This window comes from Chiloscyllium punctatum, chromosome 4, assembly GCF_047496795.1.
Source record: "Chiloscyllium punctatum isolate Juve2018m chromosome 4, sChiPun1.3, whole genome shotgun sequence".
Taxonomy (NCBI): Eukaryota; Metazoa; Chordata; class Chondrichthyes; order Orectolobiformes; family Hemiscylliidae; genus Chiloscyllium; species Chiloscyllium punctatum.
Window position 1 is genome coordinate 111,868,218 of NC_092742.1, and position 71,794 is coordinate 111,940,011.

The window sequence follows — 71,794 nt, forward strand, 5'->3', positions numbered from 1 at the left end:
TTAGAGACCGGGTAGAGTTAGAGACCAGGGGCGAGAGAGACCGGGGAGAGTTAGAGACCGTGGACGAGAGGGACTGGAGAGAGTTAGAGACTGGGGGGGAGAGAGACCGGGGAGGGTGAGAGACCAGGGGCGAGAGAAACTGGGGAGAGTTAGAGACCAGGGGCGAGAGAGACAGGGGAGAGTCAGAGACCGGGGGCGAGAGAGACTGGGGAGAGTTAGAGACCAGGGGGCGAGAGAGACTGGGGAGAGTTAGAGACCAGGGGTGAGAGAGACCGGGGAGATTTAGAGACCGGGGGCGAGAGAGACTGGGGAGAGTTAGAGACCGGGGAGAGTTAGAGACCTGGGGCAAAAGAGACTGGGGAGAGTTAGAGACCGGGGGCGAAATAGACTGGGGAGAGTTAGAGACCGGGGAGAGTTAGAGACCAGGGGCGAGAGAGACCTGGGACAGTTAGAGACCGGGGGCGAGAGAGACTGGGGAGAGTTAGAGACCGGGGAGAGTTAGAGACCGGGGGCGAGAGGGACTGGAGAGAGTTAGAGACTGGGGGGGAGAGAGACCGGGGAGAGTTAGAGACCGAGGGTGAGAGAGACCGGGGAGAGTTAGAGACCAGGGGCGAGAGAGAGACCGGGGAGAGTTAGAGACCGGGGGCGAGAGAGACCTGGGGAGATTTGGAGACCGGGGGCGAGAGAGACTGGGCAGAGTTAGAGACCAGGGGCGAGAGAGACCGGGGAGAGTTAGAGACTGGGGCGAGAGAGACCGGGGAGAGTTAGAGTCTGGAGGCGAGAGAGACCGGGGAGAGTTAGAGACCGGGGGCGAAAGAGACCTGGGGAGATTGGGAGACCGGGGGCGAGAGAGACTGGGCAGAGTTAGAGACCAGGGGCGAGAGAGACCGGGGAGAGTTAGAGACTGGGGCGAGAGAGACCGGGGAGAGTTAGAGTCTGGAGGCGAGAGAGTCCGGGGAGAGTTAGAGACTGGGGGCGAGAGAGACTGGGGAGAGTTAGAGACCAGGGGCGAGAGAGACCGGGGAGAGTTAGAGACTGGGGCGAGAGAGACCGGGGAGAGTTAGAGTCTGGAGGCGAGAGAGTCCGGGGAGAGTTAGAGCCCTGGGGGGGAGAGAGACCGGGGAGAGTTAGAGACAGGGGGCGAGAGAGACCAGGGAGAGTTAGAGACCAGGAGCAAGAGAGACTGGGGAGAGTTAGAGACCGGGGGCGAGAGAGACCGGGGAGATTTAGAGGCCGGGGGCGAGAGAGACCGGGGAGATTTAGAGGCCGGGGGCGAGAGAGACCTGGGGAGATTTAGAGACCGGAGGCGAGAGAGACTGGGCAGAGTTAGAGACTGGGGGTGAGAGAGACTGGGGAGAATTAGAGACCAGGGGCGAGAGAGACCGGGGAGAGTTAGAGACTGGGAGCGAGAGAGACCGGGGAGAGTTAGAGTCTGGAGGCGAGAGAGACTGGGGAGAGTTAGAGACCGGGGGCGAGAGAGACCGGGGAGAGTTAGAGACCAGGGGCGAGAGAGACTGGGGAGAGTTAGAGACCGGGGGCGAGAGAGACCGGGGAGAGTTAGAGACTGGGAGCGAGAGAGACTGGGGAGAGTTCGAGACCAGGGGCGAGAGAGACTGGGGAGAGTTAGAGATGGGGGCGAGAGAGACCGGGGAGAGTTAGAGACCGGGGGCGAGAGAGACCGGGGAGGGTTAGAGACTGGGGCGAGAGAGACCTGGGAGAGTTAGAGACCTGGGGGGGAGAGAGACCGGGGAGAGTTAGAGACCGGGGGCGAGAGAGACAGGGGAGAGTCAGAGACCGGGGGCGAGAGAGACCGGGGAGAGTTAGAGACCGGGGGCGAGAGAGACCTGGGACAGTTAGAGACCAGGGGCGAGAGAGACCGGGGAGATTTAGAGACCGGGGGCGAGAGAGACTGGGGAGAGTTAGAGACCGGGGAGAGTTAGAGACCGGGGGCGAGAGAGACCGGGGAGAGTTAGAGACCGGGGGCGAAAGAGACTGGGGAGAGTTAGAGACCTGGGAGATTTAGAGACCGGGGGCGAGAGAGACTGGGGAGAGTTAGAGACCGGGGAGAGTTAGAGACCAGGGGCGAGAGAGACCTGGGACAGTTAGAGACCAGGGGCGAGAGAGACAGGGGAGATTTAGAGGCCGGGGGCGAGAGAGACTGGGGAGAGTTAGAGACCGGGGAGAGTTAGAGACCAGGGGCGACCGGGGGCGAGAGAGACCGGGGAGAGTTAGAGACCGGGGGTGAGAGAGACCTGGGGAGATTTGGAGACCGGGGGCGAGAGAGACTGGGCAGAATTAGAGACCAGGGGCGAGAGAGACCGGGGAGAGTTAGAGACCAGGGGCGAGAGAGACAGGGGAGAGTCAGAGACCGGGGGCGAGAGAGACTGGGGAGAGTTAGAGACCGGGGGCGAAAGAGACTGGGGAGAGTTAGAGACCGGGGAGAGTTAGAGACCAGGGGCGAGAGAGACCTGGGACAGTTAGAGACCAGGGGCGAGAGAGACAGGGGAGATTTAGAGGCCGGGGGCGAGAGAGACTGGGGAGAGTTAGAGACCGGGGAGAGTTAGAGACCAGAGGCGAGAGGGACTGGAGAGAGTTAGAGACTGGGGGGGAGAGAGACCCGGGAGAGTTAGAGACCGAGGGTGAGAGAGACCGGGGAGCGTTAGAGACCGGGGGCGAGAGAGACCGGGGAGTGTTAGAGACCAGGGGCGACCGGGGGCGAGAGAGACCGGGGAGAGTTAGAGACCGGGAGCGAGAGAGACCTGGGGAGATTTGGAGACTGGGGGCGAGAGAGACTGGGCAGAGTTAGAGACTGGGGGTGAGAGAGACTGGGGAGAATTAGAGACCAGGGGCGAGAGAGACCGGGGAGAGTTAGAGACCGGGGAGTGTTAGAGACCAGGGGCGAGAGCGACCGGGGAGAGTTAGAGACTGTGGGCGAGAGAGACTGGAGAAAGTTAGAGACCGGTGGCGAGAGAGACTGTGGAGAATCAGAGACCGGGGGCGAGAGAATGTGCTCCCTCCGTACATCAGAAAGTTCTCCCTCAGTACCTCAGATAGTGCTCCCTCAATACTTCAGATAGTGCTCCCTGAGCACATCAGGCAATGCCCTCTCAATACCTCAGAAAGTGCTCCCTCAGTACCTCAGAGAGTGGTTCCTCACTACATCAGAAACTGCTTCCTCAATACCTCAGTAAGTGCTCCCTCAATACCCGAGATATTGCAACCTTAGTACCTCAGATAGTGCTTGCTCAATACCTCAGACAGTAATCCCTCAGAATCTCACATAGTGCTTCCTCAAAACCTCAGAAAGTGCTCCCTCAGTACCTCAGATAGTGCTTCCTCAGCAAATCAAATAGTGTTTCCTAAATACCTCAGAAAGTGCTCCCTCACTACCTCAGATAGTGCTTCCTCAATACCTCTGAAAGTACTCCCTCAGTATCTCAGATTGTGCTTCCTCAATACCTCAGATGGTGCTCCCTATGCCTTAGACTTTGCTCCCTCAATACCTCAGAAAGTGCTCCTTCAATACCGCAGATAGGATACCCCAATTCCTCAAATGCTGCTCCCTCAACACCTCAGATAGTACTCCCCAATACCTCATATCGTGCTCCCTCAATACCTCAGAAAGTGCTACTTCAGTACTCATATAATGCTCACTCAGTACCTCAGAAAGTGCTCCCTCTGTACATCAGAAAATTGCTTCCTCAATACCTCAGAAAGTGCTCCCTCAGTACCTCAGATAGTGCACCCCCAGTACCTCAGAAAATGCCCCCTCACTACCTCAGAAAGTGCTCCCTCAATACCTCAGGTTGTGCACCCTCACTACCTCAGAAAGTGCTCCCTCAATACCTCAGGTAGTGCACCCTAAATACCTCAGAAAAGCCTCCCTCAATACCTCAGATAGTGCACCCTCAATAACTCAGATCGTGCTTCCTAAGTCCCTCAGAAGGTTCTCCCTCAATACGTCAGAAAGTGCTCCCTCAATACTTTAGAAAATGCTCCCACAATACCTCAGTAAGTGCTCCCTCAATACCTCAGGTTGTGCTACCTCAGTACCACAGAAAGTGCTACCTCAGTACGTCAGATCATGCTCCCTCAGTCCCTCAGGTATTGCTTCCTCAATACCTCAGAAAGTGCACCCTCAATACCTCAGAAAGTGCTCCCTCAATACCTCAGATAGTGCTCACTCAATACCTTAGAAAGTGCTCCCACAATACGTCAGATAGTGCACACTCTGTACATCAGGCAGTGCTTCATCAGTACTCAGACAGTGCTCTCTCAATACCTCAGAAAGTGCTCCCTCAATACCTCAGATAGTTCTCCCTCAATACCTCAGTAATTCGTCCCTCAATACCTCATAAAGTTCTCCCTCAATACCTCAGATAGTACTTCCTCAGTACCTCAGATAGTGCTTGCTCAATACCACAGAAAGTATTCACTCAGTACCTCAGAAATTGCTCTCTCAATACCTCAGAAAGTGCTCTCTCAATACTTCAGATAGTGTACTCTCTGTACTTCAGGCAGTGCTTCCTCAGTACTCAGACAATGCTCCCTCAGGACCTCAGATAGTGTTCCCTCCATACCTCAGATAGTGCACCCTCAATACCTCAGAAAGTGCTTCCTCAGCACCACAGAAAGTGCTCCCTCAGTACATCAGAAAATTGCTTCCTCAATACCTCAGAAAGTGCTCTCTCAGTACCTCAGATAGTGCTCCCTCAATACTTCAGATAGTGCTCCTCAATAGTTCAGATAGATCTCCCTCAATACCTCAGAGAGTGCTCCCTCATTACCTCAGGCAATGCTTGCTCAATACCTCAGAAAGTGCTCCCTCAGTACCTCAGAGAGTGCTTCCTCAGTACATCAGAAAGTCCTTCCTCAATACTTCAGTAAGTGCTCCCTCAATACCCGAGATATTGCACCCTCAGTACCTCAGATAGTGCTTGCTCAATACCTCAGACAGTACTCCCTCAGTATCTCACATAGTGCTTCCTCAAAACCTCAGAAAGTGCTCCCGTAGTACCTCAGAGAGTGCTTCCTCAGCAAATCAAATAGTGCTTCCTAAATACCTCAGAATGTGCTCCCTCAATATCTCAGATAGTGCTTCCTCAATATCTCAGATAGTGCTTCCTAAGTCCCTCAGAAGGTTCTCCCTCAATACGTCAGAAAGTGCTCCCTCAATACTTTAGAAAATGCTCCCACAATACCTCAGTAAGTGCTCCCTCAATACCTCAGGTAGTGCTACCTCAGTACCACAGAAAGTGCTACCTCAGTACGTCAGTTCATGCTCCCTCAGTCCCTCAGATATTGCTTCCTCAATACCTCAGAAAGTGCACCTCAATACCTCAGAAAGTGCTCCCTCAATACCTCAGATAGTGCTCATTCAATACCTTAGAAAGTGCTCCCACAATACGTCAGATAGTGCACACTCTGTACTTCAGGCAGTGCTTCATCAGTACTCAGACAGTGCTCCCTCAATACCTCAGAAAGTGCTCCCTCAATACCTCAGATAGTTCTCCCTCAATACCTCATAACGTTCTCCCTCAATACCTCAGATAGTACTTCCTCAGTACCTCAGATAGTGCTTGCTCAATACGACAGAAAGTATTCCCTCAGTACCTCAGAAATTGCTCCCTCAATACCTCAGAAAGTGCTCTCTCAATACTTCAGATAGTGAACTCTCTGTACTTCAGGCAGTGCTTCCTCAGTACTCAGACAATGCTCCCTCAGTACCTCAGATAGTGTTCCCTCCATACCTCAGATAGTGCACCCTCAATACCTCAGAAAGTGCTTCCTCAGTACCACAGAAATTGCTCCCTCAGTACATCAGATAATGCTCCTTCAGTATGTCAGATAATGCTCTCTCAGTCCCTCAGATATTGCATCTTCAATACCTCAGAAAGTGCTCCTTCAATACCTCAGAAAGTGCTCCCTCAATACCTCAGATAGTGCTCACTCCATACCTTAGAAAGTGCTCCCACAATACGTCAGATAGTGCACACTCTGTACTTCAGGCAGTGCTTCATCAGTCCTCAGACAGTGCTCCCTCAATACCTCAGACAGTGCTCCCTCAATACCTCAGAAAGTGCTCCCTCAGTACCTAAGTAATTCCTCCCTCAATACCTCATAAAGTTCTCCCTCAATACCTCAGATAGTACTTCCTCAGTACCTCAGATAGTGCTTGCTCAATACCACAGAAAGTACTCCATCAGTGCCTCAGAAAGTACTCCCTCAATACCTCATTTAGAGCTTCCTCAGATCCTCAGATAGTGCACACAAAATACCTCAGAAATGGCTCCCACAGTACCTCAGATAGTGCACCGTCAGAACCTCAGAAAATGCTCCCTCAATACCTCAGACAGTGCACCCTGAATAACTCAGATAGTGCTTGCTCAGTAACTCAGACAGTGCTCCCTCAGTCTTCCTATTGTGCTTCCTCAATACATCAGAAAGTGCTTCCTCGGTACCCCAGATAGTGCACACTCAATCGCTCAGATCGTGCTCCCTCAATACCTCAGAAAGCACTCGCTCAATACCTCAGAAGGAGCACCCTCAATACCTCAGAAGGAGCACCCTCAATACCTCAGAAAGTGCTTCCTCAGTACCACAGAAAGTGCTCCCTCAGTACATCAGATAATGCTCCTCAGTATGTCAGATAATGCTCCCTCAGTACCTCAGATAATGCTTCCTCAATACCTCAGAAAGTGCTCCCTCAGTACCTCAGATAATGCTCTCTCAGTACCTTAGAGATTGCTTCATCACTACCTCAGATAGCGCTTCCTTGATACCTCAAAAAGTGCACCTTTAATACCTCAAAAAGTGCTCCCTCGATACCTCAGAATGTGGTCCGTCAATACCTAAGATAGTGCACCCTCAAAACCTCAGAAAGTGCTTCGTCAGTGCCACAGAATGTGCTCCCTCAGTACATCAGATAATGCTCCCTAAGAATGTCAGATAATGCTCCCTCAGTTCCTCACATAATGCTTCCTCAATACCTCAGAAAGTGATCCCTCAATACCTCACATAGTACTTCCTCAAAGTACTCCCTCAGTATCTTAGATTGTGCTTCCTCAATACCTCAGATAGTGCTCCCCATGCCTTAGACTTTGCTCCCTCAATACCTCAGAAAGTGCTCCTTCAATACCGCAGATAGGACACCCCAATACCTCAAATACTGCTCCCTCAATACCTCAGATAGTACTCCTCCAATACCTCATATAGTGCTCCCTCAATACCTCAGAAAGTGCAACTTCAGTACTCATATAATGCTCCCTCAATAGTTCAGATAGATCTCCCTCAATACCTCAGAGAGTGCTCCCTCAGTACCTCAGGCAATGCTTGCTCAATACCTCAGAAAGTGCTCCCTCAGTACCTCAGAGAGTGCTTCCTCAGTACATTAGAAAGTCCTTCCTCAATACCTCAGTAAGTGCTCCCTCAATACCCGAGATATTGCACCCTCAGTACCTCAGATAGTGCTTGCTCAATACCTCAGACAGTACTCCCTCAGTATCTCACATAGTGCTTCCTCAAAACCTCAGAAAGTGCTCCCTTAGTACCTCAGACAGTGCTTCCTCAGCAAATCAAATAGTGCTTCCTAAAACCTCAGAAAGTGCTCCCTCAATATCTCAGATAGTGCTTCCTCAATATCTCAGATAGTGCTTCCTCAGTACCTCAGATACTACACACCCAATAACTCAGAATGGAATAACTCAGTAGCTCAGATAGTCCGTACCTCATTACCTCAGAAAGAGCACCCTCAATTCCCCAGATAGTGCTCCCTGAATACCTTAGCCAGCGCACCTTCAGTACCTCAGAAAATGCTCCATCAATACCTCACATAGTACACCCTCAGTACCTCAGAAAGTGCTCCCTCACTACCTCAGAAAGTGCTCCCTCAATACCTCAGAAAGCCTCCCTCAATACCTCAGATAGTGCACCCTCAATAACTCAGATAGTGCACCCTCAATAACTCAGATAGTGCTTCCTAAGTCCCTCAGAAGGTTCTCCCTCAATACGTCAGAAAGTGCTCCCTCAATACTTTAGAAAATGCTCCCACAATACCTCAGTAAGTGCTCCCTCAATACCTCAGATAGTGCTCACTCAATACCTCAGAAAGAGTTCCCTGAATACTTCAGATAGTGTACACTCTGTACTTCAGGCAGAGCTTCCTCAGTACTCAGACAGTGCTCCCTCAATACCTCAGATAGTGCTCTCTCAATACCTCAGATAGTGCACCCTCAATACCTCAGAAAGTGCTTCCTCAGTACCACAGAAAGTGCTACCTCAGTACGTCAGATCATGCTCCCTCAGTCCCTCAGATATTGCTTCCTCAATACCTCAGAAAGTGCACCCTCAATACCTCAGAAAGTGCTCCCTCAATACCTCAGAAATTACTCCCTCCGTACCTCAGAACATCCTCCCTCAATACCTCAGATAGTGATTCCACAGTTCCTCAGATAGTGCGCACCCAATACCTCAGATAGGGATCCCTCTGTACCTCAGATTGTCAGTCCCTCATTACCTCAGAAAGTGCTCTCTCAATACCTCAGATAGTGCTCACTCAATACCTTAGAAAGTGCTCCCTTAATACGCCAGATAGTGCACACTCTGTACTTCAGGCAGTGCTTCATCAGTACTCAGACAGTGCTCCCTCAATACCTCAGAAAGTGCTCCCTCAATACCTCAGATAATGCTCCTCAATATCTCAGAAGGTGCTCCCTCAATACCTCAGAAAGTGCTACCTCAGTACCACAGAAAGTGCTCCCTCAGTACATCAGATAATGCTCCCTCAGTATGTCAGATAATGCTCCCTCAGTATGTCAGATAATGCTCCCTCAATACCTCAGAAAGTGCTCCCTCAGTACCTCAGTTAATGTTCTCTCAGTACCTTAGAGAGTGCTTCATCACTACCTCAGATAGCGCTTCCTTGATACCTCAAAAAGTGCACCTTTAATACCTCAAAAAGTGCTCCCACAATACCTCAGAATGTGCTCCCTCAATACCTCAGATAGTGCCCCCCCATACTTAAGATAGTGCACCCTCAATACCTCAGAAAGTGCTTCCTCAGTACCACAGAATGTGCTCCCTCAGTACATCAGATAATGCTCCCTCAGAATGTCAGATAATGCTCCCTCAATACCTCACATAGTACTTCCTCAGTACCTCAGATAGTGCTTGCTCAATACCACAGAAAGTACTCACTCAGTACCTCAGAAAGTACTCCCTCAATACCTCATTTAGTTCTTCCTCAGTTCCTCAGATAGCGCACACAAAATACCTCAGAAATAGCGCCCTCAGTACCTCAGATAGTGCACTGTCAGTTCCTCAGACCATGCTCACTCAATACCTCAGCAAATGCTCACTCAACACCTCAGATAGTACACCCTCAATAACTCAGATAGTGCTTCCTCAGTAACTCTCAAAGTGCCCCCTCAATACCTCAGAAAGTGCTTCCTCAGTACCTCAGATAATGCTCCCTACGAATGTCAGATAATGCTCCCTCAGTTCCTCACATAGTGCTTCCTGAATACCTCAGAAAGTGATCCCTCAATACCTCACATAGTACTTCCTCAGTACCTCAGATAGTGCTTCCTCAATACCTCTGAAAGTACTCCCTCAGTATCTTAGATTGTGCTTCCTCAATACCTCAGATAGTGCTCCCCATGCCTTAGACTTTGCTCCCTCAATACCTCAGAAAGTGCTCCTTCAATACCGCAGATAGGACACCCCAATACCTCAAATACTGCTCCCTCAATACCTCAGATAGTACTCCTCCAATACCTCATATAGTGCTCCCTCAATACCTCAGAAAGTGCAACTTCAGTACTCATATAATGCTCCCTCAATAGTTCAGATAGATCTCCCTCAATACCTCAGAGAGTGCTCCCTCAGTACCTCAGGCAATGCTTGCTCAATACCTCAGAAAGTGCTCCCTCAGTACCTCAGAGAGTGCTTCCTCAGTACATCAGAAAGTCCTTCCTCAATACCTCAGTAAGTGCTCCCTCAATACCCGAGATATTGCACCCTCAGTACCTCAGATAGTGCTTGCTCAATACCTCAGACAGTACTCCCTCAGTATCTCACATAGTGCTTCCTCAAAACCTCAGAAAGTGCTCCCTTAGTACCTCAGACAGTGCTTCCTCAGCAAATCAAATAGTGCTTCCTAAAACCTCAGAAAGTGCTCCCTCAATATCTCAGATAGTGCTTCCTCAATATCTCAGATAGTGCTTCCTCAGTACCTCAGATACTACACACCCAATAACTCAGAATGGAATAACTCAGTAGCTCAGATAGTCCGTCCCTCATTACCTCAGAAAGAGCACCCTCAATTCCCCAGATAGTGCTCCCTGAATACCATAGCCAGCGCACCTTCAGTACCTCAGAAAATGCTCCATCAATACCTCACATAGTACACCCTCAGTACCTCAGAAAGTGCTCCCTCACTACCTCAGAAAGTGCTCCCTCAATACCTCAGGTAGTGCACCCTCAATACCTCAGAAAGCCTCCCTCAATACCTCAGATAGTGCACCCTCAATAACTCAGATAGTGCTTCCTAAGTCCCTCAGAAGGTTCTCCCTCAATACGTCAGAAAGTGCTCCCTCAATACTTTAGAAAATGCTCCCACAATACCTCAGGAAGTGCTCCCTCAATACCTCAGATAGTGCTCACTCAATACCTCAGAAAGAGTTCCCTGAATACTTCAGATAGTGTACACTCTGTACTTTAGGCAGTGCTTCCTCAGTACTCAGACAGTGCTCCCTCAATACCTCAGATAGTACTCTCTCAATACCTCAGATAGTGCACCCTCAATATCTCAGAAAGTGCTTCCTCAGTACAACAGAAAGTGCTTCCTCAGTACCACAGAAAGTGCTACCTCAGTACGTCAGATCATGCTCCCTCAGTCCCTCAGATATTGCTTCCTCAATACCTCAGAAAGTGCACCCTCAATACCTCAGAAAGTGCACCCTCAATACCTCAGAAAGTGCTCCCTCAATACCTCAGAAATTGCTCCCTCCGTACCTCAGAACATACTCCCTCAATACCTCAGATAGTGATTCCACAGTTCCTCGGATAGTGCGCACCCAATACCTCAGATAGGGCTCCCTCTGTACCTCAGATTGTCAGTCCCTCATTACCTCAGAGAGTGCTCCCTCAATACCTCAGATAGTGCTCACTCAATACCTTAGAAAGTGCTCCCTCAATACGTCAGATAGTGCACACTCTGTACTTCAGGCAGTGCTTCATCAGTACTCAGACAGTGCTCTCTCAATACCTCAGAAAGTGCTCCCTCAATACCTCAGATAATGCTCCTCAATATCTCAGAAGGTGCTCCCTCAATACCTCAGAAAGTGCTACCTCAGTACCACAGAAAGTGCTCCCTCAGTACATCAGATAATGCTCCCTCAGTATGTCAGATAATGCTCCCTCAATACCTCAGAAAGTGCTCCCTCAGTACTTCAGTTAATCTTCTCTCAGTACCTTAGAGAGTGCTTCATCACTACCTCAGATAGCGCTTCCTTGATACCTCAAAAAGTGCACCTTTAATACCTCAAAAAGTGCTCCCACAATACCTCAGAATGTGCTCCCTCAATACCTCAGATAGTGCTCCCCCATACTTCAGATAGTGCACCCTCAATACCTCAGAAAGTGCTTCCTCAGTACCACAGAATGTGCTCCCTCAGTACATCAGATAATGCTCCCGCAGAATGTCAGATAATGCTCCCTCAATACCTCACATAGTACTTCCTCAGTACCTCAGATAGTGCTTGCTCAATACCACAGAAAGTACTCACTCAGTACCTCAGAAAGTACTCCCTCAATACCTCATTTAGTTCTTCCTCAGTACCTCAGATAGCGCACACAAAATACCTCAGAAATAGCGCCCTCAGTACCTCAGATATTGCACTGTCAGTTCCTCAGACCATGCTCACTCAATACCTCAGCAAATGCTCACTCAACACCTCAGGTAGTACACCCTCAATAACTAAGATAGTGCTTCCTCAGTAACTCTCAAAGTGCTCCCTCAATACCTCAGAAAGTGCTTCCTCAGTACCTCAGCAAATGCTCACTCAACACCTCAGGTAGTACACCCTCAATAACTCAGATAGTGCTTCCTCAGTAACTCTCATTGTGCTTCCTCAAGACATAGAAAGTGCTTCCTCGGTGCCACAGATAGTGCTCCCTCCATACCTCAGAAAGCACTCGCTCAATACCTCCGAGGGAGCACCCTCAATACCTCAGAAAGTGATGCCTCAATACCTCAGATAGTACACCCTCAATACCTCAGAAAAGGCTCCCTCAATACCTCAGATAGAGCACCCTCAATAACTCAGATAGTACTTCCTAAGTACCTCAGAAGGTTCTCCCTCAATACCTCAGAAAGTGCTCCCTCAATACATTAGAAAATGCTCCCACAATACCTCAGTAAGTACTCCGTCAATACCTCAGATAGTGCACTCTCAATACCTCAGTAAGTGCTTCCTCAGTACTTCAGATAGTGCACACTCTGTACTTCAGGCAGTGCTTCCTCAGTACTAAGACAGTGCTCCCTAAATACCTAAGATAGTGAACCCTCAATACCTCAAATAGTGCTCCCTCAGAATCACAGAAAGTGCTCCCTCAGTACATCAGATAATGCTCCCTCAGTATGTCAGATAATGCTCTCTCAGTCCCTCAGATATTGCTTCCTCAATACCTCAGATAGTTCTCACTCAATACCTTACAAAGTGCTCGGTCCATACGTCAGTTAGTTCACACTCTGTACTTCAGGCAGTACTTCCTCACAACGCAGAAATTGCTCCCTCAATATGTCGGACAGTGCTTCCATAATACGTCAGAAAGTGCTCCCTCAGTACCTCAGACAGTGCTTCCTTAATACCTCAGAAAATACACGCTCAATACCTCAGAAGGCGCTCCCCCAATACATCAGATAGTGTTCCCTCAATACCTCAGTAATTGCTACCTCACTACCTCAGAAAGTGGTCCCTCAATACCTTAGATAGTGCACCCGCAATACCTCAGAAAGTGCTTCCACAGTACCACAGATAATGTTCCCTCAATTGCTCAGATAGTGTTCCCTCAATACCTCAGAGAGTGTTCCCACAGTTCCTCAGATAGTGTTTCCTCAGTTCCTCAAATAGTGCTCCCTCAATACCTCAGAAAGAGCTTCTTCCATACCTCAGAAGGAGCACCCTCAATACCTCAGAGAGTGTTCCCTCAGTTCCTCAGGAAATGCTTGCTCAATACCTCAGAGAGTGCTCCATCAGTACCTCAGAGAGTGCTTCCTCAGTATATCCGATAGTGCTTCCTTCCTACCTCAGAAAGTGCTCCCTCAATACCTGAGATATTGCACCCTCAGTACCTCAGATAGTGCTTCCTCAATACCTCAGTAAGTGCTCCCTCAATACCTGAGATATTGCATCCTCATTACCTCAGATGGTGCTTGCTCAATACCTCAGACAGTACAACCTCAGTATCTCAGATAGTGCTTCCTCAATACCTGAGAAAGTGCTACCTCAGTACCTCAGTGAGTGCTACCTCAGCAAATCAAATAGGGCTTCCTCAATACCTCAGAAGGTGCTCCCTCAATACCTCAGATAGTGCTTCCTCAGTACCTCAGATACTGCACACCCAATACCTCAGAAAGGGCTACGTCAGTACCTCAGATAGTCCGTCCCTCATTACCTCAGAAAGTGCTCCCTCAATTCCTCAGATAGTGCTCCCTCAATACCTCAGATAGTGCTCCCTCAATACCTTTGCCAGCGCACCTTCAGTACCTCTGAAAATGCTCCATCAATACCTCAGATAGTACACCCTCAGTACCTCAGAAAGTGCTCCACCACTACCTCAGAAAGTGCCCCCTCAATTCCTCAGGTAGTGCACCCTCAATACCTCAGAAAAAGCTCCCTCAATACCTCAGATAGTGCACCCTCAATAACTCAGATAGTGCTTCCTACGTCCCTCAGAAGGTTCTCCCTCAATACCTCAGAATGTGCTACCTCAATACTTTAGAAAATGCTCCCACAATACCTCAGTACGTGATCCCTCAATACCTCAGATAGTGCTCACTCAATACCTCAGAAAGTGCTCCCTCAGTACTTCAGATAGTGTACTCTCTGTACTTCAGGCAGTGCTTCCTCAGTACTCAGACAGTGCTCCGTCAATACCTCAGATAGTGCACCCTCAATACCTCAGAAAGTGCTTCCTCAGTTCCACAGAAAGTGCTCCCTCAGTACCTCAGATAACGCTCCCTCAGTATGTCAGATAATGCTCCCTCAGTACCTCAGGAAGTGCTCCCTTTATACCTCAGATAGTACTTCCTCAGTACCACAGATAGTTCTTGCTCAATATCTCAGAAAGTACTCCCTCACTACCTCAGATAGTGCTTCCACAGTACCTCAGATAGTGCTTCCTCAATACCTCGGATATTGCTTCCTCAGTTCCTCCGAATTTGCACACCCATTACCTCAGAAAGGGCTCACTCAGTACATCAGATACTACCTGGCTCATTACTTCAGTAAGTTCTCGTTCAATACCTCAGATAGTACTCCCTGAATACCTTAGCCAGCGCACCTTCAGTACCTCAGAAAATGCTCCAACAATTCCTCAGATAGTACACCCTCAGTACGTCAGGAAGTGCTCCATCACTACAACAGAAAGTGCTCCCTCATCACCTCAGGTAGTGCACCCTCAATACTTCAGAAAGTGCTCACTCAGTACTTTAGATAATGCTCACTCAATACCTCAGAAAGTGCTCCCTCACTACCTAAGCTAGCGCACTCTCTGTACTTCAGGCAGTGCTTCCTCAGTACTCAGACAGTGCTCCCTCAATAGCTCAGATAGTGCACACTCAGTACCTCAGATAGTGCTTCCTTAATACGTCGGACAGTGCTTCCTCAATACGTCAGAAAGTGCTCCCTCAGTACCTCAGATAGTCCTTCCTCAACACCTTCGAAAATACTTGTTCCATACCTCAGAAGGTGCTCCCTCAATACCTCAGATAGTGCTCCCTCAATACCTCAGTAATTGTTCCCTCAATACCTCTGAAAGTGCTCCCTCAATACCTCAGATAGTGCACCCTCAATACTTCAAAAAGTGCTTCCTCAGTACCACAGAAAGTGTTCCCTTAGTACCTCAGATAATGCTCCCTCAGTATGTCAGATAATTCTTCCTCAGTACCTGAGGTAGTGCTTCCTCAGTACCTCAGAAAGTGTTCCCTCAATAACTCAGAAAGTGCTTCCTCAGTACCTTAGAAAGCGCTCCCTCAATATGTCAGATAATGTTCTCTCCATACTTCAGATAGTGTTTCCTCACTATCTCAGAAAGCTCTTCCTCAATACCTCAGATAGCACTCCCTCAATATCTCAGATCACGCTTCTTCAGATCCTCAAAAATTGCTCCTCCAATACCTCAGATAGCGCCTCCTAAATACCTCAGAAAGTGCTCCCTCACTACCAAAGAAAGTTCTCCCTCAGTACCTCAGATTATGCTCCCTCAGTATGTCAGATAAATGCTCCCTCAGTACCTCAGATAGTTCTCACCCAATACCTTACAACGTGCTCACTTAATACGTCAGATAGTGCACACTCTGTACTTCAGGCAGAGCTGCCTCACAACTCAGAAATTGCTCCCTCAATATGTCGGACAGTGCTTCCTTAATACGTCAGAAAGTGCTCCCTCAGTACCTCAGATAGAGCTTCCTCAATACCTCAGAAAATACTCGCTCAATACCTCAGAAGGCGCTCCCACAATACATCAGATAGTGTTCCCTCAATACCTCAGTAATTGCTCCGTCACTACCTCAGAATGTTCTCCTACAATACCTCAGATAGTGCACCCGCAATACCTCAGAAAGTGCTTCCTCAGTACCACAGAAAGTGCTCTCTCAGTACCTCTGATAATGCTCCCTCAGTACCTTAGAGAGTGCTTCATCACTTCCTCCGATCACGCTTCCTCAATACCTCAAAAAGTGCACCCTTAATACCTCAGAAGTACTCCCTCAGTACCTCAGAAAGTGTGCTCCCTCAGTACCACAGATAATGCTCCCTCAATAGCTCAGATAGTGCTTCCTCAATACCTCAGAAGGTGCTCCCTCAATACCTCGGAATGTGCTCCCTCAATACCACAGATAGTGCTCCCCCATACCTAAGATAGTGCTTCCTCAATACATCAGGTAGTGCTCCCTTTATACCACAAAATGTGTTCAAGCAATACCTCAGAAAGTGTTCCCGCAATACCTCCGATAGTGCACCCTCAATACCTCAGAAAGTACTTCCTCAGTACCAAAGAAAGTGCTCCCTCAGTACCTCAGATAATGCTCCCTCAGTATGTCAGATAATGCTTCCTCAATATCTCAGAAAGTGCTCACTCAATACCTCAGATAGTTCTCACTCAATACCTTAGAAAGTGCTCCCTCAATACGTCAGATAGTGCACACTCTGTACTTCAGGCAGTGCTGCCTCACAACTCAGAAATTGCTCTTTCAATACGTCGGACAGTGCTTCCAAATACGTCAGAAAGTTCTCCCTCAGTACCTTAGATAATGCTTCCTCAATACCGCAGAAAATACTCGCTCAATATCACAGAAGGAGCTCCCCAAATACCTCAGATAGTGCTCCCTCAATACCTCAGTAATTGCTCCCTCAATACCACATAAAGTGCTCCCTCAATACCTCAGATATTGCTCCCACAATACCTCAGTAATTGCTCACTCAATACCTTAGAAAGTGCTCCCTCAATACGTCAGATTGTGCACACTCTACTTCAGGCAGTGCTTCCTCACAACTCCGAAATTGCTCTGTCAATACGTCGGACAGTGCTTCCTTAATACGTCAGAAAGTGCTCCCTCTGTAGCTCAGATAATGCTCCCTCAGTACCTCAGAGAGTGCTTCGTCAGAACCTCAGAAAGTGCTGCCTCAATACCTCAGATAGTGCTTCCTCAATACCTCAGAAAGTGCACCCTTAATACCTCAGAAAGTGCTTCTTCAGTACCACAGATAATGCTCCCTCAATACCTCAGAATGTGATCCCTCAATACCTCAGATAGTGCTCCCCATACCTTAGATAGTGCTCTCTCAGTTCCTCAGAGAGTGTTCCCTCAATACCTCAGATAGTGTTCCTCAATACCCCATATAGATCTCCTTCAAAACCTTAAAGAGTGCTCCCCCAGTACCTCAGGCAGTGCTTCCTCAATACCTCAGAAAGTGCTCCCTCAGTACCTCAGGCAGTGCTTCCTGAGTACCTCAGAAAGTGTCCCACAATACTTGAGTTATTGAAAACTCAGTACCTCACATAGTGCTTCCGCAATACCTCAGAAAGTGCTCCCTCAATACCTCAGATAGATACCTCTGATGGATCTCCCTCAATACCTCAGAAGGATCTCCCGCAATATCTCAAAAAGTGTTCCCTCAATACTTGAGATATTGCTCCCTCAGTACCTCACATAGTGCTTCCGCAATACCTCAGAAAGTACTCCCTCAGTACCTCAGGGAATGCTTCCTCAGTATATCAAATAGTGCTTCCTCAATACCTCAGATAGTACTTCCTCAGTACCTCAGATAGTGCTTGCTCACTACCACAGAAAGTACTCCCTCAGTACCTCAGAAAGTACTCCCTCAATAACTCAGATAGTGCTCCCTCAATACCTCAGATAGTGCACATCAGTACCTCAGAAAGTGCTTCCTCAGTACCTCAGGCAGTGCTTCCTCAATACCTCAGAAAGTGCTCCCTCAGTACCTCAGGCAGTGCTTCCTGAGTACCTCAGAAAGTGTCCCTCAATACTTGAGTTATTGAAAACTCAGTATCTCACATAGTGCTTCCGCAATACCTCAGAAAGTGCTCCCTCAATACCTCAGATAGATACCTCTGATGGAGCTCCCTCAATACCTCAGAAGGATCTCCCGCAATATCTCAAAAAGTGTTCCCTCAATACTTGAGATATTGCTCCCTCAGTACCTCACATAGTGCTTCCGCAATACCTCAGAAAGTACTCCCTCAGTACCTCAGGGAATGCTTCCTCAGTATATCAAATAGTGCTTCCTCAATACCTCAGATAGTACTTCCTCAGTACCTCAGATAGTGCTTGCTCACTACCACAGAAAGTACTCCCTCAGTACCTCAGAAAGTACTCCCTCAATAACTCAGATAGTGCTCCCTCAATACCTCAGATAGTGCACATCAGTACCTCAGAAAGTGCTTCCTCAGTACCAAAGAAAGTGTTCCCTCAGTACCTCAGATAATCCTCCCTCAGTACGTCAGATAATGCTCCCTCAGTACCTCAGATAGTGCTTCCTCCATACCTCAGAAAGTGCTCCCTCAATACCTCAGATAGTTCTCATTCAATACCTTACAAGGTGCTCGCTCAATACGTCAGATAGTGCACACTCTGTACTTCAGGCAGTGCTTCCTCACAACTCGGAAATTACTCTCTCAATATGTCGAATAGTGCTTCCTTAATAAGTCAGAAAGTGCTCCTACAGTACCCCAGATAGTGCTTCCACAATACCTCAGAAAATACTCGCTCAATACCTCAGAAGGCGCTCCCCCAATACATCTGATAGTGCTCCCTCAATACATCAGTTATTGCTGACTCACTACCTCAGAAAGTGCTCCCTCAATACCTCAGATAGTGCACCCGCAATACCTCAGAAAGTGTTTCCTCAGTACCACAGAAAGTGCTCCCTCAGTACCTCAGATAATGCTCCCTCAGTATGTCAGATAATGCTTCCTCAATATCTCAGAAAGTGCTCCCTCAATACCTCAGATAGTTCACACTCAATACCTTAGAAAGTGGTCCCTCAGTACCATGGATAGTGCTTCATCACTTCCTCCGATCGCGCTTCCTCAATACCTCAAAAAGTGCACCCTTAATACCTCAGAAGTGCTTCCTCAGTACCTCAGAAAGTGTGCTCCCTCAGTACCTCAGATAATGCTCCCTCAATAGCTCAGATAGTGCTTCCTCAATACCTAAGATAGTGGTCCCTCAATACCTTAGGCAGTGCTCCCTTTATACACAAAATGTGTTCACGTAATACCTCAGAAAGTGTTCCCGCAATTCCTCCGATAGTGCACCCTCAATACCTCAGAAAGTGCTTCCTCAGTACCAAAGAAAGTGCTCCCTCAGTACCTCAGATAATGCTCCCTCAGTATGTCAGATAATGCTTCCTCAATATCTCAGAAAGTACTCCCTCAATACCTCAGATAGTTCACACTCAATACCTTAGAAAGTGGTCCCTCAATACCTCAGATAATGCACACTCTGTACTTCAGGCAGTGCTTCCTCACAACTCAGAAATTGCTCCCTCAATATGTCGGACAGTGCTTCCTTAATACGTCAGAAAGTGCTCCCTCAGTACCTTAGATACTGCTTTCTCAACACCGCAGAAAATACTCGCTCAATACAACAGAAGGAGCTCCCCAAATACCTCAGATAGTGCTTCCTCAATACGTCAGTAATTACTCCCTCAATATCTCATAAATTGCTCCCTCAATTCATCAGATAATGCTCCCACAATACCTCAGATAGTGCTCCCTCAATACCTTTGCCAGCGCACCTTCAGTACCTCAGAAAATGCTCCAACAATACCTCAGATCGTACACCCTCAGTACCTCAGAAAGTGCTCTCTCACTACCTCAGAAAGTGCTCCCTCAATACCTCAGGTAGTGCACCCTCAACACCTCAGAAAATGCTCCCACAATACCTCAGATAGTGCACCCTCAATAACTCAGATAGTGCTTCCTACGTCCCTCAGAAGGTTCTCCCTCAATACCTCAGAGTGTGCTACCTCAATACTTTAGAAAATGCTCCCACAATACCTCAGTAAGTGATCCCTCAATACCTCAGATAGTGCTCACTCAATACCTCAGAAAGTGCTCCCTCAGTACTTCAGATAGTGCTCCCTCAATACCTCAGATAGTGCACCCTCAATACCTCAGAAAGTGCTTCCTCAGTACCACAGAAAGTGCTCCCTCAGTACCTCAGATAATGCTCCATCAGTATGTCAGATAATGCTCCCTCAGTACCTCAGGAAGTGCTCCCTTTATACCTCAGATAGTCCTTCCTCAGTACCTCAGATAGTTCTTGCTCAATTTCTCAGAAAGTACTCCCTCAGTACCTCATATAGTGCTTCCTCAGTACCTCAGATAGTGCTTCCTCAATACTTCAGAAAGTGCTCCCTCAATACCTCAGATAGTGCTTCCTCAGTATCTCAGATAGTTCTCGCTCAATACCACAGAATGTACTCCCTCAGTACCTTAGTAAGTCCTCCCTCAATACCTCAGATAGTGTTTCCTCAGTTCCTCCGATAGTGCACCCCCATTACCTCAGAAAGGGCTCTCTCAGTACCTCAGATACTACGTGTCTCATTACCTCAGTAAGTGCTCCCTCAATACCTCAGATTGTACTCCCTGAATACCTAAGCTAGTGCACTCTCTGTACTTCAGGCAGTGCTTCCTCAGTACTCAGACAGTGCTCCCTCAATAGCTCAGATAGTGCACAATCAGTACCTCAGACAGTGCTTCCTTAATACGTCGGACAGTGCTTCCTCAGTACGTCAGAAATTGCTCCCTCAGTACCTCAGATAGTACTTCCTCAATACCTCAGAAAATACTTGCTCCATACCTCAGAAGGTGCTCCCTCAATACCTCAGATAGTGCTCTCTCAATACCTCAGTAATTGCGCCCTCAATATCTCAGAAAGTGCTTCTCAATACCTCAGATACTGCACCATCAATACCTCAAAAAGTGCTTCCTCAGTACCACAGAAAGTGCTCCCTCAGTACCTCAGATAATGCTCCCTCAGTATGTCAGATGATTCTTCCTCAGTACCTCAGGTAGTGCTTCCTCAGTACCTCAGAAAGTGCTCCCTCAATAACTCAGAAAGTGCTTCCTCAGTACCTTAGAAAGCGCTCCCTCAGTATGTCAGATAATATTCCCTCAATACCTCAGATAGTGCTTCCTCACGATCTCAGAAAGCACTTCCTCAATACCTCAGATGGCACTCCCCCAATATCTCAGATCACGCTTCTTCAGATTCTCAAAAATTGCTCCTCCAATACCTCAGATAGCGCCTCCTCAATTCCTCAGAAAGTGCACCATTAATATCTCAGAAAGTGCTCCCTCAGTACCTCAGAAGGTGTTCCCACAGTACCTCAGAAAGTGCTCTCTCAATACCAAAGAAAGTGTTCCCTCAGTACCTCAGATAATCCTCCCTCAGTATGTCAGATAATGCTCCCTCATTACCTCAGATAGTGCTTCCTCAATACCTCAGATAGTTCTCACTCAATACCTTACAAAGTGCTCGGTCAATACGTCAGATAGTGCACACTCTGTACTTCAGGCAGAGCTTCCTCACAACGCAGAAATTGCTCCCTCAATATGTCGGACAGTGCTTCCTTAATACGTCAGGAAGTGCTCCCTCAGTACCTCAGACAATGCTTCCTCAATACCTCAGAAAATACACGCTCAATACCTCAGAAGGCGCTCCCCCAATACATCAGATAGTGTTCCCTCAATACCTCAGTAATTGCTCCCTCACCACCTCAGAAAGTGGTCCCTCAATACCTCAGAATGTGCACATTCAGTACCTCAGAAAGTGCTCCCTCTGTACCACAGATAATGCTCCCTCAATTGCTCAGATAGTGCTTCCTCAATACCTCAGAAGGTGCTCCCTCAATACCTCAGAATGTGCTCCCTCAATACCTCAGATAGTGCTCACACATACATAAGATAGTGCTCCCTCAATACCTCAGGTAGTGCTCCCTTCATACCACAAAAAGTGTTCACGCAAAACCTCAGAAAATGTTCCCGCAATACCTCCGATAGTGCACCCTCAATACCTCAGAAAGTGCTTCCTCAGTACCAAAGAAAGTGCTCCCTCAGTACCTCAGATAATGCTCCCTCAGTTGTCAGATATTGCTCCCTCAATACTTCAGATAGTGCTTCCTCAATACCTCAGAAAGTGCTCCCTCAATACCTCAGATAGTTCTCACTCAATACCTTACAAAGTGCTCGCTCAATACGTCAGATAGTGCACACTCTGTACTTCAGGCAGTGCTTCCTCACAACTCAGAAATTGCTCACTCAATATGTCGGAAAGTGCTTCCTGAATATGTCAGAAAGTGCTCCCTTACTCCCTCAGATAGTGCTTCCTTAATACCTCAGAAAATACTCGCTCAATAGCACAGAAGGCGCTCTCCAATTACGTCAGATAGTGCTCCCTCAATACCTCAGTTATTGCTCCCTCACTACCTCAGAAAGTGCTCCCTCAATACCTGAGGTAGTGTTCCCACAGTTCCTCAGATAGTGTTTCCTCAGTTCCTCAAATAGTGCTCCCTCAATACCTCAGAAAGAGCTTCTTCCATACCTCAGAAGGAGCACCCTCAATACCTCAGAGAGTGTTCCCTCAGTTCGTCAGGAAATGCTTGCTCAATACCTCAGAGAGTGCTCCATCAGTACCTCAGAGAGTCCTTCCTCAGCACATCCGATAGTGCTTTCCTTCCTACCTCAGAAAGTGCTCCCTCAATACCTGAGATATTGCACCCTCAGTACCTCAGATAGTGCTTCCTCAATACCTCAGTAAGTGCTCCCTCAATACCTGAGATATTGCATCCTCATTACCTCAGATGGTGCTTGCTCAATACCTCAGACAGTACAACCTCAGTATCTCAGATAGTGCTTCCTCAATACCTGAGAAAGTGCTACCTCAGTACCTCAGTGAGTGCTTCCTCAGCAAATCAAATAGGGCTTCCTCAATACCTCAGAAGGTGCTCCCTCAATACCTCAGATAGTGCTTCCTCAGTACCTCAGATACTGCACACCCAATACCTCAGAAAGGGCTACGTCAGTACCTCAGATAGTCCGTCCCTCATTACCTCAGAAAGTGCTCCCTCAATTCCTCAGATAGTGCTCCCTCAATACCTCAGATAATGCTCCCTCAATACCTTTGCCAGCGCACCTTCAGTACCTCTGAAAATGCTCCATCAATACGTCAGATGGTACACCCTCAGTACCTCAGAAAGTGCTCCACCACTACCTCAGAAAGTGCCCACTCAATACCTCAGATAGTGCTCCCTCAATACCTCAGAAATTGCTTCCTCAGTTCCACAGAAAGTGCTCCCTCAGTGCCTCAGATAACGCTCCCTCAGTATATCAGATAATGCTCCCTCAGTACCTCAGGAAGTGCTCCCTTTATACCTCTGATAGTACTTCCTCAGTACCTCAGATATTTCTTGCTCAATATCTCAGAAAGTACTCCCTCACTACCTCAGATAGTGCTTCCACAGTACCTCAGATAGTGCTTCCTCAATACCTCGGATATTGCTTCCTCAGTTCCTCCGAATTTGAACACCCATTACCTCAGAAAGGGCTCTCTCAGTACATCAGATACTACGTGTCTCATTACTTCAGTAAGTTCTCCCTCAATACCTCAGATTGTACTCCCTGACTACCTTTGCCAGCGCACCTTCAGTACCTCAGAAAATGCTCCAACAATTACTCAGATAGTACACCCTCAGTACCTCAGAAAGTGCTCCATCACTACAACAGAAAGTGCTCCCTCATCACCTCAGGTAGTGCACCCTCAATACTTCAGAAAGTGCTCACTCAGTACTTTAGATAATGCTGACTCAATACCTCAGAAAGTGCTCCCTCACTACCTAAGCTAGTGCACTCTCTGTACTTCAGGCAGTGCTTTCTCAGTACTCAGACAGTGCTCCTTCAATAGCTCAGATAGTGCACACTCAGTACCTCAGACAGTGCTTCCTTAATACATCGGACAGTGCTTCCTCAATACGTCAGAAAGTGCTCCCTCAGTACCTCAGATAGTACTTCCTCAATACCTTAGAAAATACTTGTTCCATACCTCAGAAGGAGCTCCCTCAATACCTCAGACAGTGATCCCTCAATACCTCAGTAATTGTTCCCTCAATACCTCTGAAAGTGCTCCCTCAATACCTCAGATAGTGCACCCTCAATACCCAAAAATTGCTTCCTCAGTACCACAGAAATGGTTCCCTCAGTTCCTCAGATAATGCTCCCTCAGTATGTCAGATAATTCTTCCTCAGTACCTCAGGTAGTGCTTCCTCAGTACCTCAGAAAGTGCTCCCTCAATACCTCAGATAGTGTTTCCTCACTATCTCAGAAAGCTCTTCCTCAATATGTCAGATAGCACTCCCTCAATATCTCAGATCACGCTTCTTCAGATCCCTAAAAATTGCTCCTCCAATACCTCAGATAGCGCTTCCTCAATACCTCAGTAAGTGTTCCCTCAATACCTCAGAAAGTGCTTCCTCAGTACCAAAGAAAGTGTTCCCTCAGTACCTCAGATAATGCTCCCTCAATACGTCAGATAATGCTCCCTCAGTAACTCAGATAATGCTTCGTCAATACCTCAGAAAGTGCTCCCTGAGCACCTCAGATAGTTCTCACTCAATACCTTGCAAAGTGCTCGCTCAATACGTCAGATAGTGCACACTCTGTACTTCAGGCAGAGCTTCCTCACAACTCAGAAATTGCTCCCTCAATATGTCGGACAGTGCATCCTTAATGCGTCAGAAAGTGCTCCCTCAGTACCTCAGATAGTGCTTCCTGAATACCTCAGAAAATACTCGCTCAATACCTCAGAGGGCGCTGCGCCAATACATCAGATAGTGTTCCCTCAATACCTCAGTAATTGCTCCCTCACTACCTCAGAAATTGGTCCCTCAATACCTCAGATAGTGCACCCGCAAGACCTCAGAAAGTGCTTCCTCAGTACCACAGAACGTGCTCCCTCAGTACCTCAGATCATGCTCCCTCAGTACCTTAGAGAGTGCTTCATCACTACCTCAGATAGCACTTCCTCAATACATCAAAACCTGCACCCTTAATACCTCAGAAGTGCTCCCTCAGTTCCTCAGAAAGTGGTCCCTCAGTACCACAGATAATGCTCCCTCAATAGCTCAGATAGTGCTTCCTCAATACCTCAGAAGGTGCTCCCTCAATACCTCAGATAGTGCTCCCCCATACCTAAGATCGTGCTCCCTCACTACCTAAGGAGTGCTCCTTTTATACCACAAAAAGTGTTCCCGCAATACCTCCGAAAATGTACCCTCAATACGTCAGAAAGTGCTTTCTCAGTACCACAGAAAGTGCTGCCTCAGTACCTCAGATAATGCTCCCTCAGTACCTTAGAGAGTGCTTCATCACTTCCTCCGATAGCGCTTCCTCAATACCTCAAAAAGTGCACCCTTAATACCTCAGAAGTGCTCCCTCAGTGCCTCAGAAAGTGTGCTCCCTCAGTACCTGAGATAATGCTCCCTCAGTATGTCAGATAATGCTTCCTCAATATCTCAGAAAGTGCTCACTCAATACCTCAGATACTTCACATTCAATACGTTAGAAAGTGCTCCCTCAATACGTCAGATAGTGCACACTCTGTACTTCAGGCAGTGCTTCCTCACAACACAGAAATTGCTCCCTCAATATGTCGGACAGTGCTTCCACAATACGTCAGAAAGTGCTCCCTCAGTAACTCAGATAATGCATCTTCAATACCGCAGAAAATACTCGCTCAATACCACAGAAGGAGCTCCCCAAATACCTTAGATAATGCTCCCTCAATACCTCAGTAATTGCTACCTCAATACCTCATAAATTGCTCCCTCAATACCACAGATAGTGCCCTCTCAATACGTCAGAAAGTGCTCCCTCAATTCCTCAGATAATGGTCCCTCAATACTTTAGATAGTGCTCCCTCAATACCTTTGCCAGCGCACCTTCAGTACCTCTGAAAATGCTCCATCAATACCTCAGATAGTACACCCTCAGTACCTCAGAAAGTGCTCCATCACTACCTCAGAAAGTGCTCCCTCAATACCTCAGGTAGTGCACCCTCAATACCTCAGAAAAAGCTCCCTCAAATACCTCAGATAGTGCACCCTCAATAACTCAGATAGTGCTTCCTCAGTCCCTCAGAAGGTTCTCCCTCAAGACCTCAGAAAGTGCTACCTCAATACTTTAGAAAATGCACCCACAATACCTCAGTAAGTGCTCCCTCAATACCTCAGATAGTGCTCACTCAATACCTCAGAAAGTTCTCCCTCAATACTTCAGATAGTGCACTCTCTGTACTTCAGACAGTGCTCCCTCAGTACCTCAGATAGTGCTCCCTAAATACCTCAGATAGTGCACCCTCAATACCTCAGAAAGTGCTTCCTCAGTACCACAGAAAGTGCTCCCTCAGTACCTCAGATAATGCTCCCTCAGTGTGTCAGATTAGGCCCCCTCAGTCCCTCAGATATTGCTTCCTCAATACCTCAGGAAGTGCTCCCTTTATACCTCAGATAGTACTTCCTCAGTACCTCAGATAATGTTTGCTCAATACCACAGACAGTACTCTCTCAGTACCTCAGAAAATACTCCCACAATACCGCAGATAGTTCTCCCTCAATACCTCAGATAGTGCACACACAATACCTCAGAAAGTGCTCCCTCAATACCTCAGATAATACTTCCTCAGTGCCTCAGATAGTGCTTGCTCAATACCACAGAAAGTACTCCCTCAGTGCCTCAGAAAGTACTCCCTCAATACCTCATTTAGAGCTTCCTCAGATCCTCAGATAGTGCACACACAATGCCTCAGAAATGGCTCCCTCAGTACCTCAGACAGTGCACCCTCAATAGCTCAGATAATGCTCCCGAATACCTCAAATAGAGCTCCCTCAATGCCTCAGAAAGTGCTTCCTCAGTACATCAGAAAATGCTCCCTCAGTATGTCAGATAATGCTTCCTCAGTACCTCAGATAGTGCTCGCTCAATACCACAGAAAGTACTCACTCAGTACCTCAGAAAGTACTCCCACAAGTCCTCAGATAGTGCTTGTTCAGTTCCTCTGATAGTGCACACACAATACCTCAGAAATGGCTCCCTCAGTACCTCAGATAGTGCACCATCAGTACCTCAGAAAATGCTCCCTCAATACCTCAAACAGTGCACCCTCAATAACTCAGATACTGCTTCCTCAGTAACTCAGATAGTGCTTGCTCAAAAAACAGAAAATACTCCCTCAGTACCTCAGATAGTGCTTCCTCAAAAACTCAGAAAATACTCACTCAATACCTCAGAAGGAGCTCCCCCAATACCTCAGATAGTGGTCTCTCAATACCTCAGAAAGAGCTTCTTCCATACCTCAGATAGATCTGCCTCAATACGTCAGAAAGTGCTCCCTCAGTACCTCAGATCGTGCTTCCTCAATGCCTCAGAAAGTACTCGCTCAATACCTCAGAAAGAGCTCACTCAATACCTCAGATAGTGCTCCCTCAATACCTCAGGAATTACTCCCTCAATACCTCAGACAATGCTCCCTCAATCCCTCAGATAGTGCACCCTCAATACTTCAGAAAGTGCTTCCTCAGTACCACAGAAAGTGCTCCCTCAGTACCTCAGATAATGCTTCCTCAGTACCTCAGGTAGTGCTTCCTCATACCTCAGATAGTGCTTCCTCACTACATCAGAAAACACTCCCTCCAAACCTCAGATAGTTCTCCCTCAATATCCCAGATCGCGCTTCCTCAATACCTCAGAAAGTGCACAACTAATACCTCAGAAACTAATCCCTCAGTACCTCAGATAGTGCTCCCTCAGTTCCATAGATAATTCTCCCTCAGTACCTCAGATAATGCTTCCTCAGTCCCTCAGGTAGTGCTTCCTCAGTACCTCAGGTAGTGCTTCCTCAATACCTCAGAAAGTGCTCCCTCAGTACCTCAAAAAGGGCTCCCTCAGTACCTCAAATAGTGCACCATCAGTATGTCTGATCATGCACCCTCAGTATCTCAGAAAATGCTCCCTTAATAACTCAGAAAAGGCTCTCTCAATACCTCACATAGTGCACCGTCAGTACGTCAGATAGTGCTTCCTAAGTACCTCAGAAGGTGCTCCAGCAGTACTGCAGAAAGTGCTCCCTCAATACCTCTGATAATGCTCCGAATTACCTCAGAAAGTGCTCACTCAATGCCTCAGAAACTGCTTCCTCAGTACCTAGATAGTGCTCCATCAACACCTCAGATAGTACTCCCTCAATACCTCAGGAAGTGCTCCCTCAATACCTCAGATAGTACTCCATCAATACTTCAGAAAGTGCTCCCTCAATACCTCAGATAGTTCTCACTCAATACCTTAGAAAGTGCTCCCTCAATACGTCAGATAGTGCACACTCTGTACTTCAGGCAGTGCTTCCTCACAACTCAGAAATTGCTCCCTCAATACGTCGGACAGTGCTTCCTTAATACATCAGAAACTGCTCCCTCAGTACCTCAGATAGTGCTCCCTCAATACCTCAAAGAGAGTTCCTTCCATACCTCAGAAAGTGCACCCTCACTACCTCAGAAAGTGTTCCCTCTATACCTCAGAGAGTGTCCCTCAATACCTCAGATAGATCTCCCTCAATACCTCAGAGAGTGCTCCCTCAGTACATCAGATAGTGCTCCCTCAATACCTGAGACATTGCTCCCACAGTAGCTCAGAACGTGTTTGCTCAATAACTCAGAAAGTGCTCCCTCCATACCTCAGATAGTGCTCCCTCAATACCTCAGATAATGCACACTCAGTACCTCAGAAATTGCTCCCTCAGTACCTCATATAATGATCCCTCAATATCTCAAAAAGTGCTCCCTCAATACCTCAGATAGTGCTCCCTCAGTACCTCAGATAGTGCTCCCTCAATACTTCAAAAAGAGATCCTTCCATACCTCAGAAAGTGCTCCCTCAATACCTCAGAAACTATCCCCTCAATACCTCAGAAAGTGTTCCTCAATACCTCAGATAGATCTCCCTCAATATCTCAGAGAGTGCTCGCTCAGTACCTCAGGTAGTGCTTCCTCAATACCTCAGAAAGTGCTCCCTCAGTACCTCAGAGAGTGCTTCCAAAGTACCTCAGATAGTGCCTCCTCTTTACCTCAGAAAATTCTCCCTCCAAATTTGAGATATTGCTCGCTCAGTAGCTCAAATAGTGTTTGTTCAATACCTCAGATAGTGCTCCCTCAATACCTCAAAATGAGCTCCTTCCATACCTCAGAAAGTGCTCCCTCAACATCTCAGAAAGTGTTCCTCAATACCTCAGATAGTGCACACTCAGCACCTCAGAGGGTGCTCCCTCAGTACCTCAGACAGTGCTTCCTCATTACCTCAGAAAGTACTCCCTCAATACCTGAGATATTGCTCCCTCAGTAGTTCAGATAGTACTTCCTCAATACCTCAGAAAGTGCTCCCTCAGTACGTCAGATAATGCTCCCACAGTATCTCAGTAAATGTTCCCTCAGTACCTCAGATAGTGCTTCCTCAGTACCTCAGATAGCGCTTCCTCAGTACCTCAGAAAGTGCTTCCTCAATACCTCAGATAGTGCTCCCTCAATACCTCAGATCACGCTTCTTCAGATCCTCAAAAAGTGCTCCCTCAATACCTCAGATTGCGCCTCCTCAATACCTCAGAAAGTGCACAATTAGTACCTCAGAAAGTGCTCCCTCAGTACCTCAGAATGTGCTCCCTCAGTACCTCAGATAATGCTCCCTCAAAACCTCAGATAGTGCTTCCTCAATACCTCAGAATGTATTCCCTCAATACCTCAGAATGTGTTCACTCAATACCTCCTTGCTCCCTATACCTTAGATAGCACTCCCTCAATACCTGAGAAAGTGCTCCCTCAATACCTCATATAATGCTCCCTCAATACCTCAGAATGTGTTCACTCAATACCTCCTTGCTCCCTATACCTTAGATAGCACTCCCTCAATACCTGAGAAAGTGCTCCCTCAATACCTCATATAATGCTCCCTCAATATCTCAGAAAGTGTTCACTCAATACCTCAGAAAGTGCACCTTCAGTACTTCAGAATATTGCTTCCTTAAAATCTCAGAAAGTGTTCACTCAATATCTCAGATTGTTATCCCTCCATACCTCAGATAATGCCTCCTCAATACCTCAGAAAGTGCTCCTTCAAAACCTGAGATATTGCTCCCTCAGTAGCTCAAATAGTGCTCCCTCAATATCTCAAGAAGAGCTCCTTTCATACCTCAGAAAGTGCTCCCTCAATACCTCAGAAAGTGTTCCCTCAATACCTCAGAGAGTGTTCCTCAATACCTCAGATAGATCTCGCTCAATACCTCAGAGGGTGCTCCCTCAGAACATCAGGTCGTGCCTCCTCAATACCTTAGAAGGTGCTCCGTCAGTACCTCAGAGAGTGCTTCCTCAGTACATCAGACAGTGCTTCCTCAATACCTCAGAAAGTGCTCCCTCAATACCTGAGATACTGCTCCCTCAGTAGCTCAGGTAGTGCTCCCTTCATACCTGAGACATTGCTCCGTCAGTACCTCACATAGTGCTTTCTCAATGCCACAGAAAGTGCTCCCTCAGTAACTCAGAGAATGCTTTCTCAGTTAATCAAATAGTGCTCCCTCAATACCTCAGAAAGTGCTCCCTCAATACCTCAGATATTACTTCCTCAGTACCTCAGATAATGCTTGCTCAATACCTCAGAAAGTACTCTCTCAGTACCTCTGAAAGTACTCCCTCAATACCTCAGAAAGGGCTCCCTCAGTACCTCAGATAGTACACCCTCAGTACCTCAGAAAATGCTCCCTCAATACCTCAGAAAAGGCTCCCTCAATACTTCACATAGTGCACCATCAGTACCTCAGATAGGGTTTCCTAAGTACCTCAGAAGTTGCTCCCGCAGTACTGCAGAATGTGTTCCCTCAATACCTCTGATAATGCTCCCTAATTACCTCAGAAGTGCTCACTCAATACCTGAGAAACTGCTTCCTCGGTACCGAGATAGTGCTCCATCAATACCACAGATAGTACTCCCTCAATACCTCAGAAAGTGCTCCCTCAGTACCTCAGATAGTGCTAACTCAATACCTCAGAACATGCTCCCACAGTACCTCAGACATTGCATCCTCAGTCCCTCAGATAGTGCACCCTCAATACGTCATAAAGTGCAGCCTCAGTACATCTGATACTGCTCCCTCACTACCTCAGAAATTACTCACTCAATACCTCAGAAAGTGCCCCCTCAATACCTCAGATATTGCACACTCTGTACTTCAGGCAGTGCATCCTCACAACTCAGACAGTGCTCCCTCAATACCTCAGATAGTGCACACTCAGTACCTCAGATAGTGCTCCATCAATACCTCAGATAGTGCACACTCAGTACCTCAGAAATTGCTCCCTCAGTACCTCAGACAGTGCTTCCTTAATACGTCAGAAAGTGCTCCCTTAATACCTCAGAAAGTGCTCCTCAGTACCTCAGATAGTGCTTCCTCAATACCTCAAAAAATACTCACTCAATACCTCAGAAGGTGTTCCCCAATACCTCAGATAGTACTCCCTCAATACCTCAGTGATTGCTCCCTCACTACCTCAGAAAGTCCTTCCTCAATACCTCAGATAGTGTACACGCAATACCTCAAAAAGTGCTTCCTCAGTCCCACAGAAAGTGCTCCCTCAGTACCTCAGATAATGTTCCCTCAGTATGTCAGATAGTGCTCCCTCAGTACCTCAGATAATGCTCCCTCAATACCTCAGATAATGCTCCCTCAATACCTCTGATAGTGCTTCCTCAATTCCTCAGAAAGTCCTCCCTCAATACCTCAGATATTGCTCCACCATACCTAACATAGTGCTCCCTCAAAACCTCATAAAGTGCTCTCTCAATACCTCATATAATGCTCCCTCAATATCTCAGAAAGTGCTCCCTCAATACCTCAGATAGTGCTCCCTCAGTACCTCAGAAAGTGTTCTCTCAGAACCTCAGATAGATCTCCCTCAATACCTCAGAGAGTGCTCCCTCAGTACCTCTGGTAGTGCTTCCTCAATACCTCAGATAGATCTCCCTCAGTACCTCAGAGAGTGCTCCCTCAGTCCCTCTGGTAGTGCTTCCTCAATACCTCAGATAGATCTCCCTCAGTACCTCAGAGAGTGCTTCCTCAGTACATCAGATAGTGCTTCCTCGATACCTCAGAAAGTGCTCCCTCAAAACCTGAGATATTGCTCCCTCAGTAGCTCAAAAAGTGCTTGCTCAATACCTCAGAAAGTGCGCCCTCAAAACCTGAGATATTGCTCCCTGAATACCTCAAAAAGAGCTCCTTCCATACCTCACAAAGTGCTCCCTCAATACCTCAGAAAGTGTTCCCTCAATAACTCAGATAATGTTCCTCAATACCTCAGATAGATCTACCTCAATACCTCAGTGGGTGCTCCCTCAGTACCACAGAGAGTGCTTCCTCAGTCCCTCAGATAGTGCTTCCTCAATACCTCAGAAAGAACTCCCTCAGTACCTCAGAAAGGGCTCCCTCAGTACCTCAGATAGTGCACCTTCAGTACCTCAGAAAATGCTCCCTCAATACCTCAGAAAAGGCTCTCTCAATAGCTCACATAGTGCACCGTCAATACCTCAGATAGTGCTTCCTAAGTACCTCAGAAGGTGCTCCAGCAGTACTGCAGAAAGTGCTCCCTCAATACCTCTGATAATACTCCCTCATTGCCTCAGAAAGTGCTCACTCAATACCTGAGAAACTGCTTCCTCAGTACCTAGATAGTGCTCCATCAATACCTCAGATAGTACTCCCTCAATACCTCAGAAAATGCTCCCTCAATACCTCAGATAGTGCTCACTCAATACCTCAGAAAGTGCACCCTCTATATGTCAGAACGTTCTCCCTCAGTACCTCAGATAGTGCTAACTCAGCACCTCAGATAGTGCTTCCTCAATACCTCAGAAAGTCCTCTCTCAATACGTCAGAAAGTGCTCCCTCAGTACATCTGATACTGCTCCCTCAATACCTCAGAAATTACTCGTTCAAGACCTCAGAAAGTGCCCCCTCAATACATCAGATAGTGCACACTCAGTACCTCATACAGTGCTGTTAGAAACGAAAATTGCTTCTTAATAATCGCTCTAGACAAATTCAGGAAAACAAAGTTTTATTAGCAAGTCTGCAGAGTTGGGCAGCCTTCTGAGTAAAAGGCGCGCTGAGGCTTACAAAGTTTCTCATTATATACAGTACAAGTCCCTCCCCTCCTTGGTTCTAACGAGCCATGAGGTTCACATTCTTAAAAACATCATTATTCTCCAACTTGCATCCTTATCACAAAGTCTGCAACAAATGTCTCCAGACCCTAGAGGTGTTATTTTTCTCTCCCTGTAGTCTTATCAGTCAAAGACTTATTCTTCTCTGTGCTGTAGCAGATGTCTCTGTATCAATCTGTAGCAGATGTCTCTCGAGTCGTTTCCCTGTCTTGCAGCCTTTATCAGTCAAGGACTCCTCCTTCCCTGTCTGTGTTTATGGTTTCATCAATCAAGGGCCTGCTTGTTTTACTCTGCTCACGAACTGCATGCACTATTTTAAACTATTCTAATTTTGAGTATACAAAATGTTTTAAGAAAGCAAAAGTCTAAGTTTTAGAAAAGGAGCAAAAGTTTTATCTTTTATTATAGATCAGTCTGTGGTCTAGGCACATCTTAAAGTTGCAAACCGAAATTACCTCTCACAATTCCACCCTTTTCTTTTTTTTTAAGATGTGCCTAGACCAAGATAAGCCCCCCCTTTCTTTAAGGGCCCGGGAAATCTTTGGACTTTCGCAGCAACATCACCTTAAGTTCCCGTGTCCCATGTTGTGGAACCACCACTGCCTGGAGTCGGGAAATATTTTTCTGAATTAGAAGCTGAATACAGGGGATTAGGCAGGGTAATACGAGAAGAAGAATCACAACCCCCCCAACCATCAGTAGCGCCGTGCGCCACCAACTACCACCTAGGAGACCATCCCACCATCCGATGCCACTAAGAGGACGCCAAGATTGTACTGGCACATGGGCCAATTTCCGAATTTCATCGGAAATTTCCAAAACCGCTTTACCATTATCGTCAATTTCTAGGCAGCAGTTAGTCAGGTTAAACTTCCCGCACACGCCCCCCTCCGAGGCCAACAGATAATCCAAGGCAAGTCGGTTTTGATATATAGCAGCCCTCATCTGATCCTGCTGCTTTGCCAGCAACTCCAGGGCCAGGGCAGTCCGGTTAGTAATAACCTCTACGACTGCTTGGAGCCTGATAATTCGATTTAACATATAGATAGGAGTACGATATCCCCATGATCCGTCCTGTGCCCATGTAGCCGGCCCGTAGTATTCAATAATCCGGGCCGGTGGCCACTCATTCCCCCAATCACCGACTTGGATACCTCTTGGCGACCTACGCAGGGAGTCAAAGAGTTTAATTCCCAAATCATCGCCTTCCTCCCGGGGTAATAGGAAGAATTCAGGTCGTATTAGACCCAGGAAGCATACTCCAGCCCATCCCATGGGGAGTTTGGAATATGCCTGATTACCGCATATCCAAAATAGGCCATCTGGGGCAGGCCCCCCCTGTTTCGCAACTTTATTCCACACCTCTTTTACCCCAGGAATGCCCTCATAAGGGCCGGAGCCGCTACAATTCCAAAACCGAGAGTCATCACCCAGCCTCACACAATTGCGGTTCTCCTGTTTTGCAATGTACCATGTGATATCCTTAGGCCACCAGACTTGTGTGGTTGCATTCAACACACTCTGACAGGGGCTGATACCCACCTCAATCTTCCCTTTCCCTTCAACACACAACTGGCCTTCCGGGCTGTTAGTCAGTCTCCACCTCTGTCCTTTTCTTTCGTTGACATGTGTCCAATTATACTGATGTAACTCCCATATATCTAAGCTATGACCAGACCACGGCCATTGTTCAGTCATATGCGGCCCCCCACAAACCCAGCAATTGCTAATATTTAACACGGTGGCTATCCTAGACGTAAGATCAATAAACAGGTTCTGTGTTACATCGGGAAGTTTGATCTCCTCTTCTACCTCCTTGTATATAGACGGCACCTTGGAGACAACGACCGTCCTTTGACGGTCCTGCTCTTTCTCTAACTTCCGTACAGTATTCTGTACTCTGGTCTCCCTGACTCTGTCCACATGTTCCTTGAGCAACATAGAGGGTAGGCCCCACTGCCCAGCTTTGTTAACACAGACCCAGCGGTCATTTTTGGGGCACCCACGGACCCTGCCACCGTATCCTTTATTATACACTTGATAATAGGGTTTTCCACCCTCCCAACATTCTTGCCGTGCATCCAAATCGTAACACCGATCGTCCACATGGGAGTGAGAAACAAATGATCCCGAGTAGATCCTACTCCCAAGCCTCACCGTAGTCCGACATTTGTCACATCTCCCCTTACCCTCCCCCACATACAAGAGAAAACTGATCAATATCCCCACCAATACAGTCCAAGTAGAGTTCATTATTGCTGTCTTTTCAGTTTTACCACCAACGGCTTGTCCCCTGGCTCGCATGTCCAAGTGCTCTCTCCTTCTGGCGGAACAGGTCCCTTTATCCTTGATGCGTGGACCCACCCTTTTTCTTTCGTCCGAACAGCTGCTTCAGTTGTTAACAGAACCAGGAATGGTCCTTCCCACCGCGGCTGGAGCTTTTCGGCCTTCCAGGTCTTAACAAGTACCCAATCTCCGGGCTCCACCTTATGCAGGAGGAAGTCGAGCGGTGGAGTCTGAGCCAGGAGACCTTTCCTCCGGAGTTCTGCAAAAGAACGGGATAAGGCCAGTAAATAGTTTCTGATAAATATATCTCCCCCTTGTAAAGTGGGACATCCGTCAACCTTACTCCAATATGGTAATCAGAACAGCATTTCATAGGGGGAAACCCCGACATCCCGGCGAGGTGCCGTACGAATCCTCAATAGGGCAATGGGCAGGCACTTCAGCCAAGGTAACTTAGTTTCTAACACCAGCTTAGTCAATTGGGTCTTGAGTGTGCCATTCATTCTCTCAACCCGACCCGAACTCTGAGGATGCCAGGGTGTGTGGAATTTCCATTGGATACCCAGGGCAGTACAGATCAAATGGTGTAGTTTAGAAATAAAATGTGTCCCGCAGTCTGAGTCGATAGATTCCATTATGCCATATCTCGGGATTATGTTCTCTAACAACAGTCGGGCCACGGTTGGTGCATCGTCTTTGGCAGTTGGGAAAGCCTCTATCCAGTGAGTGAAATGGTCTACTATTACGAGCAGATATTTCCATCGCTGCACTGGGGGTAATTCTGTGAAGTCGACTTGGATCCTCTGAAATGGCCTGATCGCGAGGGGCTGACCACCGACTGGCATAGAACGCATGGCTTTCTGGTTAATACGCCGGCAAGTGGGGCATCCGACTACCTCTTGTTGGGCTAATGTGTGTATCCCCCTACATACATAGTCTCTCAGGATCGTGTCGCACATGGCTTGCACCCCCCAGTGGGTCTGATGGTGTAATCGGTGCAGAATACCCCGGGTGATCTGTTTGTTCAGTACTTGTCTCCCATCAGGAACCGTCCACTTCCCGTTAGTATCTAGCCGGGCACCTAATTGATCCATTTTATCAATCTCCCCCTGGTTGAAGACGGGTTGTTTAGCGAGTCCTTCCCTCAACGGTATTAACGTTAACAATTGGACGGATTTTTCGACCGCTGCCCGCTTGGCCTCCTCATCTGCCAGCCGGTTTCCCACCGCTTCCGGTGTCAACCCCTTCTGGTGACCGGGTACATGGACTACTGCGAGTTCCGTAGGTAACGCCAGGGCTTCCAACGTTAGGCTGATCATTTGTTCGTGAGCTAACTCTTTTCCCCGGGAAGTTATCAATCCTCGCTCTTTCCAGATTTTCCCAAAAGTATGAACGATCCCGTATGCATACTTTGAGTCAGTATATATGGTTCCCACCTTCCCTTCCAACAACTTCAGGGCCCTATGGAGGGCGTACAACTCACAGGACTGGGCTGACCACTTCCCGGGCAGTCGTCCAGACTCGATCGTCTGTTTCGTTGCACCATCTATGACAGCATAGCCACTGTACCGTACCCCACTGATGCACCGGGAGGACCCGTCGATGTACAGTTCCTGTCCTTCACCCAGCGGGGCTTCCTGCAGGTCCTCTCGGCTCTTGGTCTGCAAGTCTACAAATTCCACACAATCATGCTCCTGTTCTCCATCTGCAGGACGTCCGTATAGAAACTGGGCTGGGTTGCAACTGAGATCTTTTGCAAAATTGAGATCGTCCCCGGTCATCAAAATCGTCTCATACTTCAGGATGCGAGAGTCTGTTAACCAGCGGTGTGCCTTCTGAGCCAGTATGGCACTAACCGAATGTGGGGAATATACTGTGATCCTTCCTCCAAAGGTAAGTTTTCGGGCCTCTTCCACTAACATTGCCGTAGCTGCCACTGCCTGTATACAGGTCGGCCATCCACATGACACAGGGTCTAACATTTTTGACAAAAATGCAACCGGCTGACGTTTCCCTGCCCGCAGCTGGGTAAGCACGCCCTGGGCAATTCCGCCGGCGCTATTGACATATAACTGGAACGGTTCCTTCAGGGTGGGTAAAGCCAATACCGGAGCTCGGATCAGTTTATTTTTAATAATATTAAATCGCTGCTCCTCCTCATCTGACCAGTCCACCTTTTGTACTTCTTGTCCCAGTTTGTCGTACAAGAATTTTACTAAAGTGGTGTAACTTTCAATCCATATCCGGCAATACCCTACTAGCCCCAGGAATTGTCTGATTTCCTTCTTCGTCCTGGGTATTGGCATACCCGTAATCCCTGATATTCGTTCTGGCGTGATACGGCGATGCCCCTTACTGACTTGATGGCCCAGATATCTTACTTCTTGCTCCACAAACTGGAGTTTTGTCCTGGAGACGCGTAGGCCCTGTTTCCCCAGGAAGTTCAGCAGGGCAACGGTGTCTGCCCGTACTTCCTCTTCTCTTGGTCCTGAGAGTAAGAGATCATCGACATATTGGAGCAATTGATTTTCCGCGTTACACCGAAATCCTCCTAAGATCTGCTCCAGTATTTGTCCAAACAAGTTGGGTGACTCCGTGAATCCCTGCGGCAAGACCGTCCACCTTAACTGTCGCTTTCGTCCTGTGAAGGGATTCTCCCATTCAAAGGCAAAAAGGTTCCGACTTTCTTCGTCAAGGGGGCAACTCCAGAAGGCATCCTTCAGATGTATTACGCTGAACCATTCGTGTTCGGGTGAAATTTTACTCATTAACGTGTAGGGATTGGGTACCACCGGGTACCTAGCCTGGACTACTTCATTCAACCCCCGCAAGTCTTGCACCAGCCTATATGTCCCATCCGACTTCCTCACAGGGAGTATTGGAGTATTGAAAGGGGACATACATTCCTCCAGTAGTCCATCTGTGATTAATCTGTCTATCACAGGTTGTAACCCCTCCCGTCCTTCCATAGCAATCGAGTACTGTTTCCTTCTCACAGGGCCTCTTCCTGGTAACATGGTGATTTGGAGAGGTTTGATGTTTAAACCCCCTCTGTTCCCTTCTCGGTACCATACTTCCGGGTCTATTTGTTGATCATCTTCTTCGGTGAGGGCGAACAACCTTACCACCATTTCCCCGTTACTTGGTACCGTTCCGATCCCTAGTTTGACCTGCAAGTCTCTTCCTAACAAATTAAACCCCGCCGATGGCAGTAGAAGGAGGTCTCGTTTAGTAGTTCTGTTTTCATATCCAATTTCCACGTCCTCCACCACTGGAACTTGTAATTTCTGTCCTCCAATTCCACATACCCCCATAACTTTTCCTCCTGTTCGGGTGCCGGGGGGTATTTGGATTATACTTGATCTTTCGGCTCCCGAGTCCACCATAAATGTGATCTCCGATCCTTGGGGTCCTACTTTCAAGTTTACCAGGGGTTCCTGTCTATAGTCCTTTTGCCCCAAGGGTAGGAACCCCCGACCTCCCTAATCTTCCTCCATCAGTGCGTACGACCGCACCTCCCGCTTGTAGCTGGGGCACTCCCGTTTAAAATGTCCCTCTTCATTACAGTAGTAACATCTGAGTATCCTCTTCGTTTCCCTGTCGCGGTCTCGCGTTCCTCCACTCTTCCTTTGTTCCGGCCATGGTTCTCTTTTCCTCTGCTCTTGCCACGACTCTCCCTTCTCCTGTTTCTGCCACGGCTCCCCCTTTTCCCTTCTTCCAGCTGTCATTTGTTGCACCGCTTGCATCATTATCTTTGTTGCCTTCTTTTGCTTCTCATCGTCCCTTCTCACAAACACCTTTTGCGCCTCCCGTAGTAGTTCACTTAGAGATTTACTATCCCAATCATCCATTTTCTCTAACTTCTTTCGTATGTCCGGCCAGGCTTTTGATACAAACTCTACCCGTATGAGTTGTTGCCCCACGTCCGTCTCAGGGTCCACCCCAGCGAACTGCTGCAAGTTCTTCCTAATCCTGTCTAGGAAGTCCGTAGGGGTTTCCTCCGGGTTTTGATGATTACCAAAAGCCTTGGTAAAATTGTGCCCCTTCGGGGCTGCGTGTCTTATTCCTTTTATCCAATATTCCCGCATGTCCCTCATGTTGCGCCGTCCTTCCTCCGTGTTCTTATTCCACTCGGGGTCGGTGAGGGGAAACTTCTGCTCCCCTCCTTCTCCCCCCTCTTTCTCCCAGACCAACAGCGCAGCTTGTCGTGTCATCTGTCGTTCCTGGCTAGAGAACAATGTTTTCATGATGGAATACATCTCTTCCCACGTGTAAGTATTCGGACCCAGGAACTGATCTAATTGTTCAGCCAGGCCCATGGGGTCCTCCAGTAGGCCCTTCATCTCCCTCCTGAAATTCCGTACTTCAGTACTCGTCAAGGGAACGTTCACATAGCCCGTGCCTCCTTCCTCGCCCCCCATGGGCACTTCCAGGAGTGGATTCATTAATGCAATTGAGGTAGGGTTTTGTCCGTGACCCCTTCCAGCTCGAGATCTGGTCTGCACCCCCGAGGTAGTCTGTGATTCCTCCCCATTTTCTTCCCCTTCCTCTGACTCGTCGTCACCCGGAGGAACATTTTGTGGGGCAGACGGGGTCACGTAGGGCGGCGGTAAGTGATCTAAAGGTTCCCATTTTTTTCTGCCTTCTCGAGTCTTCACTATTTTCCTGCATTTGGCAAGATATCGTAACCGGTAGCCAACAAAGGGCATAATCCCTTTCTTCCAGATTAACATCAGGTTTTGAATTGACATATAAAATGAGAGCTTGCCGGACCCAGTCTTCGTCAGTACCGAATCTAGGCCACCACACTGAGTCGCCCTGAATAGGTTTCTGGGACCACTTTTGACAGTATTTTACCATCTTCCTTTTAGATTTTCCTTTTCTCCCACCCTGATCCCAATTATTTAACATTTTTCCTAACGGACTATCGTCAGGTACCCCGGGGTATTTGTCATTGTCTCTGTTCAAGCCTACCTTTCCCTTACTCGCCTTGGATCCCTTATTTCCCATTGCCGAGGACTTCGTAATTTTCCCGTGATAATCTATCACAATTTGACCAATTCCCGGACCTTCAGTCCAGTGATCGCCCAGGTTCCTTTGCAGGCACTCCCGGTCTTTGGATTCCTGTGTCCTACGTCTCTGTGACACAGACCACAGGCACCCCGTAGGTACACGTTCCTCCTCAAACACGGTCTCTGCAAAATCCCTCACAGGCAAGCCCCGGTCTCTAGATACCTGAGTCCCACGTCTCTGTAGAAAAATCCACAGGCACCCCGTAGGTCCCCAGGCCTCCGGAAACACGGTCCCCGCAAGTTTTTTCTTACCTGGGTTCGGTGCACCAAAATTACTCGATCGTTAACCGTCCCCACTGCCTCGGCCACACCCCTCCTTTGTTTTCCTGAGCCTCCCGGATATCACTCGCTCAAGCCGCGCGGGGCGACAAGCAAGGAATCAGGGACTGCTGAAATCAGCAGGGTGCACCTTCTCCGATGTCCTTCCTCAGCTCCCCCCGCGGCCGGAGTGTTGATCCCGGACGACGAGCCCCCAAGTTGTTAGAAACGAAAATTGCTTCTTAATAATCGCTCTAGACAAATTCAGGAAAACAAAGTTTTATTAGCAAGTCTGCAGAGTTGGGCAGCCTTCTGAGTAAAAGGCGCGCTGAGGCTTACAAAGTTTCTCATTATATACAGTACAAGTCCCTCCCCTCCTTGGTTCTAACGAGCCATGAGGTTCACATTCTTAAAAACATCATTATTCTCCAACTTGCATCCTTATCACAAAGTCTGCAACAAATGTCTCCAGACCCTAGAGGTGTTATTTTTCTCTCCCTGTAGTCTTATCAGTCAAAGACTTATTCTTCTCTGTGCTGTAGCAGATGTCTCTGTATCAATCTGTAGCAGATGTCTCTCGAGTCGTTTCCCTGTCTTGCAGCCTTTATCAGTCAAGGACTCCTCCTTCCCTGTCTGTGTTTATGGTTTCATCAATCAAGGGCCTGCTTGTTTTACTCTGCTCACGAACTGCATGCACTATTTTAAACTATTCTAATTTTGAGTATACAAAATGTTTTAAGAAAACAAAAGTCTAAGTTTTAGAAAAGGAGCAAAAGTTTTATCTTTTATTATAGATCAGTCTGTGGTCTAGGCACATCTTAAAGTTGCAAACCGAAATTACCTCTCACAGTGCTTCCTCAGTACCTCATATAAAGCTCCCTCAATAGCTCAGATAGTGCTTCCTCAACACCCAAATAGTGCTCCCTCACTACCTCAGAACACGCTCCCTCAGTTCCTCAAATAGTCCTCCCTCAGTACTCACATGGTGCTTCCTCGTTACCTCAGATAGTACTCTCTCAATACCTCAGAAAGCAGTTGTGCAATACCTCAGAAGGAGTACCGTCAATACCTCAGACAGTGCTCCCTCAATACCTCAGATAGTGCACACTCATTACCTCAGAAAGTCGCCCCTCAGTACCTCAAATAGTGCTCCCTCAATACCTCAGAAAGTACTCGCTCAATTCCTCAGATAGTGCACACTCAGGACCACAGAAAGTGCTCTCTCAAACCTCAGAAAGTGCTCCCTCAGTACCTCAGGTAGTGCTTCCTTAATACCTCAGAAAGTGCTCCCTCAGTACCTCAGAGAGATTTTCCTCATTACATCAGATAGTGCTTGCTCAATACCTCAGATTGTGCTCCCTGAATACCTCAGATAGTGCTTCCTCAAATCCTCAGAAATTGCTCCCTCAATACCTCAGATAGTGCTTCCTCAATACCTCAGAAAGTGCACCCTTAATATCTCAAAAAGTGCTCCCTCAGTAGCTCAGAATGTGCTCCCTCAGTACCTCAGAATGTGCTCCCTTATTACCTCAGATAGTGCTTCTGTGAAGGGAGGGGTGAAAGAGACAGAGAGAACGTTCAACTTTCAATCCAGTGATTTCTGCGCGAAAGTTCCTTCAGAACAGACCGTTTTGAGGAAGAGTCACTTGGAATGCGAATTGTTTCTCTCTTCACTGTTGCTACTTGCTGTATTGTGCTGAATTTCCCCACCATCTGTTGACTTGAGAACTTGATCTCATTCATGCGTCACTGAGTAATTCAGTCTGTGTTCAATGCCCTGAGGCTGCTACTGTTGAAAGTTGACAAACAGGTTTAAGGCTGTGGTAAAATCAATGACTGCAGATGGAAACCAGATTCTGGATTAGTGGTGCTGAAGAGCACAGCAGGTGTGCAGGTTTAAGGCTGTGTAAGGTATTGTATTCAGAGGGCGGGGTACATGGGAGAACAGATACAGAACAAAGGCACACTGAAATGTTAGGTCTGAGCTGTTCCTTCTGAACTAACATCACAAAGTTACATTGATCAGGATCTTTGTGAAGTGCCTTTGTCAAGTGACCCTTCCTCAAAACGGTCTGTTCTGAAGGAACTTTCCTGCAGAAATCACTGGATTGAAAGGTGAGCACTCTCTCTGTCTCTTTCTCCCTCTCCCCTCAGAGATGCTGCCGGACATGTTTAGCTTCTTCAGCAATCTCTGTATTGATGTTTCAGGTCTCTAGCGTGTCCGTACAGATTGATTTTAGTGTTGAATTCTCAAGCTTGCTCTGTTCAAGGGATTGAATCCCTCGGCTACAAAGGGGGGTCAGTTACCACAGCTAACAGGTTCGTGATGCCAACATTGTTGGCTCAATCTCTATCATGACCTCGCCCCTCACCTGAGGTGTGTGACCCACCAGGCCTCTCTCTCTGACAAGACAGCAGCTCTCGGGTCCTCCTGGTCTATAATAACTTCCCAACTTTAAAAAGGGCACTCCAGGAAGAGAGCTCTTTACATGGTTCAGGTCAAACTCCTGGAGCTCCGTCCCTAACATCACTGTGGGACACCCAAGGACTGCAGCAGGAGAGTACAGCTCACCCCCACCTTCCAGGCAACTATTAGAGGGTGTGGGAATCACAGACAAGCCACATTTGAAAATAAGTTTTATAACAGGGTGACGGTGGATGGTCACTAACTCTGTTTCTTTACCTCTGTTGAAATCAGCGTAATGAAGAAGCTAAGGGTCGGTTGAAAATGACAATGATAGCCTTTTGTACGTTGGTGTTTATTGGAGTTTGTATCGACAGTATGAATGTTTGAGCACTTATTCAAGGGCATGCTGGTAGCTGCCAGAGGAAGTGATGGGGGCTGGTATAATTGCGACATTTCAAAGGCATCAGGATGAGTGTGTGAATAGGAAGGGTTTAGAGGGATATCAGCCAAGTGCTAGCAAATGGAATGAAATGGGATGAGAATATCTGGTTGGTATGGATGGGTTGGACAGGAGGAATGGTTCCACGCTCTGCATCTCTGTGACTATGTGCCTCTGATTAATCTATTGCAGAGAGTTTCAGACAGGCCTTGGTTTGTGTGTCTCTCTCATGCTTCCTAAGAATCTGCAAACCCTATGACTCCATATTTCCCAAGAAATAAAGAGGGTCAGTACCGAGGGAGTGCTGCACTGTCAGAGGGTCAGTACTGAGGGAGTGCTGCACTATCAGTGGGTCAGCACTGAGGGAGTGCTGCACTGTCAGAGGATCAGTACAGAGGGAGTGTCACACTGTCAGAGGGTCATTACTGAGGGAGTGCTGCACTGTCCGAGGGTCATTACTGAGGGAGTTCTGCACTGTCAGAGGGTAATTACTGAGGGAGTGCTGCATAGTCAGAGGGTCAGATCTGAGGGACTGCTGCACTGCCAAAGGGTCTGTACTGAGAGAGTGCTGCACTGTCAGAGTGTCAGTACTGAGGGAGTGCTGAATTGTCAGAGGGTCAGTACAGAGGGAGTGCTGCACCGTCCGAGGGTCACTACTGAGGGAGCGCTGCACTGTCCAAGGGTCATTACTGAGGGAGAGCCACACTGTCAGAGGGTCAGTACTGAGAGAGTGCTGCACTGTCAGATGGTCAGTACTGAGGGTGTGCCACACAGTCAGAGTTTCAGTACTGAGGGAGTGCCACACTGTCAGATGGTCAGTACTGAGGGAGTGCTGCACTGTCAGAACGTCAGTACTGAGGGAGTGCCACACTGTCAGAGGGTCAAATTGAGGGAGTGCCACACTGTCAGAGGGTCAGGACTGAGGGAGTGCTTCACTGTCAGAGGGTCAGTACTGAGGGAGTGCTGCACTGTCAGATGGTCAGTACTGAGCGAGTGCTGCACTGACAGAGGGTCAGTACTGAGGGAGTGCTGCACTGACAGAGGGTCAGTACTGAGGGAGTGCTGCACTAACAGAGAGTCAGTACTGAGGGAGTGCTTCACTGTCAGAGGGTCAGTACTGAGGGAGTGCTGCACTGTCAGAGGGTCAGTACTGAGGGAGTGCTGCACTGACAGAGGTTCAGTACTGGGGGAGTGCTTCACTGTCAGAGTGTCAGTACTGAGGGAGTGCTGCACTGACAGAGGGTCAGTACTGAGGGAGTGCCACACTGTCAGAGGGGCATTACTGAGGGACTGCCGCACTGTCAGAGGGTCAGTAGTTAGGGAGTGCTGCACTGTCAGAACGTCAGTACTGAGGGAGTGCCACACTGTCAGAGGGTCAAATTGAGGGAGTGCCACACTGTCAGAGGGTCAGGACTGAGCGAGTGCTTCACTGTCAGAGGGTCAGTACTGAGGGAGTGCTGCGCAGTCAGAGGGTCAGTACTGAGGGAGTGCTGCATAGTCAGAGGGTCAGTACTGAGGGAGTGCTGCATTGTCAGATGGTCAGTACTGAGGGAGTGCTGCATAGTCAGAGGGTCAGTACTGAGGGAGTGCTGCATTGTCAGAGGGTCAGATCTGAGGGACTGCTGCACTGCCAAAGGATCTGTACTGAGAGAGTGCTGCACTGTCAGAGGGTCATAACAGAGGGAGTGAAGCACCGTCCGAGGGTCACTACTGAGGGAGCGCTGCACTGTCCAAGGGTCATTACTGAGGGAGAGCCACACTGTCAGAGGGTCAGTACTGAGAGAGTGCTGCACTGTCAGATGGTCAGTACTGAGGGAGTGCTGCACTGACAGAGGGTCAGTACTGAGGGAGTGCTTCACTGTCAGAGGGTCAGTACTGAGGGAGTGCTGCACTGACAGAGGGTCAGTACTGAGGGAGTGCTTCACTGTCTGAGGGTCAGTACTGAGGGAGTGCTGCACTGTCAGATGGTCAGTACTGAGGGAGTGCTGCACTGACAGAGGGTCAGTACAGAGGGAGTGCTGCACTGACAGAGAGTCAGTACTGAGGGAGTGCTTCACGGTCAGAGGGTCAGTACTGAGGGAGTGCTTCACTGTCAGAAGGTCAGTACTGAGGGAGTGCTGCACTGACAGAGGGTCAGTACTGAGGGAGTGCTGCACTGTCAGAGGGTCAGTAGTGAGGGAGTGCTGCACTGACAGAGAGTCAGTACTGAGGGAGTGCCACACTGTCAGAGGGTCAGTACTGAGGGAGTCTGCACTGTCAGAACGTCAGTACTGAGGGAGTGCTGCGCAGTCAGAGGGTCAGTACTGTGGGAGTGCTGCACTGTCAGAGGGTCAGTACTGAGGGAGTGCTGCACTGTCAGAGGGTCAGTACTGAGGGAGTTCTGCACAGTCAGAGGGTCAGTACTGATGGATTGCCACACTGTCAGAGGGTCAGTACTGAGGGAGTGCCACACTGTCAGAGGGGTCAGGACTGAGGGTGTGCTGCAATGTCAGAGGGTCAGTAACGAGGGAGTGCCACACTGTCAGAGGGTCAGTACTGAGGGAGTGCCATACTGTCAGAGGGTCAGTACTGATGGAGTGCCACACTGTCAGAGGGGTCAGTACTGAGGTAGTGCCACACTGTCAGACGATCTGTACTGAGGGATTGAAACACTGCCAGAGGTTCAAAGCTTAGGCAGCTCTACACTGCCAAAGGGTCTGTGCTGAGACAGTGCTGCACTGTCAGAAGTTCAGTACTGATGGAGTGCCACACTGTCGGAGGGTCAGTACTGAGGGAGTGATTCGCTGTCAGATGGTCAGTACTGAGGGTGTGCTGCACTGTCGGAGGGTCAGTGCTGAGGGAGCGCTGCTCTGTCAGAGTGCCAGTACTTAGTGAGTGCCACACTGTCAGAGGGTCAGTGCTGAGGGAATGCTGCACTGTAAGAATGTCAGTACTGAGGGAGTGCTGCACTGTCAGAGGGTTAGCACTGAGGGAGTGCTGCAATGTCAGAGGGTCAGTACTGAGGGAGTGCTGCACTGTCAGAGACTCCTTACAGAGGGAGCGCTGCACTGTCAGAGTGTCAGTACTGAGGGAGTGCCACACTGTCAGATGGTCAGTACTGAGGGAGTGCTGCACTGTCGGAGCTGTCAGTACTGAGGGAGTGCTGCACTGTAAGAGTGGCAGTACTGAGGGAGTGCTGCAAAGTCAGAGGGTCAGTTCTGAGGGAGCACTGCACTGTCAGAGGGTCAGTACTGAGGGAGTGCCACACTGTCAGAGGGTCAGTACTGAGGGAGTGCCACACTGTCAGAGTGTCATTACTGAGGGAGTGCCGCACTATCAGCAAGTCCTTACGATTAGCACGCTGCACTGTCAGAGTGTCCTTACTGAGTGGGCGCTGCACTGTCAGAGGGGTCAGTACTGAGGGTGTGCGGCACTGTCAGAGGGCTCAGTACTGAGGTAGTGCCACACTGTCAGAATCTCAGAGCTGAGGGAGGTCTACCCTGCCAAAGAGTCCATGCTGAGGGAGTGTTACACTCCCAAAGGGTCAGTACTGAGGGAGTGCTGCACTGTCAGAGTGCCAGTACTGAGTGACTGCTGCACTGTCAGAGTGCCAGTACTGAGTGACTGCTGCACTGTCAGAGTGCCAGTACTGAGGGAGTGCTACACTGTCAGATGGTCAGTACTAAGGGAGTGCTGCACTGTCAGAGGGTCAGTACTGAGGGAGTGCTGCACTGTCAGAGTGTCAGTACTGAGGGAGTGCTGCACTGTCAGAGTGTCAGTACTGAGGGAGTGCTGCACTGTCAGAGGGTCAGTACTGAGGGAGTGCTGCACTGTCAGAGGGTCAGTACTGAGGGAGTGCTGCACTGTCAGAGTGCCAGTACTGAGGGAGTGCTACACTGACAGAGTGCCAGTACTGAGGGAGTGCTACACTGTCAGAGTGTCAGTACTGAGGGAGTGCCACACTGTCAGAGAGTTAGTACTGAGGGAGTACCACACTGTCAGTGGGTCAGTACTGAGGGAGTGCCACACTGTCAGATGGTCAGTACTGAGGGAGTGCTGCACTGTCAGAGTGTCACTACTGAGGGATTGCTGCACTGTCAGAGGGTCAGTACTGAGGGATTACCACACTGTCAGTGGGTCAGTACTGAGGGAGTGCCACACTGTCAGACAGTCTGTACTGAAGGAATGCTGCACTGTCAGAGGGTCAGTACTGAGGGAGCGCTGCACAGTCAGAGGGTCAGTACTAAGGGATAGCTGCACTGTCAGAGTGAAAGTACTGATGGAGTGCCACACTGTCAGAGGGTCAGTACTGAGGGAGTGTCACACTGTCAGAGTGTCTTTTTTTAATTTCAAAAATATACTTTATTCATAAAATGATTTGATGGTCTGTACATTTGATCATGCCATACATATGTCCACATTTACAAACACAGATTCGACTTTATCCCTGTCATTTATAATCCTGTACATTTTTCAATCTTGTACATATACATATATTTGGCTGAGGCATCAGCAGAGCCCAAGAAAACGTCCGCATGGGCCCCCTGTTCTTCTTTAGGCAGGCCGATCTTACACGGTGGTCTTTCCCCACCGCGCCTTGGCGGCAGCTGCCCCAAGCTTCAGCGTGTCCCTCAACACGTAGTCTTGGACCTTGGAATGTGCCAGTCTGCAACACTCGGTCGGGGCCAACTCCTTCAGCTGGAAGATCAACAGGTTTCGGACCGCCCAGAGAGCGTCCTTCACCGAGTTGATGATCCTCCAGGCGCAGTTAATGTTCGTCGCGGTGTGAGTCCCGGGGAACAGGCCATAGAGCACGGAGTCCCGCGTCATGGCGCTGCTCAGGACGAACCTCGACAAACACCATTGCATTCCTCTCCAGACTTCCTCTGCATAGGCACATTCCAGAAGGAGGTGTGTGACAGTCTCGTCCCCCCCGCAGCCACTTCGAGGGCAGCGTGCGGTGCGGCAGAGAGTCCGGGCGTGCATAAAGGATCTCACAGGCAGAGCCCTTCTCACCACCAGCCAAGCCACGTCTTGGTGCTTGTTGGAAAGTTCTGGCGATGAGGCATTCTGCCAAATGGCTTTGACAGTCTGCTCAGGGAACCGCTCGACAGGATCCGCCCTCTCCTTTTCCCGAAGGGTCTCAAGGACGCTATGTGCTGACCACTTCCTGATGGACTTGTGGTCAAAGGTGTTTTTCCTCATAAATTTCTCCACGAAGGACAGGTGATACGGAACGGTCCAACTACTCGGAGGGTTCCGCGGCAGCGAGGCCAGGCCCATCCTTCGCAACACCGGGGACAGGTAGAACCTCAGTACGTAGTGACACTTGGTGTTTGCGTACTGGGGATCCACGCACAGCTTGATGCAGCCACACACAAAGGTGGCCATCAGGGTGAGGGTGACATTGGGCGTGTTTTTTCCCCCATTGCACCGGTCTTTGTACATAGAGTCTCTTCCGACCCGGTCCATCTTTGATCTCCAAATGAAGTGGAAGATGGCCCGGGTGACTGCGGTGGCACAGGGCCTGGGGATAGGCCAGACCTGAGCCACATATAGCAATACTGAGAGGACCTCACACCTGATGACCAGGTTTTTTTCCCGCGATGGAGAGCGACCGTTGCCCCCATCTGCCTAGTTTCTGTCTCATCTTCCTGATCCTCTCCTCCCAGGTCTTGGCGCACGCCCCAGCCCCCCCGAACCAAATACCCAGCACCTTCAGGTGGTCAGTCCTGACGGTGAAGGGGATCGAGGATTGGTCGGCCCAGTTCCCGAAGAGCATGGCCTCACTCTTGCCTCGGTTTACCTTGGCCCCCGAGGCCTGTTCGAACTGGTCACAGATGCACATGAGTCTGTGCACGGACAGCGGATCCGAGCAGAAAACAGCGACGTCATCCATGTACAGGGAGGCCTTAACCTGTAGGCCTCCGCTGCCAGGAATAGTCACCCCTCTCAGGCTCACATCCTTCCTGATGGATTCGGCAAATGGCTCTATGCAACACACAAACAAGGCGGGTGAGAGGGGGCATCCCTGCCTGACTCCAGATCTTACAGGGAAGCTATCTGATTCCCACCCATTGATTGAGACTGCACTGACAATGTTGGCGTAGAGCAGTCTGATCCAATTTCCGATTCCCTCCCCAAAGCCCATTTTGGAGAGGACATCCCTCATATATGTATGCGATATCCCGTCAAAGGCTTTCTCCTGGTCCAGGCTGATGAGGCAGGTGTCCACCCCCCTGTCCTGCACGTAGGCGATCGTATCCCTGAGGAGTGCGAGACTCTAAGAGATCTTCCTGCCCGGTACAGCACAGGTTTGGTCCGGGTGGATCACCGATCCCAGAGCAGACCTGACCCGGTTGGCGATGACCTTTGACAAGATTTTGTAGTCTGTGTTTAACAGTGAGATCGGTCTCCAATTTCTAATTTCCTCCCTCTCCCCCTTCTGCTTGTAGATGAGGGTGATGATGCCTTTCCTCACACCTTACACTTTGTACATGATCATCTCTCGGCCTCCTGCAGATGAAATAAAGCGAGCTGTGAACCGATGTATTTTGGATGTTAGAGGAGGGACAATCTAAACTAAATGGTCCAATGTTAATCTGGGTGCAGGGACAGAGAAGGCTTCAGTTTGAGTCTGGAATTCAGTCAGCACTGGAGAGGGGCAAATCAATGAAAAGCCTTTTCCATTCATGTATTCCTGCATTGTGGAAATGTTAATTTACAAATTAAACTGCAAAAGCAGGACATGGAGAACTCTGTCATAAAGTTTCCATTGATGCAGATGCAGAATCTGTGTCAACTCAGTGCAGTGAGATAATTGAATGTGTCAGCACAGTCTGTCTAACTTTCTAAACTTCAAACAGGAAAATACAATGGGAATACACAAAAGGTCACATGACAGGGTCAGCTCCTGAATGATCAGTGTGAGGCCTTGTTCAGAATCTGTCTGAGTTTTACTGTGGAGTCAGAAAACAAGTGCCACACAGATGCACTTTGGCTTCAAAATGTGGCTTCTCTAAAAATAAAGAAATGGATTTACAATTAAACAAACCTCCTGGACCCTGTGTTGTTTGTATACATTTAGATTAGATTAGATTACTTAGATTAGATTACTTACAGTGTGGAGACAGGCCCTTCGGCCCAACAAGTCCACACCGACCCGCCGAAGTGCAACCCACCCAGACCCATTCCCCGATATTTACCTCTTCACCTAACACTACGGGCAATTTAGCATGGCCAATTCACCTAACCTGCACATCTTTGGACTGTGGGAGGAAACCAGAGCACCCGGAGGAAACCCACACAGACATGGGGAGAATGTACAAACTCCACACAGTCAGTCAGTGAATGAGTGACTGTGTATATGAAGGAGCAAGTGTGACTGTGAGGGTGAGTGTGACTGAGGGACTGAGAGGTTGTGGTTGAGTTTGTTTGAGTGAGATAGTGTGGTTGAGAAGGTACTGTTGGGATGCTGTGGGTTTGCTGCAGCGGACGCTGTGAAGATAGTTCTGCTGGAGTGTTGTGGGCTTGCAGCAGTGCTGGAGTGCTGCGGGTTCGAAGCAAGTGAAGAGATCATCGCTGGATTGTGATTGGACGTTGGAGGATCGTTTGGTTGTGCTGACCTGCTCTTGGTGGATCTTCATGCTGGCTTCGGCCTAACGCCAATTCAGGGACCAGCCAACCTCAGAGCTATGGCCTCGACAGCTGCCCGCAGCCCTGGGCAGGGGGTTCGAAACACAGTCAGGGTGACTGTGAAGAAGATTGAGGATCATACGCCACTCGAGCGCACCCTGTTTATCAAGAAGGTCCTGTTGGGATGCTGTGGGTTTGCTGCTGCAGACGTGTACTGCCTGCAGGATTTCCCTGGGGCAGGCTACTTCAATGTGACCTTCAGAAGCGTGAAGCAGTGTGAACAGCTCCTGAAGGTCTTCAAGGAGAAGGAAGGGGAGCCGCTGTTTTCCATCTTGTCAGCGACCCCATTGTGTGTGCTTCCTGCACAGAGGAATCGGGTTGTTCCAATCCATCTGTATAACCCCTACGTTCCAGCAGCTGATGTCCTGACCTTCCTGGGAATGTACGTCCAAGTTGAGGGAGAAGCCACTGATGTGATCGACCCCTTTGGGATCTGGACCAGTAAGCGGCAGGTCAGGGTAACTCTGAGGGCCGATGATAGTGGGAACATCCTCCACCCACCCTCGAGCTTCGCAATCGGAGGGAGCAGAGGCTACCTGACATATGCAGGGCAGCCGAAAGTGTGCCGAACCTGCGGGAAGTCGGGACACGTGGCAGCGGATTGCAAAGTGACCATCTGCAGGAACTGCAAACAGGAGGGTGACTTGAATAAGGACTGTCCGGAAGAAAAGAGCTGCAACCTGTGCGGAGAGGCGGGCCACATGTATAAGACCTGCCCAAGACGTGGGGGCCCCACTTATGCACAGATGGCTGGAGGTGGCAATGTGAGCCATGGACCCCCAAAGACCAGTAAGGTCCACCCGGACAGCAGGGAAACGGAGTCTGGTGGCACCCAGAAAGAAGAACAGGCTGGAGTGGAGGAGGGGGCAGCCAGCGGAGAGACACAGCAGCTGATCCTAGCTCTAGCCGAGCAGATGGAAGAAATGGAGGAGGAGGAGGTAATCAAGCAGGCAGAGGAGCGGATACCTGTTAAAAACAGGAAGAGGAAATCTTGCCAGGCTCCCAAAGCCCCCCAGCAAAAGGGGAAAAGACAGCTGCACGAGGGAGGGACGGCCAGCTCTTCGGAGGGGGAAGATGGACGCAAAGAAGGCCATCACCACCAGAAGAAGAGACAGAGCGCCGTCGGTAAAGAGGAGGGCATTTCCTCCCAACCAGGAAACAATGGACCCCCCGAAGTCCACCCTCCACCCAGTGAGAACCAAGAGGTACCCACTGGCCCACAACTACAGGCAACCGAGAGCTGTGATCCTCTGACAGTCCCATTGTCAGACACAGAACTGGACAGGGAGGACCCTTGCCTTGGCTCAATGACACCAGAGCGGGCAAATGACCCCAGTGAGGAGCTGGATAGCTATCTCAGCCCAGCGAAGGTCCAGCAGTTCGTGCTAACCTTGGGGATGTAGACAAGCTACCCCAGAGACAGGACAGTCAAATGGACAATGGTAACCCCATAAACTGGGGGTCAAAGAAGTTGAAATTTGCTTTCATATAACAGGGCACCCAATCTTCAGGGTTCCGCTGGAGCCACAGCCAAACACCAAGAGACTGGATAGTTAATAAATGTAACTGTTAATAGGATAACTGTGAATTCGATTAATTCAATTTGTCCTTTGTAATGTTAAGACATGCAATGTATATAACTATGAACGACATGGAAAAATTGTACAAGTACCAGAGATTTATTTATATGAATAAAGTATATTTTGAAATTTAAAAAAATGTGTACTGCCACCTGGTCACGGGCAGACGGGTCTATCCGCTCAAGGATAGATTACCTGTTTGTGTCCCGAACGCTCTCGGTCAGATCCACCGACGTCAAGCCGGTGTTCTTCTCTGATCACTGCCTCCTGCTGGCCGACTGTTACCTACAGGACGAACAGCGGGCGGGCAAGGGAACGTGGAAACTGAACACTAAGCTGTTGACCCCGGGAAACATCGAAGAGCTCAAGAGGGATTACGCAGGTTGGAGAACCGTGAAGCCCCTCTTTGAGTCTCCAGCGGACGGGTGGGAAACGGTAAAAGGGAACATCAAGAGGTTCTTTATCCTCAAAGGTGTCCAGGAGGCGAGAGAGAGGCGGAGAAAACTGTCGCAGCTCCAGGAAAGTATGCAGAACCTGCTCCTGCTGCAGACGATGGGGGTCGATGTCAAGGAGGACCTCAAGGAGGTGAAGGGCCAGCAAGCCTCGCTCTTTGCCTCGGAGGCCTCCAAGATAATCTTCCGGTCCAGGGTCCGCTCGGTGGAGCAGGACGAGACGTGCTCACGTTTCTTCTTCCAGAAGGTGCACAAAGAGAGCTCGGTGCTCAGCAGCCTGAAGAAAGAAGATGGCTCGGTAACGTCATCTCAGGCTGACGTCATGAGGATCAGCAAATCCTTCTACGCCAGCCTGTATGACTCGAAGCCAACCGACAGCGCGGCCTCCCAGTCGTTCCTGTCCTCTATCACGGAGGTCCTAGATGACGGAACACGAGAGAGGCTGGACCAGCCGCTATCTCTGGATGAACTGACCAAGGCCCTCGAGTCCTTCGAAAAGAATAAAACTCCCGGAAGCGACGGCTTACCGGTCGAGGTTTATTCCGCTCTTTGGGACTTGGTCGGCCAGGACCTGCTGGAGGTGTATGTCAGTATGCTCCGGGCAGGTACCATGAGTGAATCCATGAGGAAAGGCATCATCACCCTCGTCTACAAGCGGAAGGGGGAGAGGGAGGAAATTAGAAATTGGAGACCGATCTCACTGTTAAATACAGACTACAAAATCTTGTCAAAGGTCATCGCCAACAGGGTCAGGTCTGCTCTGGGATCGGTGATCCACCCGGACCAAACCTGTGCTGTACCGGGCAGGAAGATCTCTTAGAGTCTCGCACTCCTCAGGGATACGATCGCCTACGTGCAGGTCAGGGGGGTGGACACCTGCCTCATCAGCCTGGACCAGGAGAAAGCCTTTGACAGGATATCGCATACATATATGAGGGATGTCCTCTCCAAAATGGGCTTTGGGGAGGGAATCGGAAATTGGATCAGACTGCTCTACACCAACATTGTCAGTGCAGTCTCAATCAATGGGTGGGAATCAGATAGCTTCCCTGTAAGATCTGGAGTCAGGCAGGGATGCCCCCTCTCACCCGCCTTGTTTGTGTGTTGCATAGAGCCATTTGCCGAATCCATCAGGAAGGATGCGAGCCTGAGAGGGGTGACTATTCCTGGCAGCGGGGGCCTGCAGGTTAAGGCCTCCCTGTACATGGATGACGTCGCTGTTTTCTGCTCGGATCCGCTGTCCGTGCACAGACTCGTGTGCATCTGCGACCAGTTCGAACGGGCCTCGGGGGCCAAGGTAAACCGAGGCAAGAGCGAGGCCATGCTCTTCGGGAACTGGGTCGACCAATCCTCTATCCCCTTCACCGTCAGGACTGACCACCTGAAGGTGCTGAGTATTTGGTTCGGGGGGGCTGGGGCGTGCGCCAAGACCTGGGAGGAGAGGATCAGGAAGATGAGACAGAAACTAGGCAGATGGGGGCAACGGTCGCTCTCCATCGCGGGAAAAAAACCTGGTCATCAGGTGTGAGGTCCTCTCAGTATTGCTATATGTGGCACAGGTCTGGCCTATCCCCAGGCCCTGTGCCACCGCAGTCAGCTGGGCCATCTTCCACTTCATTTGGAGATCAAAGATGGACCGGGTCGGAAGAGACTCTATGTACAAAGACCGGTGCAATGGGGGAAAAAACACGCCCAATGCCACCCTCACCCTGATGGCCACCTTTGTGTGTGGCTGCATCAAGCTGTGCGTGGATCCCCGGTACGCAAACACCAAGTGTCACTACGTACTGAGGTTCTACCTGTCCCCGGTGTTGCGAAGGATGGGCCTGGCCTCGCTGCCGTGGAACCCTCCGAGTAGTTGGACCGTTCCGTATCACCTGTCCTTCGTGGAGAAATTTATGAGAAAAAACACCTTTGACCACAAGTCCATCAGGAAGTGGTCAGCACGTAGCGTCCTTGAGACCCTTTGGGAAAAGTAGAGGGCGGATCCTGTCGAGCGGTTCCCTGAGCAGACTGTCAAAGCCATTTGGCAGAATGCCTCATCGCCAGAAATTTCCAACAAGCACCAAGACGTGGCTTGGCTGGTGGTGAGAAGGGCTCTGCCTGTGAGTTCCTTTATGCACGCCCGGACTCTCTGCCGCACCGCACTCTGCCCTCGAAGTGGCTGCGGGGGGGACGAGACTGTCACACACCTCCTTCTGGAATGTGCCTACGCAGAGGAAGTCTGGAGAGGAATGCAGTGGTGCTTGTCGAGGTTCATCCCGAGCTGCGCCGTGACGCGGGACTCCGTGCTCTACGGCCTGTTCCCCGGGACTCACACCGAGACGAACATTAACTGCGCCTGGAGGATCATCAACTCGGTGAAGGACGCTCTCTCGGCGGTCCGAAACCTGTTGATCTTCCAGCTGAAGGAGTTGACCCCGACCGAGTGTTGCAGACTGGCACATTCCATGGTCCAAGACTACGTGTTGAGTGACGCGCTGAAGCTCGGGGCAGCTGCCGCCAAGGCGCGGTGGGGAAAGACCACCGTGTAAGATCGGCCTGCCTAAAGATGAACAGGGGGCCCATGCGGACGTTTTTTTGGGCTCTGCTGATGCGTCAGCCAAATATATGTACAAGATTGAAAAATGCACAGGATTGTAAATGACATTGATAAATACGAATCTGTGTTTGGAAATGTGGACATATGTTTGGCATGATCAAATGTACAGACCATCAAATCGTTTTATGAATAAAGTATATTTTTGAAATAAAAAAAAAGTGGAGCAGACTTTGGGAGGGAATCCCTTCGTCATGATGTTCCATCTTATGGTGATCCCTGTTCCATTGGGACAAGAACCTTCCACACTCAGTCCCGTCAATGTGACCATTCACCTGTTTGGGTCTGACACCATTTCATGTGGTGTCTGGTGGATCAGAGTGTGAGGAGTAATTATAAATGTTGTTATCTGTAAAAAATCACAAGGTTGTATCATGAAAGAGGAAGGTGAGGAGGGTGTAGGTTAATATTGGACAAACAGTTATAAACATCTGTTTCCCACTTCTGCAAAAACATAATAAAACCACAATTAAGAGGTCATAAGGTTCAGTGTGGATAAAGAATGGGAGGAAATGTTACTTTAACAATGTAAGGAAGCAGATGGTAGTGGAAGAGGATACACTAACAATGGGCCACAGCAGGATGTGGTGAAATGGCCAAACAAGACTTATACTTTGTTATGCACAAGGTTGGATAAGGCAAGAGATAAACAACAGTAATGGGCGCCAGGTTTAGAATAGTGGGAGGAGGGAAAGAGAATTGAATTGTATATAAGTTGTGTACTCATTAAGCTCGGTGTGGCGATCTTATAGGCGCCACGCTATAATAAACGATACTGCTGCTTCAGATCTTGTCTCGGACTGAAATTATTGAAGTGAGTGGGTTCTATTTCCCACAATTGGGGGCCTGTCCGGGATATTCTTCCATCGCCGGGGGTAGTGGCTGGCCCTGGACACTGGGAAGACATGTCCCGTTCCCGATTGAGAAGTGGTCTCGTGTCCCAGTTTGGTCTGCTCCCTTGGGCAACTGGTACGAATCCCACAAGAGAGACATCTGAATCAGACAGTGAAAGGAGGTCGATAGAAAATACAGAAAAAAGGGGCCAGGCAACTCTGTGCACAGACCAAGGTAAGAAAACTGACTTTCAAGTATTGCCTTGGTGGCCGGGAAAAGGGGTATTTAATCGCTGAGGGACTGGCGAGGGTCCTGAGAAATCGGGGGTAGGCAGAGTAAGTCAAACTGCGACAAAGTAAAGGAAGAAAAAGTCCCTGCTAACATTCCTCCAGAAAGTCCGTTGGGGAAGATGTTAAGGAAATGGACAAGTAAGACTTGTACAAGGGAAAAAGATAAAAAGAAAATGATGAAATATTGTTGTTTATTATGGACCAAAGAACCAATCCTTCGTCCGGCTGTCTTCTGGCCAAAGTACAGTTCGGACGAGGATTGGGTCTGTCAGTATTTAGATCTGTATGTGAATGAAAAACAACCTTTTATTCGAGAGGAGGCAGACTGTGCGTCTTGTTGGAAGGGCAGTTTGGGAATGATGGTAGTAAAGACAAAGTATTCCCCCTCTGCCCCACCCAGTCTCTGGGATCCTCTTGGCTGCTTCCCCCCACTCCCCCCCGTACCATAAAATCAAATTAGGTGGAAATGGAGGAGGAGGAGGAGAAACAGACAGAGGAGGAAGAAGGGGCGGTGGACGGGGATGTTTTTGTCCCAGACCCTCAATCTTCAACGAAAGAAAAGGAAGATAAAGTAGATGTTGAGGAGACCTCCGGAGAATCTAAACCAAAGCCTAGGGGAGGAAAACAAAAAACGGTGAAGAACGTAAAGTGTTATCCCCTTCGGGAGGTACCAGTAGGGGACAAAGAGTTTGGGTTTGTAAGTGCCCCCTTCACCAGTGGGGAGGTCAGAACATTTAAAAAGGAGATGGAGGTCCTGGTTGAGGATCCGGTTGGGTTGTCTGAACAAATTGATCAATTCTTGGGGCCCAGTCTGTATACATGGACAGAGTTAATGTCTATTTTGAATATACTATTTGCTGGAGAAGAAAGGGGACTTATTCAAGGAGCATCCATTAAAATATGGGACAGGGAATATCCCATTGGGGATGGGGATGCTGGACAGGGAGAGGTGAAGTTTCCCCTCAGAGACCCCCAGTGGGACAATCAAAACCCGAATCATAGAGAAGAAATGAGGGAATTGAAAGACCTGATTCTAAAAGGAGTAAGAGAGGCAGCTCCAAAGTCGCAGATTAAGAGTCTTAATGCAAAATAGAACATAGAACATAGAACATAGAAGAATACAGCGCAGTACAGGCCCTTCAGCCCTCGATGTTGCGCCGATCAAAGCCCACCTAACCTACACTAACCCACTATCCTCCATATACCTATCCAATGCCCGCTTAAATACCCATAAAGAGGGAGAGTCCACTACTGCTACTGGCAGGGCATTCCATGAACTTACGACTCGCTGAGTGAAGAACCTACCCCTAACATCAGTCCTATATCTACCCCCCTTAATTTAAAGCTATGCCCCCTTGTAATAGCTGACTCCATACGTGGAAAAAGGTTCTCACTGTCAACCCGATCTAACCCCCTAATCATCTTGTTCACAAGATGATTAGAGGGTTGAATAAGTCCCCTTTCTTCTCCAGCAAATAGTATATTCAAAATACTCTGGCATGAACCCTGAAGAGAGAGAGAACGAGAACCTGCACAGTTACTGCCTTTGCTGTTTGAATTCATATATCACTGGACATCGGATTGCATCTGGGAAAATTAACAAACAGTGAAATTCACAACTAATCTTGGAGGAACTGTTGGGCGAAGTTCACAGCACAGAATCAGGTAAGTTAATTGTTTTAAGTCTGCCCAAGAGAGAGGCTGCAGTAGTGAGTATAGTGGATTCTTTCTTGATTATATGTTTTTGGAGATAAGTCTCTTGATTAAACTTAAAATATAAGCCATATCGATTAATTTACCATGGGGCAGTGTTTGTAGAGGAATAAGACGGTGTTATTTTCAGGGTCTGTAGAATGTGAAGGAGAAAAAATGGCCTTTGCAGTGATATGTACTTCATGTCAGATGTGGGAGTTTAAAGAGATTTTAAAGGTTACTGTGGATTATTAGATTAGATTACTTACAGTGTGGAAACAGGCCCTGCGGCCCAACAAGTCCACATCGCCCCGCTGCAGCGTAACCCACCCATACCCCAACATCTACATCTACCCCTTACCTAACACTATGGGCAATTTAGCATGGCCAATTCACCTGACCTGCACATCTTTGGACTGTGGGAGGAAACCGGAGCACCCGGAGGAAACCCACGCAGACACGGGGAGAACGTGCAAACTCCACACAGTCAGTCGCCTGAGGTGTGAATTGAACGCGGGTCTCCGGCGCTGTGAGGCAGCAATGCTAACCACTGTGCCACCGTGCCGCCCACTAATGGCCTTTGCAGTGATATGTACTTCATGTCAGATGTGGGAGTTTAAAGAGATTTTAAAGGTTACTGCGGATTATATCTGCCATAAATGCTGTTGGATGCGAATCTTATCAGATTGAGTGGATCGGTTGGAGAGACAGATAGAAGCGATGAGGAATTTGCAACAGCAACAGTATGTGATGGATGACAGATATAGAAAGGGGGAAAGTCTCAGATACAGTCACAATGATGGGTTAACTCCAGGAAGGGTAAGAGAGGTAGGCAGCTAGTGCAGGAGTCTTTTGTGGATATACCCATTTCAAACACGTATGCTCTTTTGGAAAATGTAGGGGGTGATGGATTCTCAGGGGAATGTAGCCTGAACAGCCAAGTTTCTGGTATTGAGACTGGCTCTAATGCAACGAGGGGTACGTCGGCTTCCAAGAGATCAATTGTGTTAGGGGATTCTGTAGTCAGAGGTACAGACAGACGTTTCTGTGGCCAGCAGTGAAAAAGCAGAATGGTGTGCTGTTTCCCTGGTGCCAGGATCAAGGATGTCTCAGAGAGGGTGCAGAATGTTCTCAAGTGGGAGAGGGGCCAGCAGGAGGTCATTGTTCACATTGGAACGAATGATATAGGAAGGGAAAAGGTTGAGATTCTGAAGGGAGATTACAGAGAGTTAGGCAGAAATTTAAAAAGGAGGTCCTCAAGGGTAGTAATATCCGGATTATTCCCGGTGCTACGAGCTAGTGAGGGCAGGAATAGGAGGATAGAGCAGATGAATTCATGGCTGAGGAGCTGGTGTATGGGAGAAGGATTCACATTTTTGGATCATTGGAATCTCTTTTGGGGTAGAAGTGACCTGTACAAGAAGGACGGATTGCACCTAAATTGGAAGGCGATTAATATACTGGCAGGGAAATTTGCTAGAACTGCTCGGGAGGATTTAAACTAGTAAGGTGGGGAGTGGGACCCAGGGAGATAGTGAGGAAAGAGATCAATCTGAGACGGGTACAGCTGAGAACAGAAGTCAATCAAACAGTCAGGGCAGGCAGGGACAAGGTAGGATGAATAAACTAAACTGCATTTATTTCACTGCAAGGGGCCTAACAGGGAAGGCAGATGAACTCAGGACATGGTTAGGAACATGGGACTGGGATATCAGAGCAATTACGGAAACATGGCTCATGGATGGGCAGGACTGGCAGCTTAATGTTCCAGGATACAAATGCTTTAGGAAGGATACAAAGGGAGGCAAGAGAGGAGGGGAAGTGGCATTTTTGATAAGGGATAGCATGACAGCTGTGCAAAGTGAGGATATTCCCAGAACTACATCCAGGGAAGTTATTTGGGTGGAACTGAGAAATAAGAAAGGGCTGATCACCTTATTGGGATTGGATTATCGATCCCCCAAGAGTCAGAGGGAAATTGAGAAACAAATTTGTTAGGAGATCTCAGCGATCTGTAAGAATAATAGGGTAGTTATGGTAGGGGATTTTAACTTTCCAAATATAGACTGGGACTGCCATAGTGTTAAAGGTTTAGATGGAGAGAAATCTGTTAAGTGCGTACAAGACAATTTTCTGATTCAGTATGTAGGTGTACCAACTAGGGAAGATGCAAAACTTGACCTACTCTTGGGAAATAAGGCAGGGCAGGTGACTGAGGTGTCTGTGGGGGAGCACTTTGGGGCCAGCGACCATAATTCTATTAGATTTAAAATAGTAATGAGAAAAGGATAAACCAGATCTAAAAGTTGAAGTTCGAAATTGTAGAAAGGCCAATTTTGACGGTATTAGGCAGGAACTTTCGAAAGCTGATTGGAGGCAGATGTTCGCAGGTAAAGGAATGGCTGGAAAATGGGAAGCCTTCAGAAATGAGATAACAAGAATCCAGAGAATGTATATTCCTGTCAGGGTGAAAGGGAAGGCTGGTAGGAATAGGGAATGCTGGATGACTAAAGAAATTGAGGGTTTGGTAAAGAAAAAAAAGGAAGCATATGTCAGGAATAGACAGGATAGATCGAGTAAATCCTTCGAGAATAGAGGAAGTAGGAGTATACTTAAGAGGGAAATCAGGAGGGCAAAATGGGGACATTAGATAGCTTTGGCAAATAGAATGAAGAAGAATCCAAAGGGTTTTAGTAAATACATTAAGGACAAAAGGGTAACTAGGGAGAGAATAGCGCCCCTCAAAGTTCAGCAAGGCGGCCTTTATGTGGAGCCACAGAAAATGGGGGAGATACTAAATGAGTATTTTGCATCAGTATTTACTGTGGAAAATGATATGGAAGATATAGAATGTTGGGAAATAGATGGTGACATCTTGCAAAATGTCCAGATTACAGAGGAGGAAGTGCTGGATGCCTTGAAACGGTTAAAGGTGGATAAATCCCCAGGACCTGATCAGGTGTACGTGAGAACTCTGTAGGAAGCTAGAGAAGTGATTGCTGGACCTCTTGCTGAGAAATTTGTATCATCGATAGTCACAGGTGAGGTGCCGGAAGACTGGAGGTTGGCAAACGTGGTGCCACTGTTTAAGAAGGGTGGTAAGGACAAGCCAGGGAACTATAGACCGGTCAGCCTGACCTCAACGGTGTGCAAATTGTTGGAGGGAATCCTGAGGGACAGGATGTACATGTATTTGGAAAGGCAGGGACTGATTCGGGATAGGCAACATGGTTTTGTGCGTGGGGAATCATGTCTCACAAAACTGATTTAGTTTTTTGAAGAAGTAACAAAGAGGATTGATGAGAGCAGAGTGGTAGATGTGATCTACATGGACTTCAGTGAGACATTCGACAAGGTTCCCCATGGGAGACTAATTAGCAAGGTTAGATCTCATGGAATACAGGGAGAAGTAGCCATTTGGATACAGAACTGGGTCAAAGGTAGAAGTCATAGGGTGATGATGGAGGGGTGTTTTTCAGACTGGAGGCCTGTGACCAGTGGAGAGCCACAAGAATCAGTGCTGGGTACACTACTTTTCATCATTTATATTAATGATTTGGATGTGAGCATAAGAGGTGTAGTTAGTAAGTTTGCAGCTGACACCAAAGTTGGAAGTGTAATGGACAGCGAAGAAGCTTACCTGAGATTACAACAGGATCTTGATCAGATGGGCTAATGGGCTTAGACGTGGCAGATGGAGTTTAATTTAGATAAATGTGAGGTGCTTCATTTTGGGAAAGCAAATCTTAGCAGGACTTATACACTTAATGATAAGGTCCTGGGGAGTGTTGCTGAATAAAGAGACCTTGGAGTGCAGGTTCATAGCTCCTTGAAAGTGGAGTCACAGGTAGGTAGAATAGTGAAGAAGGTGTTTGGTATGCTTTCCTTTATTGGTCAGAGTATTGAGTACGGGAGTTGGGAGGTCATGTTGCGGCTGTACAGGACACTGTTGGAATATTGAGTGCAATTCTGGTCTCGGAAAGATGTTGTGAAACTTGAAAAGTTCGGAAAAGATTTACAAGGATATTGCCAGGGTTGGAGGATTTGCGCTATAGGCAGAGGTTGAATAGGCTAGGGCTGTTTTCCCTGGAGCATCAGAGGCTGAGGGGTGACTTTATAGAGGTTTACAAAATTATGAGGGGCATGGATAGGGTAAATAGACAAAGTCTTTTCCCTGGTGTGGGGAAGTCCAGAAATGGATAGAGTAAATAGACAAAGTCTTTTCCATGAGGTGGGGAGTCCAGAACTGGAGGGCATCGGTTTAGGATGAGAGGGGAAAGATATAAGAGGGACCTAAGGGGCAACGTTTTCACACAGAGGGTGGTACGTTTATGGAATGAGCTGCCAGAGGATGTGGTGGAGGCTGGTACAATTGCAATAAAAATAAGCATGGCTGTTTTCTAAAATCTACACTCAGGCAGTTGTTCTCCATAATACAAACAGGGACCGTTGTTTGCTACTAGATACACAGGGACTCCTCGTTCCCTCTCTCACATGCAGGGGCTCCTCATTCCCTGTCTCACAGACAGGGACTGCTGTTCCCTGTATCACCAACAGGGACTGCTGTTCCCTGTATTATAGACAGGGACTGCAGTTCCTGTATTATAGACAGGGACTGCTGTTCCCTGTATCACCAACAGGGACTGCTGTTCCCTGTATACAGACAGGGACTGCTGTTCCCTCTATTATACACAGGGACTGCTGTTCCCTGTATCACCAACAGGGACTGCTGTTCCCTGTATTATAGACAGGGACTGCTGTTCCCTGTATTATAGACAGGGTCTGCTGTCCCCTGTATTATAGACAGGGACTGCTGTTCCCTGTATTATAGACAGGGACTGCTGTTCCCTGTATTATAGACAGGGACTGCTGTTCCCTGTATTATAGACAGGGACTGCTGTTCCCTGTATTATAGACAGGGACTGCTGTTCCCTGTATTATAGACAGGGACTGCTGTTCCCTGTATACAGACAGGGACTGCTGTTCCCTCTATTATAGACAGGGACTGCTGTTCCCTGTATTATAGACAGGGACTGCTATTCCCTGTATTATAGACAGGGACTGCTATTCCCTGTATTATAGACAGGGACTGCTATTCCCTGTATTATACACAGGGACTGCTGTTCCCTGTATTATAGACAGGGACTGCTGTTCTCTGTATGACAGACAGGGACTGCTATTCCCTGTATTATCGACAGGGACTGCTATTCCTTCTATTATAGACAGGGACTGCTGTTCCCTGTATTATAGACAGGGACTGCTGTTCCCTCTATTATAGACAGGGACTGCTGTTCCCTGTATTATGCACAGGGACTGCTGTTCCCTGCATCACCAACAGGGACTGCTGTTCCCTGTATTATAGACAGGGTCTGCTGTTCCCTGTATTCTAGACAGGGACTGCTGTTCCCTGTATTATAGACAGGGACTGCTGTTCCCTGTTTTATAGACAGGGACTGCTGTTCTCTGTATTATAGACAGGGACTGCTGTTCCCTGTGTTATAGACGGGGACTGCTGTTCCCTGTATTATAGACGGGGACTGCTGTTCCCTGTATTATAGACGTGGTCTGCTGTTCCCTGTATTATAGACAGGGACTGCTGTTTCCTGTATTATAGACAGGGACTGCTGTTCCCTGTGTTATAGACAGGGACTGCTGTTCCCTGTATCATACACAGGGACTGCTGTTCCCTCTATTATAGACAGGGACTGCTGTTCCCTGTATTATACTCAGGGACTGCTGTTCCCTGTATTATAGACAGGGACTGCTGTTCTCTCAAATATAGACAGGTACTGCTAATTCTCTACAATAGACAGCAGACATGTTCGGGTTCCTACAGTCCCACAAAATTTATCTTGTTGGCAACTTCATGAATGAAATGCTTGAGTGGGGGGATATGCCAGACCATGAGGTGACAGATTGTGTTGGAATACAACTCTGCTGCTGTTGCTGGCCCATAGCCCACTCTTGTGTTCCTGGGTCTGTTCGGAGTCTATTTAACACAGTGATAGTGCCACTCTCCACAATGGAGGTTATTCCCAATGTGAAGGAATCTCAGTAGTGTAGAACCAGAGATTCAATATCATTGCGATATCACTAATACGGCAGATGAGGAGAACCGTTTACTTATTTTGAGTTCTCAGCATCTAGGAATATTTGACAGAAAAAGGTAGTGGAACCTAGTTCCAGGAATAAATGGAAGAGAGTTGGAGAACTTGTTCAGGATAAGGAACTTGCAGGTTTCAATTGGAGATGGGGGACTCAACATGTCTGCTCTTTCAAAGTACAAAAGGCTCAGGGTCCTTCTCTGTACGTTTAAGTTCCCATAATGCTGCAGTAAAATAATTGAGAACATGATGGGTTTTAGGCAGCCAAAATTTTGTTCAACATCACATTTTCTTTTTATCATCATAAATTTCTCTGTTTCTTAAAGGATGCCAAATGGTAGGGGAGCGAACAAAGCAGGCCAAGGGGCATCTGCATCCCAGCAACCAATCTGGGGTATCAGTGACCAGTTTCCAACAGGAACATGAACAATGTACAAAGGGAAGAATGATATATCACATCGGATATGTATCAATCTCCAGCCACTCTCCGGATTGCCATCAACTGCACCTAATATCGTCACCTCAACATCAATGAAGGCAAATTCTGAAACCTCTCTGAAAACTCAGTGTGGAATTGGTTTGGATTTGGGGATGGGGGTAGGGGACAGAGACTGGGGGACACTGAGGAATGATCAGGCAGGAGAGTAGCAGGTAAAGTCTCTGACATGTTCCCACCTCCACAAGATGCATTGCATTGTGGGAGGTCTGTGGACACTCTTCCTGCCCACCCCAAACTGAGATCCTTGGAAGATTAATGTTCAACTAACACCTTCTTCACCCCCATCGGGCGTAGCCAGCAGTGGGTTGGCAGCATTCTACTTAGTGGAGAAAGATACTCATTGATTTACTGGATAGTGATGGGGGGGCGGGGGGTGATGGCTAGATTGAGCTGTTCCTCAAATGTTTGAGACACCTTCCTGCAAGAGGCCAGAGGAGAAATTGGAGTGGGCCCTGTCTGATAGATTTCCATCATCAGTCGCCATGGGTGAGATCCCGGAAGACTGGAGTGGCTCCCTCTAGCGGCAGGAGGAGGAATGGCAGCCACTGTCTGAATGAATGAAACTGATTTGTTTTATAGCGAAATGTCCGACTGGGTCCTTTATTCTTCTTTCACCATCCAGTAACAAGGCAGCACACCCTCCCCCTGAAATACCAACATGAATTACTGCAATATTATAATACAGGACATGTGTAACTGTTAGGAACCACAGAAAGATGAAAACGTTTCACATGATGACTTGGTCAGAAGTTGATTGAACTGGTCCTGTCATTTCCTGCTTTCTGCCTCCCTCCCTTTTAAAATAAAGGAGTTAGATTAGTTATTTCCTCAGTCTAAAGGAACCTTCCGCTAATCTAACCCACTTTAATTCATGCAGAAAATGACTGAAGAGGGAGATTGACAGTGATTGGGGTATCACATTGTAAGGGAACCAGGCAGATGTGTGTGTGAGGGTGGGGATGTGACACTAGGTAGTACACTGCCTCCCTGGTTCCAGAGGCTGGGATGGCACTGAGGGGCTGAATGACAGTCTAAAGGGGATACCAGCCAATATAAGGTGGGGGGACAGAGGGAGCATTGAAAGTCGAATATAGGAAGTTGTGAAATCAGTTGCAAACCAGGAAACAGAGTAATTGTGTCATTTTAAGACAAAGACTATCCTGCGTACCTTTGAAGGAACTATGAACCTGCACTCCCTTTGTTGGATCCCTCATGTCTTACATACTAGTTAGTGGAAATAGAATATCATTCTTTACCCTTTCAAAATTGTTTTACATTTTGAACTCCTCCATAAGGTCACCTCTTAATCTCTCTGCTCCAAGGAGAACAAACCCAATCTTTTTAATCTTTCCTTGTATCTAAAATCCTTCATTCCTAATGTAAATGTCCTTTTGAACTCTATCCAGGGCTTTATCACCCTTCCTTCACTGAGTTGCCCAAGAACTGAACACAATATTCCAAATGTGATCTGACCAATGCTTTGTAGAGGTGACTAGTCTGATGATGTTAACTCGAAAACTAACTCAGCTGATCCCAAGGAATCCAGAGACCCCCAGAGACAGGATGGGAGTGTCCTGGAGATGTTTCAGAGCTGACTCTGAGACAGACATGAGCTGTACAGCAGCAGATGGGAGTGGATCATTCTCTGTTCCCCACAGAACACTGGGCATAATCTGTATGAATGACTGAGATGATGGGACCCTCGGTTCCATTTGCTGATAACACCAAGTGATGTGGGACAGGAAAATGCCAAGAGGACAGAGAGAGGCTGGGAAAGGGGGTTGGACAGGTTCAGTGAGTGAGTAAGAAATAGTCTGTACAACATCCTGGTGTGAAATGGGAGGCTTTGTTCCTTCATTTTAGTCCTGAAAGTGTTTCAGAGTATTGTTCGGGTTTTCGAAGATGATCCTAATCCTCGCCCCAGAAGCAGCAAGCAGCTTTCCTCTCTATCTATTCCAGCTGTTGGATGTGACATGTTCTCCCTCGTTCTGGAATCTCCACCCAGTGGGAATCGTTGATCTTTGATCAAACCTGTCTTGTCCCATTCATATCCTGGAGACTGAGTGTGGGGTTAATGTAACGGGGCCTCCTCCATTGCCAGACCATGGTAACACGACGCCTGGAGGAAGAGCACCTCATCTTCCGCCTAGGAACCCTCCAACCACAAGGGATGAATACAGATTTCTCCAGCTTCTTCATTTCCCCTCCCCCCCACCTTGTCTCAGTCCCAACCCTCGAACTCAGCACCACCTTCCTAACCTACAATCTTCTTCCTGACCTCTCCACTCCCACCCCTTCTCCGGCCTATCACCCTCATCGTAACCTCCTTCCACCTATCGCATTCCCAACGCCCCTCCCCCAAGTCCCTCCTTCCTACCTTTTATCTTAGCCCACTTGGCACACCCATGTCATTCCTAAAGAAGGGCTTATGCTCGAAACACCGATTCTCCTTCTCCTTTGATACTACCTGACCTGCTGCGCTTTTCCAGCAACACATTTATAAACCCTGGGATTTGACACCAACACATCAATCCCCAGTGAGTGTCTGACAGACAGGACTCCCCCAAAGAGGGAATTAAAATTTTAAATGAGAAACTCTATCCAAAGACTTGTTGTAACATCAGAGTAATACTACTTGTGGGATCTTGCTGTGTCTGAAGGGACTGAAGGGTCAGTAACAGAATGAATACACCATTGGCTCAGAGAGAGGAGACAGGATAGAGGGTAATGGGGGTTTCAGTCTAGAGGGAGATACAGGCACATACAAGTTGGAAACTGTTTTCAGTAAAAGGTAATTGATCCCAGCTCACTGCAGAGTGTAAGAATCTGATGCTATTCCCTCACTATCCTCCTCCAATCCCTGGGAAGATCTGCTCCCACACCACGTTCCACTGTTGACTGTGTTCGATATTTTGATACATTGAGGATGGGCGGGGGTGATTTTAAACCTGGGATTTTAAGCTTGCCTTCAAAATGCTCTCGCTCCCCCTTGCACGTGATCTTTTCTCTTTTATCCCGAGGAACTTTTGTTTGGAAATCTGCAACATGAAGATCCAAAATATTCAAGGCCAGGAAAGAATAACATCCAGAGGGGGAACATGGGCCTGAGGCCTGAGGCCTGGTCGACAGGCTGCACCCTGTGGGGGCCCACGTGAGTTGTGTGTTTATTTACCCCGAGGTTTAATCTCTTCTGGGGGACCCTGGGTTTTAGGGGCCTCTGGGTAACTGGTTCCTGTCAGATTGCGGCCCTGTCATTTTTCAAACAGACTTGAAGCCTGGGATTAAAGTAATTGGGGACTTGTGATTTAAGACAAATATACCAATCCCCAGAAAGTGTCTGACAGACCAGACTCCCCAAGAAGGGAATTAAAACCTTAAATGAGAAACTCTCCCCAAAGACTTGTTCTAATGTCAGAGTGATGTGGGATGTGTACAGGCCTGGGTGATCAAATGTGATAATCGCATAAATAAGACACAGGTTGGCCGGTTCAATTCAATTCCCTGAGTATCAGGGAGGGGATCTCTCTGTCCATATGTCTCTCGCTCTCTCTCTCTCGCTGTCCCCTCTCACACACCTTCTCCAGCTTCTTTTGTTGATATTTTAAACAAATAAAACCGTCCCACACACAGCAATGTGACTCGTGGGTATTTGAAGTGGGGGAGATGGAAATATTTTGTAGCACAAGGTGAATGTTTTTGAGACAAAGGGGTAAAAGAACACAAGGTCCACACAGAGAGAGAGAGTGGGGGAAGGAGGGAGGGATAGAGGGATAAGATGGAGAGTGGGAGAAGGGGGGGAAGAGAAAGGGGGGAAGGAGGGGGAGGAGGGAGGGTGGAAAGCAGGGGGAAGGGGTGTAATGAGAGGTGGGAAACGAGAGGGGGTATGAGGAGAGAGGAGGAAGGAAAGGGGGAAGGAGAGGTGATGAAAGTAGACATGGGGTAAGGTGAGGGGAAGCAGAGGAGGGAGGGAAAGGGGCAAGGAGAGGGGGAAAGGAGGGGGACAGAGAGAGGATCAAAGTAGAGACGGGGTAAGGAGAGGGGTAAGGAGAGATGGGAAGGAGAGGGGGAGGGGGGGAAGGAGAGAGTGGGGGGTGAGAGTGGGGGGAAGGAGAGCGGGGGTAAGGAGAGCGGGGAAGAAGAGCGGGAAGGGGGCAAAGGTGATTGGGGGAAAAGGGGGAGTAGAGGGAGAGGGGGGGAAGGAGAGGGGCAAGGAGACGGAGGCAGAGAGTGGAGAGGAGAGATGTCAGAAGGAGTTGGGGGAAGGAGAGAGGGGAATGGAGTGGGAAGGGGGGGAGGGGATGTTGGGGGGGAAGGAAAGAGGGGGAAAGAGTGAGGGAAAGAGTGTGGGAAGGAGAGTGGGGAAGGGTGGTAGGAGAGGGGGTGAAGCAGTGGGGCGGAAGGAGAGGGGGAAGGGGGGATGGAAAGGGAGTGAAAGAGAGGGGGAGGAGGGTTGTCAGAAGGAGATAGAGTGAAGGGGGGTGAAAGAGAGGGCACAACAAGGAAGAGGGTGGACAGAGGGGAGAAGCAGTGGGGGATAAGGAGAAAGTGGAAGGAAGGGGAAAGGAAAGAGTGGAGAAGGTGAGGGGGGAAGGAAGGGGGAGGAGAGAGCAGAGAAGGAGAGGGGGGAAGGAGAGAATAGGAGAAGGAGAGGGGAGAAGGAAGAGGGAAGGAGAGAGGGGAGAAGAAGAGAGGGGAAGGAAAGGGGAAGGAGAGGGAGAGAAGGAGAGAGGGGAAGGAAGGGGGAAGGAGAGAGGGGAGAAAGAGGTGGGGAAAGGAAGGAAGGAAAGGGGAAGGAGTCAGGGTAGAAGGGGAGAATGGAAGCAAGGGGGAATGAGAGAGGGGAAGGAGAAAGGGAAGGAGAGAGGGGAGAAGGAGAGTGTGGTGAAGAAGAGGGGGGAAGGAGAGAGGGGAGAGAGGGGAGAAGGAGAGAGTGGTGAAGGAGAGGGGGAATAAGAGGGGGGAAGAGAGAGGGGAGAAGGAGAGAGTGGTGAAGAAGAGGGGGAAGGTGAAGGGGAAGGAGAAAAGGGAGAAGGAGAGAGTGGTGAAGGTGAGGGGGGATGGAGAGGGGGAAGGAGAGAGTGGAGAAGGAGAGAGGGGAACGAAGGGGGAAGGAGAGAGGGGAGAATGAGAGAGTGGTGAAGGAGAGAGGGGAAGGAGAGGGGGAAGGAGAGGGGGGAAGGAGAGAGGGGATAAGGATAGAGTGGAGAATGAGAGAGTGGTGAAGGAGAGAGTGGGGGAAGTACAGAGGGGAAGGAAGGGAGAAGCAGAGAGGGGAGAAAGAAAGAGGGAATGGAATTTGGAAGGAGAGATGGGGAGAAGGAAAGAGGCGAGAAGGAATAGGGAAGGAAGGGGGAAGGAGTGATGGGAGAAGGAGAGAGGGGAAAGAAGGGGAAGGAGAGGTGGAGAAAGAGGGAGGGGGGAAGGAGAGAGTGGTGAAGGAAAGAGGGGAAGGAAGGGACAAGGAGAGAGGGGAGAAGGAGAGGGGGGAAGGAGATGGGGAAGGTGAGAGGGAAGAAGGAGAGGGGAAAGGAAGGGGAAGGAGACGGGGAGAAGGGGAGAGTGGAAGGAAGGGGGAAGGAGAGAGGGGAGAAGGAGAAAAGGTAAGGAAGGGGGAAGGAGCGAGGGAAGAAGGAGTGGTGAGAAGGAAGGGGAAGGAGAGAGTGGTGAAGGAGAGGGGGGAAGGAGGGGGAGAAGGAGAGAGGGGAAGAAAGGGAGAAAGAGAGAGTGGATAAGGAGAGGGGAGAAAGAAGGGGGAAGGAGAGAGGGGAGAAGGACAGAGTGGTGAAGGAGAGGGGGAAGGAGAGGGGAAGGAGAGGGGGGGAAGGAGGAGCAAGGAAGGGGGTTGGAGAGAGGGGAGAAGGAGAGGGGAGGAGGAAGGGGGAAGGATAGTGGGCTGAAGGAGAGTGTGGTGAAGGAGAGAGGGGAAGGAAGGGGGAAGGAGAGATTGGGGAAGGAGAGAGGGGAAGGAGAGAAGGGAGAAGGAGAGAGGCGGGAAGGAGTGATGGGGGAAGGGGAGAGGGGATGGAAGGGGGAAGGAGAGTTGGAGAAGGAGAGAGGCGGGGAGGAAAGAGGGTAAGGACAGGAGAAGGAGAGGTGGAGATGGAGAGAGGGTAAGAAAGAGAGAAGGAGAGAGGGGAGAAGGAGAGGGGGAAGGAGAGAGTGGTGAAGGAAAGAGGGGAAGGAAGGGGGGAAGGAGAGAGGGAATGGAATTTGGAAGGAAAGAGGGGAGAAGGAGGGGGGAAGGAAGGGGGAAGGAGGTGATAGGAGGAGAGGGGAAGGAAGGGGAAGGAAAGGAGGGGAAGGAAGGGGGAAAGAGAGAGTGGATAATGAGAGGGGAGAAGGAAGGGGGAAGGAGAGAGGAAGGAAGGGGGAAGGAGAGAGGGGGAGAAGGACAGAGTGGTGAAGGAGAGGGGGAATGAGAGGGGAAGAGAGAGGGGGGGAAGGAGGAGCAAGGAAAGGGGACGGAGATAGGGGAGAAGGAGAGGGGAGGAGGAAGGGGGAAGGAGAGAGGGGTGGAAGGAGAGAGTGGTGAAAGAGAGAGGGGAAGGAA

At 48.6% G+C, this 71,794-nt stretch overlaps 1 protein-coding gene across 2 annotated transcripts; it reads right to left on the reverse strand.

Annotated features, from left to right (window-relative positions):
• Positions 1-32,935: 32,935 nt before the first annotated feature.
• Positions 32,936-41,514, reverse strand: LOC140476627 (endogenous retrovirus group 3 member 1 Env polyprotein-like). Of its 2 annotated transcripts, none has more exons than XM_072569519.1 (2): positions 40,669-41,514; positions 32,936-35,603 (listed from the first exon to the last, which is right to left on the reverse strand). In XM_072569519.1, the coding sequence occupies exon 2, from the start codon at positions 35,360-35,362 to the stop codon at positions 33,581-33,583; it is 1,782 nt and encodes a 593-aa protein (XP_072425620.1). In that variant the 5' UTR covers positions 35,363-35,603; positions 40,669-41,514; the 3' UTR covers positions 32,936-33,580. The 2 variants fall into 2 exon arrangements, with proteins under 2 accessions (XP_072425620.1, XP_072425621.1); XM_072569520.1 differs by lacking the exon at positions 40,669-41,514 and adding an exon at positions 40,580-40,660.
• Positions 41,515-71,794: the final 30,280 nt, after the last annotated feature.

Bases quoted from the DNA above. Each gene is read 5' to 3' on its own strand.
- LOC140476627 (XM_072569519.1), bottom strand. From the start codon at position 35,362: ATGCGAGCCAGGGGACAAGCCGTTGGTGGTAAAACTGAAAAGACAGCA.